The 72,089-nt window shown below is 34.7% G+C and overlaps 1 protein-coding gene across 2 annotated transcripts; it reads right to left on the bottom strand.

The window, feature by feature from the left end:
- Positions 1-16,754: 16,754 nt before the first annotated feature.
- Positions 16,755-56,026, bottom strand: LOC131079675 (pyruvate dehydrogenase (acetyl-transferring) kinase, mitochondrial). 2 transcript variants are annotated; one of them, XM_058017685.2, is made up of 6 exons: positions 55,301-56,021; positions 37,407-37,665; positions 37,043-37,223; positions 36,306-36,453; positions 18,550-18,757; positions 16,755-17,095 (listed from the first exon to the last, which is right to left on the bottom strand). In XM_058017685.2, the coding sequence occupies exons 1-6, from the start codon at positions 55,559-55,561 to the stop codon at positions 17,037-17,039; spliced, it is 1,116 nt and encodes a 371-aa protein (XP_057873668.2). In that variant the 5' UTR covers positions 55,562-56,021; the 3' UTR covers positions 16,755-17,036. The 2 variants fall into 2 exon arrangements, with proteins under 2 accessions (XP_057873668.2, XP_059067056.1); XM_059211073.1 differs by lacking the exon at positions 16,755-17,095 and having other exon boundaries at positions 18,550-18,728; positions 55,301-56,026.
- Between the last annotated feature and the right edge of the window lie 16,063 nt (positions 56,027-72,089).

Raw genomic sequence — 72,089 nt, 5'->3', positions numbered from 1 at the left:
TGAGATCTATTCGAGACCATTGTATTCAAATGCAAAGTGTTCAATGGTCAGGATTGAACCGCCTAAATTGCTTAACCTAAATGTTTAGGGTTTAGGGTTTATGCTGCCAACCTATCTGTTTCCTATAAGGTCGATGTTGTGTTTCATGTTGAGGTTGTTGGAAAATGGTGTGTATGTATCTAAGTGCAAAGTTACGTGATTCTTGCCAGACCAGATAAGAGGTATGATACCTATATAGTATGTGTGTAGAAGGAAGGAACTTAAGCAGATCTACATTAGGCATTGAGTGTTATTATCATATCATTGTAATACGGGTTGATCTTTAACCACTCCAACAGTTGGAAAATCCCTTAACCGGGTAGCTTTAACCAGCTTGCTATAAATCCTTTAACAGGGTGACTCAAACTCATTGAGTTCTTGAAATCCTCTAACAAGGTAACCTCTAACAGGGTTTAACCCTTAACCGGGTATTTAGCCATCCCTTAACTGGGTGATCTCTAACAAGATCAGTTCCTAGCAGAACCTGTTGTAACAATCTTTACCGAACTAGGCTCCTAACAAAGCGGACTTCTAAAGAGTTCAAAAGCAGCTTGTGGGTATTCATCCCCACAGTGGTTTTTCCCAATTGGGTTTCCACGTGAAAAATTTGTGTCATGTGTAGTGTTTTTCATGTGATGATTTAAGTGATTTGTGTCTGAAGGTAAATCATGTTGAGCTAGCTGTTATTATATTTCTGATTATAGATTACCTATTCATGCATAAGGGTGAAATGGAAGTGTAGTATTAAGTTGAGTGGAAAGCTAAGTGATTAACTAGTTAATGCTTGTCACAATCATTCTTAGCTTTACCGGTTGCACTATGTTTCAGACCGGTGTTACTGTCTGTCAGACATTTGCAGTGTTTGTAGTCAAACCAATTCGGGAAAAGTTTTTGTGACTGTACTGATTCACCCCCCCCTCTCAGTACCAGTTTGGTACTTATTGTTCATCATTGAGTTATCAAAGCTTTCATAATTTTGAAAAGAAATTACCAATTCACTCTGTCATAGGCCTCGGACATGTCCAACTTAAGAAAAAAGCCTTGTTTTTTAGCAACACTTAAAGAATGAATATTCTCATGCACAGAAATGATGGAATCCAGAATCTGTCTACCAAGGACAAAACCATTTTGCTGAGCCGAAATAATGCAGGGAAGGATATCTAGCATTCTAGAAGTAAGAACTGTTAGGCCCAATATGGAAAGCTAATGTACTGAGAGGGGAGGGGTGAATCAGTACTTCAAAACTTTTCTTGAATAATAACTTTACTATTATGCATAAACCGAATAGTGCAATAACATAAAATAAAGTTAAAACAAATAGATAACAATCATACATGATTCACTCCATAACACATATATTTTGGTTACGTAGAAACTCTTGGTTAGAGAGAAAAAATGCGGTGGGGATGGCACCCACAACTTCACTACTGCAATAATAAAGATGCTCAGTTAGAGCTACATGTTTAGCTATTTCTAATAGCTTACCCTGTTAGGAGTATCAAGATTTGTTAGATCTACCTTGCTAAAGGATTTTACAACATTTATTCTGAATGCTACACCTGGTTAGAGGCTTTACAATTTATAGACTTGGTTAGAGTCTTTTACCCTATTAAAGGTTTCTCTTTCAACTTCACAATATTACAATAAAATCATTACAAATATCTGCAACTTTACATCTGAAATGTTTTAGCAGATTCTATGTGCTCAGAATAAGATTACCTTGCTTATAGCATACCTCGGTAACCCATATAGTAACTCGGTAAACCCTTATGTTTACTCTGTTCTTTGACTGTTCTCTGAAAACCTTCTCGGTGACCTCTGTGTCTCTATAACAGTCTTCCTTCATACATACATACATGCACACACCTTGCTCTTAACTCATGCTGTATAAATAGATCTCTTAAAACAGTGATCCAATTCATTGCTTTGATCTTACAAACAAGATTCCTCGAATGAATAACTAAACAAAATATTTCATTGGTTCGATTGTCCTTGTAATCATACACAATCTTCTGGTGCAATTTCCAATGTAATAACGGTTAGATGTGCCTCAATCTTGTAACACGTTTTCATATGCATGTACAGGTTCAATGTATCTGGTAACACGTTTCACTCGGTGAATATCAACTCGGTGTGTCATCTTTACTGCTCGATAGGCTCAAAAAGATACTCGGTAGACAGCTTAGTGTATACTGTGTTCTGTAATTGCTTTCTTTTGTAACCGACTAGACTATGCATACCGATTTCTCTGTGTGTATACCGATTGCATGATTCGGTAGTACTAACCGACTAGAATATATAGTATGACTTTGAATGTAAAACTAATGGCAACTTGATAAGTAGTAACAAGAACCTTAGATATTATCTTGTAAACAGAATTCCAAAGACTGGTAGGTCTAAACTTATTGAGAGAAACAGCTCCAGAGATCTTAGGAATAAGAACAATAAAGGTAGCATTGAGTTCTTTTAAAAACCGCCTAGATCCAAAGAATTCTTTAACTCCATTACAAATATCAATATCCACAATATGCCAAAAAATTTGGAAGAAGAACATAGGGAATCCATCCAGACTAGGAGACTTGTCTCCAAGAAAGGAAAAGACAACCTTTTTGATCTCCTGATTCAAAGGGATCCAAGAAAGATTTTTGTTGTCATCCTCATTTAAAATGGGAGGGATAGCTTAAGCTAGAAGGTCTTGATTTCTGATATCCAAAGTGTCCACACCTCCCAAAAGATTACTAAAGAAATCCATACCTTCCTTTCTTATTTCATTTTCATCCGACAAAATCCCCCTATTGCTGGATAGACTCGAAATCATGTTGGCCGCCCTATGCTTAAGAGTGGTCATGTGAAAAAATCGAGTGTTTTTATCACCTTCCTTCAAATACAATGCTCTTGATCTTTGTCTCCAAAAAGTTTCTTCATTAGAGATAATTTCATGGTATTTGGAAAGCAACCCATTTTCAACATTCCTCAAATCCTCAGAAAGCCCTTCCACTTGAATTTTATCTTGAACTTCTTTAATATCTGTCTTAATATGAGCTTTCATTTTAAAGATATCTCCAAAAGTCTCTTTGCTCTAGATTTTAACTTTAGGTTTGATAATATTAAGCTTTTTGGTCACTCTAAATAAGGTAGTACCCTCAACCTCTGAATTCCACCATTCAGAAATAAAGTTTTCCAATGAAGGGTGGGACAACCAAGCTTTTTCAAATCTAAAAGGGAAATTTCACTTCGTAGAAGTTGAATTGGCAGTGAAAGAGATAGGATAATGATCAGAACCAATCTTAATGATAGATGCCAAAGATCAATTATACTTAGAGATCCAATCAGGAGAAATCAGGGATCTATCCAGCCTAGCTTGAATGAGATCAAGGCCAATTCTTCTATTGGTTCAAGTGTAATTAATCCCTTGGAGATCCAAATCCATCAAAGCTTGATCATTAATTAATTCCATAAGATCGTGTCTTCCCTCCAGCTGCAAAGGAAGGCCTCCCATCTTTTCATCCTCTTTAAACGGGTATTGAAATCTCCCGTGATCATCCAGCTTTTATTAGAAAAACTTTGTCTCTCTTCAGCCAGGCTCCTTCAAAATTTAGTTCTTCCAGCTTTAGAATTAGGCGCATAGATATTAGTGATAACCCAGACAAAGTTACCCTTAATATGCTCAAGCAAAACTGAGGTCCTATTAACCCCTGAAGCAATTTCCTTACCTTTAATAGTATTCTGATTCCAAAAGATAGTTGGACCTCCAGAGGCACCCTCCAAACATGTTCTAATTACCCCATTACTTTTGAAAATTCTAATCCTTTCCACTTTATCATTACACATCTTAGTTTCTTGAATAAGAACTACATCCGGTTTATGATCTCTTACAATATTATGCAACACATCCTGCTTGTGGAGGGCGTTCAACCCTCTAATATTCCATGAAATTATCTTCATACTTTAACCAGGGATAAGGCTGACTCAATGGAGCTTTGTGTTCCATCAACACAGTTCTTCCAATTTTCTTGTTACCTCTGATTCTTTAGAGAGGGTCTCCCCTATTTTTTGTTGTGACTTCCAACATCTGCCACCTTCTTATTCTCGCTTCTGGTTGAAATACCTCCATTGGGTCCTCCATTATTTGACTTGCCTTCTTTAATACCGAAAATCCTAGGATTTCCCTCAAGAGCCACCGTTTCCATGCTTTTAGGAGGAGTTTTGCATTTGGAGTTTAGGATCATATTTCCAGTCTGCTTAGGACTTCCATTGGTTAATGACAACAATGGCACAATTTTTGAAATATTATAGTCTTGCGCTTCATTAAAGTCTTCCTCATTTTCTTTATTATTAGATGAAGCTGAAGCATCATCATAGGAAAACTCATCAACTTTACCCTGGATGATAGGACCAACCTTCAAATCCTCTGATTCAGTTTTTTGAACCATTTCTTCAGTCCCATACTCGTCCTCCTTGTTACTTTCATTTTTACTATTAGGACAAGCACAAACAGATTTTTCCTTGTTATTTTTCAAACCCTTCTTTTCCTCGTTTTCCATCTCGGTCACTTCCTTCTCAGGGACAACTTTTGAAGGTGGATCATCATTCTTCCCTTTCATTTTCCATTTCTGCTTCAAGTTGCTATCATTTTTACTATTCTTACCCTTCTTGGATGGACAAGATTTCGCCCAATGACCCAACTTTTTACAACAAAAACAAACAAACGAGAGAGATTCATATTAAATCACTTGGGCCCATTTCCCCAGTTTAGACAAAATCTCAATAGATTGAGGCATATCCGTCATTTGATTAACATTAACACAAATAAGAGAAAAAACCAACCTAGATTTGGTTGCAGTCATCGAGTCAACCAATAGATGTTCACCAAATGATCTCGCAATCCCTTTAAAGACCTCCTCATTCCAGAACTCCAATGGAAGGTCAGGAAGACGTGTCCACACATGCACTAACACAAAAAAGGAATCATCCAAAGGAAGGTTAAGAGCCCATTTTTGTAAAGCCAAGGTTGACTTGTCAAACATCCACGGCCCTTCACAGAGCGCTTTATTCATATCTTCTTCATTATTAAAAGCAAAGGAGAAAAAACCCCTAGGCAAAGCCACCACATCCACTTGACCTTTGAGAACTCATTTTCTCCTTATAAAGTTCCTTACGACATCGATGTTAGGTCTAAAACTAGCAAATTGTCCAACCAAGGTTGTAGCTAAGCCAGAAACAATGAAATCAACCAGCTTATCTGGTACAGATATAGCAAAAACCCCTGTCGTCGGATCAGAAAGATTTTTAACTTCTAGAAGCCTAGATTGCACCAAAGACCTGACTCCAAAAAGAGTCGTCCATTTCTTTTCTTTACCTCTATCATGTGGGTCCCCAGTTTTGGAATCTTTATCTTCCACCAATTTGACTGTCGCCTTGTCCCCCTCAGTACCCTGAGAAGCCTGGGGCTCGGCATGATTTCCAACTCCAACTGCAGAAAGACTGCCATCCCCATGAGTTCTGCCATCCCCATGTTTGAAATTTGAATTTCCTGCTCATCGCTCCCCTCCTCCCGCAAAGTCTGCCTATCTCCCTGCACATTTGTGTGGTTGTTGGTTGGGTAGGCCTGCTTGACCTGAGCTTGTATAGGGTTAGCACCCTTATTTTGCTACCTTTCTTTCATGTAGCCTATGGGTTGTTTGTATATAGGACCAACACCCTTGTTTTGTTGCTTATTTTAATAAAAAACATATTTCTCTTAGCATATATATCAAAGTCACATTTTTCATTGAAACAACATCTATGTTGAATGTAGCAATTTACATTTTTTTAACAATGTTTTTTAATTAAAAAAGCAACAAAACAAGGGTGTTTACCCTATACAAAGACAGACCAAGAGACCACAAACAACTGGTCAAGAATAGTCCAATGACAACAAAGGCCCAAATCAAATGTCCCCAAATGGGACACACTATGGTGTTGTCACTTTACAAAAAACTACACATTAAGGGGGGTTATGTGGTCTCCCTTCTTTTCTCTATTATGGGAGAGTTTTGTCCTTTCTTGTGGTTTTATCCTTCTCACTTATTATGGGAGATCGCATAGACCTATTCTCTTCATCCTCTATTGGGGGAGTTTTGTCGCACAAGATCTCTCTTTTTCTTGTTAAGGGGATCATTTTGTACATGGGTACATAAAATGCTAACATAATTGTCAAGCTCCATTCATCTATCTTTTCTTTTCCACCTACCTATGTAAGCTATTATTATGGGGCTGTTAAATATTTATTTTCTTATTTTTAGCTCATTTACTTTATTGCAAATTTGCAACTAGGATAAGATAAGCTTTCTTAGGTAGGTATCTACTGGGGTGGGTTACACATGTGACATGCACTTCCTAACATTGTGGAGATGTGCAAACATGCGAGTCAATCTCCTTTTCTATCACGACCCGATTCAGACCACCTAGTTAGAGATTATTGTTGACATTTTATGCTAATAAATGCACGTGATGACTTTGATTAGGTTATTAATGATGTTAGATGATATAGTGTTGTTTAATGATATTAATGATGATTAATTATTTTATGACGATGCTTAATGCTATCTATGATGTTAATGTCGTTTTAGTTATGATGTTTAATGATATTAATGCTTTTGTCAGATTTTAAATGTGATTATGGATATAATGCATTTTTTTTTATCGTGATCTGATGGCTTGTTGTCAAGTTTGAGTTGGTTACAGGTTGAACGTCGAAGGTGGACATATGACCGAGGAGGAGTTTTTCTAGCTTGCCGATAGTGACCAACGGAATGAGACCCTATGCAAAAACAACAATTAGATAATAATTAGTAAATTCAATTTGGGAATTTAAAATAAGTCGAGTGAAGAATTAAATAATTAGAATATAATAATAGATTATTCGATAATTATCAATTAGATAATAATTAGTAAATTCAATTTGGGAATTTAAAATAAGTCGAGTGAAGAATTAAATAATTAGAATATAATAATAGATTATTCGATAATTATAAAATATATATATATATATATATATATGTATTAAAAAAATCAATTAAAGAGATTATTTGAATAATTAGAATATAATAAACACTCGATAGATAAATTATAAAATATATAGAATAAATAAAAACTATTTGAAGGATATAATAAATAAAGTATAATATTTGAATTAAAATATTTATTGTTATAAACTAGATACTAAATTTTAAATAAATAATCGATTTATTCGGAAGTTAGAATGTTTGTAAATTATAATATTGACATGCATAATTATATTAATAAATAAAATATGTTAATTTTATTTAAAAGAAGTAAACGGTTAAAATGTAATTGAGTCCAAGGGGTTGAGCTTAGTTGGTTAAAGCATTGAGTTCTCAATGTGGAGACCCATGTTCAACTCCGTGAGGGTCACCTTTGTGTAGAATTCTAAATTGACTCTTGGCCCTCCATTGTTGTTTAAAGTGGATTTCTAAGTTGTGACCTCGAATGAGCAAAAAATGAGCTTTGTGATTCTATGATAATACAAAAAAAATGTAATTGAGATTTAGATTAGCAAATATTTAAAATAAAATGTGTGGATGTAGAGGACAAATTGTAAATTTATAAGGAAATTAAATAAACAACATGCAAAGGTATTGATAAAAAATAATAATAATAATAATAATAATAAATATAAAATTATTATTTAAGATCATGCAAATTAATTAATTGATGATGCATTCGAAAAGCGATTTTTAATAGTTATGCTATATAAAAGGTCAGTGCCCTTGTTTTCAGTGCTTTATTAATTAAAAACAACTAATTAGAAAATAATAAAGTATTATAATTGATCAATTAAATTTTATAATGAATTATTTCTATAAATGATAAATAAGGAAATAGATTTTTATTTGGAAAAAGAAATTAAGAAAATTTGAAATATAATATATATTATTTCTGATATTAATCCAAGAGGGGTTAATTTTCTCTCTATGAGGGATGATTGAAGTAGGGTGCATGTTATGGGTCAACCAAGGAAGGGTGATTTTTCACCTCCCCAATAGGGTAATGATGGTCATCATTTTATTTGTTTTTCTCTCTGCCATAACACATATAGTTAGTTCAACCAAGATGAGTTGTTAGTTCAACCAAGTTGGTACCGACTTGCTAGGATACTCCATTGTGAGGGATGGGAGCTTATCAAGAGCACCAAGAAACTTATGCTTTGTTTGGTTTGGCGAATAAAACGCCTCGTTCATATGTTCGTCTTCCGGTTTGTGAGAGGAAGTTTGTCCACGACAACAAAGACGACACATCCAGAGACAGAGAATCAGAGAATTCAGATAAATTCTTGTAATAATCATATGAAGTATATTGTATCTTATTGTAAAAGACCAGAAAGGTCACATGTAAAAGTTATGTAAAAGACCCATGAGGTCCTATGATGTAATGCGACAAAAAGTCGCCATGTAATGTAACTAACAGAAGAAAGGAAAGAAAAGGCTACTAACATACTAACCCACTAACATGCATGATTTATTTTTTGTAGATTAGTTCTCTTTTCCGCATGCATGCATGATCGTATTTAATTTTTTAGTTAGTTGATTTAATTATGCATTTTGCATGTTAATTTAATTCATAATAACTCATCTAAACGTTACTTTTGTTTTCTTTCCTGATCACATACGTGCACTTAACTCGAATTGTTGATAATTATGGTTTATGCATGTTGTTTAATTTTCATGTGCACTTACTCTCGTTACTTTTACTACATGCATATTTAGTTATTGCATGTGAGACATGAGATGCATGAATGTTCAGTTCACTTATCTAATACTTGCATGTCAGTTATCATAAACTTTGCATGTGCGTTAATGGTTAATTTAAGTTAACTATACTTGTGAGTTACTGTGGTGGTTTAACTAGGGTTAGGACAAGCGGGTCCTTACATTTTCACACATTGATTTTGCATTCACACATTTTGGTGGTGTATTATATAAATATACATTTGTAGCTCATTATTGAGTACCTCTTTTGCACATACATCCTTAATTAAAGTAGGATTTTTCATAATATTTTTCTAATCCTTTGTGCTTATTTTATCTCTCTTGATCTTGGGTGCTATCTCTATAGCTAAATCTTATATGGTTAAGTCTACAATCAATTATTTTTTCCTTTTCCTAGGGACTTGATCTTACCATCTATGAAAGTCTACTTTTCTACTAACCTTATTTGTCTTAGATTCTTCTACTTCTGATATAAGTGCTAACTATATTTTAAAATATATTGGAAGGATTTTCATTTCATCATAAGGAGATATGTTCTCCTAGGTCAACCCCCAAAAATGTGTACAAAGTTGGAAGATAACAAATATGCTTCGTAAGATAATGTATGCAAATTTGTTACTCCTTTGATACTTGGCATTGAGAGATGACTTATAAATTTATAAAATAAACGTAAGTAAATATCTTTAAATACTAGGACATAACATTAAATTTCACAAAATGTATACTTAGTTAGCTCAAGGCAAAAAGATGAAGGGGGTTAATCAACCCAATTTTTAAAATTTGGAAAGTAAAGGTTCAAGTTTGCAACCATGGGGTGAGATCTCTAATTGCATAAATGACCTTGAGTGATCAAGCAATGAAATCCAATGAGGCTAAGAGTTGTAGAGAAGTGAGTGTACAAATAGGTGTCCTCAATGCAAGGATAAGATGGATGTAGTGGAGAATGTGTATATGAGGATAAGGTAAGAGCTAAATGTATAGGAGTGTGTGTGTATGGATGGGTAAATTTTAAGGGAATGTACCCAACTTTGCAAAAGGTTGTGCTATTTATTGATATGAACATGTATGCATTTCAAGCACCAAACTAAATGAAAAAAATGGCATGGGTATACAAATTTCACCATTATATTTTCCCCACTTTGAGATGCATGAGAGTCCTTTAAAGCAATCATGTTATCTCAAAATATGTAGCACCCACAAACATGAATTAAAGTAAATATTTGACATCAAAGGATATGGAAAGGGGTGCATGTAAAGTAATAGCCCAAGGTGTCATTGTGTCAATGTATCCTTTGGTATGAACTCTCCATAAGACCTACAAAATAGAGAAAAAGTGAACATTAAGTAGATTTTGTCTCACAACCAATAAATTAAGTATAATGTAGGAATTTACCAACTATTTAAGAGGTGAGATCAAGAAGAAATGAGTAAAGGTAAGAAATCCACATGTTTAGAAAAAGATAATGTTGTTTTTGACATGGTAGCCCCGGGATGACAAGGCATGTCAAATGCAATGTGTGTCATAATAATGCTCCATTGGATCATGATAATGAGTTTCTCTAGAACCTGTCACTTCCTAAGCACTAACATAGAAATGTTATCAATAATATACTTAATGTTTCATTGGTTGTATCAATAGGATGCAAGGAATTGAAGGAGAGGGAAAACCACATATAATAGTAAATATAATCTATAGATGAGGATGTGAATCATATATAGCAACAATTAATACAACATGTGATAAGCATGTATAAACATCTAGAGTGATAAAGCATGGTAATCTTAAATAGGTTGGAGATATGATCTAGAAAGTAATGTTGCTCCTAGTGTGGACATATAAAATGGCAATGTACCATCAATGAAAAAAAACACCAATATAAGTATGCAAGACACTAGAGTAGCATATGCCCCTAATATGGCATCAAAGAGCACGAGCATACATTGGTTCAAGTAAGGCTATAAGTCCCCAGTGATGATGAAAATTTAAGTATATGACATGCAATCAATAATATGAGGAAGGCCCTAGTGTTACCCTTAGAACATGGTCATGTCATGCAAGTACACAATTTGATCGAGAAGGGACAACTCTTAATGTCCCCACTATGGTGCAATGGCTACTTAAGATGTGAGTGGATCACATGGACACAATAATGTAAGGTATAAGTATGGAAGCATTTAGTATGTGATAGGCCCCTCTATGGACAAGATAATGTGTTAAAGCACAAATGTGTTGTGAAGGGGAATTCATGATGCCCCTATATGTAAAGAAGTGATCATGATCACACAAGACAAGGGGAAAGCATGATGTATTTATGTGACTCAAAATAAGTATCAATATAGGATCATATTTGATGTGTAATAATGAAATAGGATAACCATGAAAGCCCCAGTAAGCATCATGTAATAATCAAAATGGTAATCATATCTTAGATATGATAGTGGAAGCATATGTAAGATTTTTCTGATTGATAAGGACCATAAAGGAATATAGCAATAAATATGTGTGGCACATGTCACAAATTCTATGAAATCATAGGGACTCAAATCATATGTGGTCCAAAAATGTGTCGTAATGGATGGATAAGTAGTATGTATCAATGTCCTTATTTGTGTATGTTATAGATCATAATAATGTTGACGTAAAATTTGGACAATAATTAATGTGTGATACATAAGTTTTTTTTTTCAAAATGTAAATAAATCATGTGATCATCAATAATGTGTATCATCTATAGGATTTATTTTTTTACATGTTTAAAGTTATTATGTATATGTGTGCATGTGAGATGAGTCACGAATAATGTCACATATTTATCTAATCTAATCAATGAACTGTAATAACAATATGGAACCATACAAGGATAAATCAATCAATGGTCTAAAAGGGGGACCATTATCAATATCATATGTATTAAATGAACAAGAAGCCTCATTATAATTAGAATTAATTTCAATGTGAAGTTATTTTTATTTTTATTTTCACTCCTCTAACCATCAAGTGATATCTTCAAGTTGATAGCCTATTTGATTGTCTTTTGATCTCTCTTGGTTCAACAAAGCCAATTATAATCTTATTTGTTATTTCCTATTCCAATTCCTTTGCATCCAAGTCTTTTCCTTAGAGTATATCCACGACCATACAATTGCTTAAAGGGTGGTCTAGGAGGAGATGGTGGGGATTTAAAAAATATATTGCACCTAAAAGTTACTTTCTCAAGATCAATTTCACACATACGTTTCTTTTGTGTCCGTGTATGCCTCTCATATTTTACCATTGATAGATGGATCCATATATAAAAATGGGATTTCATAAACCTTAGGATCCACGCAATGCTCATCAAACACCACAATGTGTAAAATGTTCATTTTGTGTAATAATATAATTGTTAGATTTGACTCTTGATTTAAATGTGTTGTATGGTTGACAATTGATATGTGTCAAAATTTTACACATTGATGCAAAGTAGAGGGTCGATGGTCCTATCTTTAACATGTTTACTTCTAATTGCTTTAAACAATTTGTAATGCATTTATAAAGGTTGGATCCATTGTCAACTATAGATCATTTGATGATTATTTCACCACATTCCATCGTGATATATAGAGATAATGCTTCCTTAAGTACTTTCTTAGGTGAAACTTCTTTATTGTCAAATAATATAGCAGGATTTTTTGTATGGCCAATAGACTATATCAAAGATGTTATTAATTGTGGAGTAGTGTCAAACCTATATCATATTTTTTCTAAGATGGCGTATTATATCTCTATAAAGTGATGATGTACACACTAAGTCCCAGACAGATATTTTGGTTCGAGTCTTTTTCAATTGATAAGGAGGAGATTTCAAGTGTTTTTCAATTGAGCATCTTTCAATTGTTGAATAATATCAAACTCCCTGTTTTAGAAGTGATTTCAAGTGCAAAAGATAGGTTAATTGTACTAGACAATAAAAGTAATACAGGTAAATTGAAATCTTGGTCTCTTCCTAATATTTGATGAGTATGTCCATAATATTATAATCATGTGAATCAAGTGTTGCAAGAAGGTAGGTGTATGAGACATTAGCCACATTGATAGATGGTGGATTAGGATAAAAGGATACATTATGAGAGGACATCTCTAAGTCCATGGTATAGTCGTAAATTGAGGATAGAAAATATGTGATAAAAGCATTAGCCAAATTTGTAAAGGAAGTTTAGAGCAAGCAAAATAAAACAAACCATTGTAAGGCTCTACCACTTACGTAAAATCTCAATTCAACAATCAATATAAGGTCATCTATTTGTCAATGATTAGCAAGAATGACTTCACATATGAGGATGAGTCAATAGACCCATCATAACCATCATATAATAGTTCTTCACTAAGGCTTATAATGTCATCATGGAATGTAGAATAAAGCAATGAACCATGCATGAATTTTACATGAGAAGTTAATGAATTATCAAGGCATAAGCCATCATCATGTGGAGGAGGATTAGTATCTATAATCATCACTATACTCATCATATTTAAAGGAAAGTAATTCACTAAAAGTAGATGAGTATATAAATGTATGCATATCATGACATGTTAAGGGATATGTCATCACAAAGTGTAACAATTCATGTATAGGTGGGAAAGGCAAAGCTATACCATTTATGTCCATCTCACAAAATGTCACAAGGCATCCACACCAAGCATGTACTTATCAATAACACATTTTGTGTGGTCATGATTAGGCTCGTCAAAAGAAAGTGTATCTAATAAAGCATGTATGAGTACTAATAACTCCATGAAAGAAAAAACCCAATATAAAAAATATTATTATCCTTATAAATGCATCATTAAAATAACAAGGATAGAGGAAGCATGAATACTAACCAAGGAGAAAGACATAAGAGGAAGCATAGAGTGGAGTATCCTATGGAGCCTAGGGGGAAAAAAAAAAATCACTATGTATACTCAAACTCTATGCTCTATATGTATGCATTTATTTACCTTTTCTTAGACCCCTGCCTTAGATATTCTACTTTATGTATGTATGTATGCACATACATACATAATACATACACATACACATACACATATGTATATGTATGTAAGTATACACACTACTAACCTAGTAAATCTTTCTTACAATTAAATGATGCATCATTCATAAGCATTAAGGAACCTAGATTAAATAATTTTAGTTGGGACTAATGATATGGTATTTAGTAATAGCTATTTGTGGAGTCAATCTATAATGTTTAAGGATCCACAAGAAGAAATCTCAATCTCAATATCATAATTGTCATTGTTAATAGCACTAGTGTCGTGTAAGCCAAGAGCATGAATAAAGGGAGTTTGATGTGTATATTAAGGAGGATCTTTGGCTAATGCATGAAATCATCTCGCCAGAACGGTGAATGCATACAAATTTAGCAATGCATTTGAACAAATTTGCTTCTGATTTTAGCACATGGTGTTGGAAACAATCATCAATTTTCAATTTTGGACTCGTCTATATATTAGATAACAAGCACATTTGTAAGGTAGTGTCTTTGGATTTCCATCACAAATAATTTTTTTTTGTTGATTCTTACTGTTATATTGCAATATGGTCATTGATGTATTTTAGTATTTTGCTAGTTTGTTCAAATGGTAACGATCAAGTGTTAAGAGGGGTAGGTTTTGGGTAAACTGATACTATAAGTCAGTGGTTCAAGATCTCCGTGTACTCTTGATAGAGCACTAGTACTCTACAAACGTGTTGTAGCTAATTTATCATTAAATGTTATTTAACTAATTTATTGTTGAATAATGCATAACTGTGCTTTGGAGGCTAGTTTTTCCTGCAAGGGTTTCCTATGGTATATCTTAAGTCATGTTTTATTTACTATTAGCTCTAGATCTATAATTATTTGCCATTGTTTCTCATTGAATTGATGTCAACTATTTAGTTTGCCCTTGCAAGTAATAGGATAAGGTAAGGGCTAAATGCTTATGGATACATGTATATGGATTGGCGAAGGTTTGGGGAATATGTACATGTATCAACAAATTTCCTCAAAATGGGCAGAAAATGAAATGGAAAATGGCATAAATATACAAATTACAGCACTATGTTTGCTAAGAAATAGTAATCCTAGTTGTGGAGAATTATTGTTTTACAATGCACTTAGGGAGGTTGTCGAAATTAGCAACAACCCTATTTAGAGGATTAAACCACTACCAAAATCTAACTATCAACCAAATAAAAATCTAGTAATAAATTTTGTTCAATGTAATCTACAATGAAGGTCATTTACTTATGTATTCTTAACTTCTTTACTTTATTCTCCTTTGGCATCATAAATTACATATATTGAGCTAGCATCTACAATCATCATGTAACATTTTCTCATCTTCATGATAGATCATAATTAGTGTAAAAAACTTTAATGTAAAATCTTCAAACACAATTTTTCCCCTAAAGTTATTTCCTGTCCCAACGGACTGTGAAAACCGTGGTCTTAATATTATACATTAACAAATATGGAATTTGCTCTAACATATAGTTATAAGAAAATCACAATCTCCCAACATTTAATTAAAGATGCAAGAACCATTTCATCTTCCGCATTCGTCAAAATCCAATGGCATTTATATCCATTTCAAGTTACTTTACTTTTTATTTATTTTACTCGTTTGTTATCAATGTTGAAGCTTCCATAAAAATGCAAACTCCATGGAGCATTTTTGGAGCTCCAACGCACAAATTTATTTAGCTAAATAAAAGAGTTTCACAAGGTAGCATAAGTCACTTAACGACATACTATATCCTTTGGCGATGGTACTCAAGATCAGCTATTACATGCATGCAAATACATAATGACTAAACATCTAGAAAACATTTGCAGATGCATGAGCTGAAATGAAAATGGCAACTAGCCACTTATTCTAAAAAGGTCAATGCACACAAAAATGAGTTTCTCTTTGAACAGATGACAGACATAATTCTGAAAGACTAGTAATGATAGATAAAGAAAGGCTCAAAATGGATCTCTAACAGAGTGACATCTAAATATCTTTTAAGGAATCAAAGCAAAGTGAAAAAACAATGTAACTCTGAATAAGTTGCAACGAAAAGGGGGATCAGGGTCTATTCTAAATAGATCAATGTACATGAGTACAAGTTTCTCTCTGAACAGAGCAGAGACATATTTCTGACTGATGATAATAATGACAGACAAGGGAGTATAATGGATCTCCAACACACCAAAGTCTAAAATATCTTTTTAAGTCTTTGAAGCAATGTGACAAACAATTTTCTAATTGAGAACTGATCTAGTTTGATTATTGTTTAGTAATCATAGTTGAATCCTGAAAAGGACATACGAGTTGATTCTGAAAGATCTCTCAGAAAAACAATCAACATACATAATAAGTACAAAGACTACAAAACATAATGAATAAAATGACCATACAGAACCTTTAATTACATCATCTGTTTTCCAAGTGAAATTGCTTACCTAGCAAATTCCAAACATCCAAGATTATTACAAGTAATTGATACCTGGACAAGTGAATATGGCTGTGGAGCCTTTGGACGGCCTTGGATTACATATTGAATGCATATAATAATGGATCAATACTAGCCAGGATTCTTTTAAAATATATACAAATAAATGAGTTAAAATGTCAAGTATTTATTTTATTTAAGGGCGAGCGACACCTCACATGCAATTTTATCATATTTGATGTAATGAAAACACATGGGTCACGATAGAATCTTAGGACTCTGGCAATATGGGCAAGACAATGTGGATTTGCTCTTGATATCTAATAGTGCAAATTTGCAGCAAGTTGTGGAAAAAAATTCACCCTCCTTTACCCACAAAGATATATACAACAACAATGATTATTTCTAAGCTCAATAATTCCAGTTTTTTTTTTTTTTTAAACGGACTTCTTGATAAACTGAAGCATGCCAAAAAAGATATCTGTAAACATTGATATCATGTCACATATCTATAAATCATGCAGATCTTTTCTGTTGTTCTTGACAATTGCAAATCAATATTTGCTGTAGAAAATAACAAAATATACCTTGGATGGGGCATATTTCATCACATCCAATGCCTCAATATCCTGAAGCAAATCGGAATTGCAGTATCACAGCATGATGCTTCCAAAAATGTCAATTAACTATTGACATTATTCTAAAAGTAAGAGTGGAACACTAAAAATCAGTCAGTAAACCATACATTATGTTCAGAATTTCAGGGCAATGGCTCCTGCACATTTCCAAGTCTATTTAGATGCAAGTATGCATCTGTCCCTGCAACCAAAACACATTGCGTTACAAAGTTTAGGATTCCCCAAAAAACAATTGCCTATCATTCCTTGATGTCCTAATTTCAACCATTTTCTAGTGAGATAGCAGACCAAAATAACAACTGTTTTATAGTATTTCCAAAATTCTCTCTATTCATTTAGTTACTAGTAATGAATGAGCATTAATATCATCGAAGAGAGTAACCCTGTAAGTTTCTCACAGGTTTCTGGAAAAGGCAACCCAATACAAATCTGGATGAATTCAATCTGACCTTTTTAATAATTGATATTAAGTCGAAATATGTTTTTTAGAGAACAAGGGCAAATTTTGAGGAGAAATACTAGAAAGAATCCCAGATCATTTACCTCTCTATAAGGGAAGCAAGACCATAACCTTGCAAGTTTTTCATATGGCTTGTTTGGGCACACAAAAGTTAAGGTGCATCAATCTAGGGCCAATATATGTCAAAGATTTAGACCTGTTTTCCATAAACTTCAAATAAAAGATGGATGTAATATTGCAAAAGCCAAATCATATCCATTAGAAACAACTTTCAAGAGTCCTCACAAAAATAATAAGGGAATTTGAGAAGAAAATAAAAACAGACAGGTAGACAACATAAATATTCTCTAAAAAGTTAAAGACTGATTGCTGAAAAAATACTGAATATTCTCTAAACTATTTCTTGGACACAAAACAGAGAAGCAAAACCAGCCTAAGCCTGCCGTTGGAAGAATTTAACATACACTAAGAAAGCCCACTTCATCAATATATGGTCCAAAACATTGTCACATTATCAAATGAAATCACCTAATTATTGTTCTGTTATCACTAAGGATTGACTGTTAATGGCTTCTCTAATGGAAAAACCCAAGATATGAATGACTTTCAGTTCGTGGTTGCTTATTAGTTTTATAAAGAACTATACTGAAGGAGTGCTTGAATTTTCGTTTCTTAATCGGAGTTATCTCATATCAGAAAGTTAAAATGCTATCTGTCGGCTTCAGAAATGACTCCCCCCTTCACCCTCCTCACCAAACAAAACAAGTCTATTAGGAAAATATTAAAAATAGTCTTCAAGATTTTCAAAACTCTATGGTCTTTCAAAGATCGCTGAGACACATTTGCATATAAGTAAACTTGAATTCTGGCAAAGCAACAGAATTAAATTTAATATATGGTATAGTAAAATAAAAAATAATTCACTTTTAATTCCAATATAATATAGAAAACTACAGCAAAAGATGTGTTAACATATGCAAATAATTCAAAAACATAACTTACACTGACATACAATTTCAGATAGCATCATATTTATAACTTTAGTTTGAAGGCATGAATGAGGATTCACAGTTTCATTTTGTAAAAAATATATAAGATTATTCATATAGTTGTTATAAAAATATTTGTTCTTGTAAAATAATTCGTTAACTTGAGTGTCTGAATGGAGCACTTACCATAGCCTTCCATGGAAATAATCTGCAAATCACCTCCAAAATATCTTGCATAAAGTCTACTGATGGGAAGGCCATAACCATAACCAGCCATAACAGAAGGCAGTTCTTGTATTTGCGGTCCATCTACTGGAGTCTGTGCAGTGCTGTAGAAATATGTCCAGATTTTTGGCAATCCACTCCTGCGAATTCCACCTCCTTCATCAGAAATCTGAAATGATAAAAGCACAAAATTAAATAGAGAAACTACGATTACTACAAGCCTACAACCACAAATGCTAGCAAGAAGATAAGAAAGAAAGCACCATATGCTCCAAACACATGAATAAGAGCATAAACATGGAATTTTTGGCAATTTTGGTGTTGTGCTTTCACTGGATTGGGACTAAAAACTCAAAACAAGAGATCAACAAGTAGGATGGAAACCCTGTTGAGTGAGTTTATCATTACAAGTCTAGGAAACTAGAGAGAGCTAGGTGGTATTAACTATTAACTATTAAGTACTGTTGTGGTGTCAAATCTGCTGGAATAAGTCCAGACCTACACTTCAATCTTCAAAGGGCATTTTACACCCTTGGAGACTCCAGAAAACCTGGGCGCACTCGGGGTGAAGGCAGTTTTAGGTTATTATGTGTCTTTGACACCAACCCTTCCCACAGGAGTTCACATATTTTGAGAAGCAAGACTGAAGGGATTCCAAGCCACCTGCATTCCACAAACGCTGTCCCCTATTCTGGTCAGCCGACAGTTCGATATCTCTCAAGTGAATGAGTAGGAGTGTACTTGGCGTGAGGGTTTCCAACAAATCGATCCATCTTAGGTTGGCAACCTGACCAGATCCCTCTTTCTTATGAACATTTTGGTGTGTTAGGACTATCAAAATGCTGTAAGCTTGAAACGTACTGAGTTATACAAGTCTAGCACTCAGTTTTAGGTGTTCTTTGCTGGGATTAAGGTGATTGCATTGCAATTGGACTAAGTACTGAGAAAATAGAGTTATTGGATTTGAGTGCACTTTTTCTGATTTCTATATTTCATTATATGATTAATGCGAGCTTAAAGATCAGTTATTCAATTTCTGAAGTTGTTTTCAAGATCTGATTTGAAAATAGACCAAAAGCCCTAGGTTTCTTACATTATTTGAGCTCTCACACTTCAACAATAGGAGCAACTCAACATTAACATAGATAATCAAGGATGGATGCATCTTCTAGAGACGTGGCAATAGAAGATGTAGGGGGCTTCTTGCAAGAGACCATACATTGGCAGTCCAAACTTCATTAGAAAATTGTTTGATGTGCAAGGTTGAGATACCATTGATGAAACAATTGCACACTTCTTTTATGCAAATGGAATACCATTTGATGTTGGGCACTCACATTTCTACAAAGAGATGGTCCAAGCTATCAGTAATGGACCAGCAAGTTATAACCCACCAAGTTATGAATAGCTTCACACTACTTTAATTGATGAAGAGAAAGTTCAAATACTGTAACAAATTGCACCAAAGAAAACAGTGTGGTCTACAGAGGGATGTAGCATTGTGATGGATGTTGAAATATAGCTAGGTCGTATCCCTTGATTGGGCCGACCTAGCTTGGTAAATGTTTGATGGGCCTACTTATGTAATTATATTATGTAGCTTGTGAATGTTAAAGGGCAGGCCCTATTTGGGCGCTCAACTTGTGTAACTTGTAATTGGGTATGGCCCTAAATGGGCATTGTAACTTGTGATTCATGTTGGGCCCTAAATGGGTGATATAATGTAACTTGTTTATGTGATAGGGCTGACCCTATAAGGTGTAACTTGTAATTATTATGGGTCAGACCCTATTTTGTGCGCCAACTTTATGCCTTATCAATTTACTGTAAAGGCCGACCTAAGTCAAATAAGATGTAAAAGCTCATATATATTCAAGGCAATGCAAGCATCAACACAACATATACACACTTAGCGAATTACCTCTGCAAGGTTAGCGAACTTCTATTATATGTGATCTGCAATTCCCTTCATTGATCAGCATCCGTGATCAGCAAATCTGGAGCTGCACTCTAGGGCAATGAATGCTTATCAGTCAGCAATTTGTCTATTAGGTTGGGCGAAGATCTTTTGGGCTGCCAAATTTGCCTTAGGTCTGCTGGAGCATCTCAAGGCTGTCTAAGTTCGACAGCGAACTGCACATCACCCTGACTTCCAGATTAAGATAAGTTTTGCTATAGTTGATTTATGCCCTAGAAGGGTAAACTTCTAATCTGCTTAATCAAATCAGATCTGAGATTATTGTTTCTGGGTTTTTCCTTCAAGAGGGAGGTTTTCCCAGGGTATCACTGTGTTATGTGTGCATTTGTGTTTTCTTGTTCTTTACTGTCAATCTGATTGCTACGTTTAACATAAAACTAACATGGTATCAGATCGGGTTCCTTCTATAAAGCCTAATAGCTTGAAGGTAGATCTTGTATCCTTTTTTTGCAGACTGAGAAATTAGAGCAGGTAGCACAAAGAAGTGTTGAAGACTAGCATGAATGCAATTCTATCAGGCTTATCGCTCTACTCATACAAACTGGGAAACGATTCACAACTATTGATTGCTAATGTCATGCAGTGTCCAGACTTCAAACCGAATCAACATGCTCCTGTGGCAAGGGTATTTATGAAGTACTTATGGATGAGAATGGATTCTGAGTGATGGCGAGGGCCGAAGGCCACGCAGCCGTCATTAGATGATTTAGTGTGATCTAAGTGGATGGTTATGTTGAAAACTAACTTATAAGAGAAGTATTTTTTGAATTTTTCATGCTGTTATCAATTCATTGGATAGTGAATCATGTATGATAGTCTTGAACTATTAGTAACCTCTCTTAAATGCTTTCAGGACAGACTCAGGAGCATAAAGATGATAATTGTATTCAAGAGAGGAAGGTTTTGAGACATCCTGTGAGGAAGCATCACAGGTTGAAGACTAAGAGACATAGCTTAGTTGGTGATACTACGATCAGATTCAGCTTTAGAGGGAGCTTGTTTGTTGTTTTAGCTTCAGAGGAAGCCATATCCTTGGTTAAGGCAATCTTCCGGGAGAAGATTGAGGTGAAAGCCCTCGGTTAAGGCAATCGTCCAGGAGAAGATTGAGATGAAAGCCCTTGGTTAAGGCATTCTTCTCTGGGAGAAGTCTGATGTTAAAGTCCTTGTTCCACCCTCTGCAAGTAGGCATGGTGGACCCACCCTCTGTGGAGTGCAAGGTGAGACCCCCTCTGCGGAGTACAAGGTGGTAGTTTCTTTGAGGTGTAAGACCTCTTCCACCCTTTGCGGGCAATGCAAGGTGGATCCATCCTCTGCGGGTGTGCATGATGGGTATCATGAAAGAGTTCATGATGTATATTGAATTCATCCTCTACGGGCATGCATGGTGAATATCATGGAAGGAATCCATGATGCATCTTGGAACCATCCTCTGTGGGAATGCATGATGGATATCATGGAAAGAGTCCATTACACATGGTCACGGTGTGACTTGATTATTCAAGGGATCCTCCCTAGCTAAGAGGGAGTGTTGAAATATAGCTAGGTCGTATCCCTTGATTGGGCTGACCTAGCTTGGTAAATGTTTGATGGGCCTACTTATGTGATTGTATTATGTAGCTTGTGAATGTTAAAGGGCAAGCCCTATTTGAGCGCTCAACTTGTGTAACTTGTAATTGGGTCTGGCCCTAAATGGGCATTGTAACTTGTGATTCATGTTGGGCCCTAAATGGGCATTGTAACTTGTGATTCATGCTAGGCCCTAAATGGGTGATATAATGTGACTTGTTGATGTGATAGGGCTGACCCTATAATGTATAACTTGTAATTATTATGGGTCAGACCCTATTTTGTGCGCCAACTTTAGATGCCTTATAAATTTACTGTAAAGGACCTAAGTCAAATAAGATGTAAAAGCTCATATATATTCAAGGCAATGCAAGCATCAACACAACATATACACACTTAGCAAATTACCTCTGCAAGGTTAGCGAACTTCTATTGTATGTGATCTGCAACTTCCTTCATTGATCAGCATCCGTGATCAGCAAATCTGGAGCTGCACTCTAGGGCAGTGCATGCTTATCAGTCAGCGATTTGTCTACTACGTTGGGCGAAGATCTTCTGGGCTGCCGAATTTGCCTTAGGTTTGCTGAAGCATGTCAAGGCTGCCCAAAGGCTGTCTAAGTTTGACAACGAACTGCACATCACCCTGACTTCCAGATTAAGATAAGTTTTGCAATAATTGATTTATACCCTAGAAGGATAAACTTGTAATCTGCTTAATCAAATCAGATCTGAGATTATTGTTGCTGGGTTTTTCCTCCAAGAGGGAGGTTTTCCCAGGGTACCACTGTGTTATGTGTGCATTTGTGTTTTCTTGTTCTTTACTGTCAATCTGATTGCTAAGTTTAACATAAAACTAACAATGGATGGGTGGAGAGATGTTAGAAAGTGTCCACTTCTTGATATCACGGTAACATTTAGCGAAGGCTCTTATTTTTTGAAGACAATAGACATTTTACAGCAAGAAAAAAATTGTAGAGTTCCTTCAGAACCAGCTATGTGATTCCATTGAAGAGATGGAAGCATCACATGTAGTCCAAGTTGTTATAAAAGCTTCTTGTAGTTGTCAAGAAGCAAGCTTGTTGGTACAAAAAAAGGCAAAAACATATATTTTGGACACCATGTTGTGTGCAATTGTTGAATAATGCACTCAATATAGGCAAGTTTCAATGAATTTAAAATCTCATTAAAAAGGGTAGAAAAATATAAATGTTCATGTTTAATCATCACCACACACCGGCCATTTATAAAAATATTTGCCAAGGTGGAACTTCTTATACCTACTGATACATGATTTGCTTCTTATTTTATACTCCTTGTGCATCTTTATGTAGTCAAAGGAGCTTTGTGTTCCATAATAATTAGTGATGCATAGATATCATGGAAACAATCTACATTAGACTACAGTTGAAGTGACTTAATTCAAACCATATGTGAGCTGATCAAATTTACAAATTCAGACAAGCCATGTTTAGAAAAAAATTATGAAGAAATGGCTGTGTGAAAGAATTAAGAAAATAACAGATGTTAGAGATCTTTTTCTATATCCATTGATAGAAGAAAAGGTACATGGAAGATGGAACAAACTTAACACACTCTTTCATTGTGCTGCTTATGCCTTGAATCCTAAATGGTATGATATAAAATTGACCAAGAAGAGATATCCATATGAGGTTAGAGAGGTAATGAAGAGGTTTTAGGCTGCGATTAAAAAAGATTATGGTTGAGATGAGGATGCTCAATTATTAGGACTCAATGGAAAAAGTTTTAATGTGGGAAAGGCAATTTTTCTTTTGTCAAATCCTTATATGACATGCAAGCAAAGAAAGGTCCTATAGAGAAGTGGTCGAACCATGAAAGTGAACACTTGAATTGCAATCATTTACAATAAGATTGCTCTCACAAGTGGGAAGCTCTTCATCTTGTGAGAGGAATTAGAGTACTTCAGGATTCATTCTTTCATTGAAGAGGAACTGATTAGGGATGAATATAGTAAACAACCTAGTCTACATTCATAGCTCACTCCATCAACTCTCTCAAGTACACCTAGTTACAAGGAGGGTCCTTCAACAAAATAGGACCAAATTCCCCATGATGGAGCAACTGCACGCTTGGAGAATTAAGTGGTTGTTGCATCAATGTTTTAACCCCAATTATATTGTATTAAAGTAATGTTTTATTATAATGATCAATTAGCTTTTGGGATAGGCTTTAAGAATCTTCTTTAATGAAGTGTAATGTCCACATTTTAAAAATAGAATTTAATAATAAATACTAATGAAAAAATTAAAAAATAAAACAATAAAATTAAAATTAAAAAGAAAAGAATAGAATTAAAATAATTAAAATTTAGTTAAGTTTAATGAATAGTCAAAAGGCAAGAAATGAAAAGTTGCGACTCCCTCAAACATGAGGTAATTTTATAAAAGGGAGAAGAGAACTTCATTTGAAAGGGGATTTTTAATCAAGAATGAGAAGTGCAGATCTGATTTGAATAATAAGAGAGCAATAAGGAGACATGACCCTTTAAAGAGATTTCTCTTTCCAAAGGATGTGTATCCTCAATGAGATATGAAGGTATAAAAAGAGTAAGCAATTAATATGAAGAGGGAATAGGAATTCAGATTCTGAATTTTATACAGAAAAGTCCAGGCATCGATCAAAGAATGGAATGAAGGAAGAATGGAGCATAGAATGGAATGAAGGAAGAATGGAGCATAGGAAGTAAGGAAGAATTAAGGAATGGGCAGAAAATAAGGAAATGCCTTTTCAAGAACAGGAATGATGAAAGGTTGTGACCCTTTGAAAGGGTGGTAATTGTGAAAGGTTGTGATCCTTGCAAGGGGAAGGCATGATGAAGAGATGTGAATCTCCCTCACTGTGGAAGTTATAAAGGGGAGAAGGTTTTATTTGAGAAGGGGATAGAAGGAAGATCAATTTGGAGAATCGTTTATTATTCTCAAAGGCAACAATGAAAAGTGGTGACTCAATTCTTATGAAGAGTGATTACTTTTTCACCATTAAGCTATAAAGAAGAATTCATTTCAAGCATTGAAGGATCACTCACTCAATCATCGATCATCACTCATCACTCATGATTCCACAAAAGCAATCATCAAGCAAACCATTCTATCAAAATCAACATTCATTCAATCATATATCAAACCAGCATTCATTAAATCATCACTCATCAATCATCTAATCAACAATCACTTAGTCATCACTCAAAAATACCTCAAATTATCTAATTAAAGGAATTCATTGAATCAATCAACCAATCATACAAATATCAATCAGTCAAGTGGAGATCTGCTATAAGTGAATAACATTCAGGCATACAGCCAGTGTGCATTATACAAGTAATTGATTATATATAGACTCTGTCCCATAATCAATCATATGTGAAGTTGGTGGAAATAAGCTAGGGAGATGCAGTTTACCAGTTCCCCCAAGCTAAGTAGGCCACCCCAAGGGAAGGAATTGTCTTAGTGGGACGTTGTGCGCTCTTGCGCCTAGTTGAGCTGAGCAAAACACTGGTGCCCTTTTGAGGAATTCCTATCGAGCTAAACTATGATTGGTTATGGGGTAGTTAGCTAGCCCGTTCTTGCTGCTTGTGGGCCAAGAGGCGAGTTGTCTTAGAGGGACATTGTGTGCTCTTGGGCTTAGTTGAGTTGAGCAGTTCACTGGTGCCCTTTCGAGGTTTTCCTATAGAGCTAAACTATGATTGGTTATGAGGTAATTAGCTAGTAATAATGTTTGGCATTCCATATGATGCATTTGTTCCCTATTCCATGTATGTATTCATTGATTCTTAATTTTATTAATGATTAGATTAAGTTACTTTAGTATGTTATTGTTAACAGATAAATTATATCGTTGGAATTGTCAATTTGAGCAAAAACAGGTCTATCCCAATTTGAGGACATTACATAAAGTCATGTTGACTTTAGGTTATTGCATTTTGCTTTATTAGTTGCCAACATTATCCTCTTTCAATAAAGTCTTTGTAATCTTATAAGGATGCTTTTTCTCCTTATTTCATAACTAGTTATTTATGCAATCTTAGTAATCATTCTGTTTTTTGTTTTTCTAAAATAGTACTAGAGCTTTGGAATGCGTGATAGTGAATCATCCTACAAACTATTGTTGATAGTGACAGATCATGGGATCACTAGTGTTGCACAGAAAGAAGCCAAAGGACATCATATAGATTCGTATAAATTAAAAAGCATAGATCAAGGTTCATTTATTCGAAGATTTTTTTCAACAAAATCGTGTGATTGTTCCTACGAATTATGGATTGGTGTTTGCATTTTTTTACAAGGGTTTGTTGTTAATATCACGGATTTTATTTTTTTTAGTTTGCTACTTTTTCCTCTGCAAAATTCAAGGCCTTGTGTTATTAAAAACACATGGCTTTAGAGTAAAAATCGTGTGAAATTGTTTTCTTAAGAAAAAAATAATACAGAAGAATAAAATCATGGATTTTTTGAAAAAATCAAAAGTTTTGCAGCCTAGAAAATCGTGCAGCTTTTTTCACAACTTTTGGCAGTGACACACACCAAGAGTTTCATGTTGGACCAGTGGTTAGAAGTACAAAATGCAACAGCCAGACCAAAAAAAATGACAAGCATGGTTTTGAAGATGCAACACTATTCAATTTTTTGTCATGACTAGAAAAAAAATTGGGGATTTAAGGGCCACAGATCAGCAATTAAAATGCCACAATTTTCTGCAAAATCATGGGTGGCAGCTAAGTTTTTATTCCAATTTTTCTTTTACAGCAGCTAGGGCTCCAATTTTTTTCTCTTTGGCTAGAGTTTGATCGAGAAAGTTTTGGTGTGACTAGAGGGTTTATTTTTTATCTTGCTCCATGATTGCAACTTATGGGAGAGAAGAACAACATAAATGGCCTCTTTACCCAACATCATGCTGGAAGGCACCCAACAAATTACTAGCAAAAATTACAACACTCAGAAGTAGTGAATGCTCACAATCTTTTGAGTACAAATGTTTGGAAAAGATCATCTGAGGTACCACCACCCGGCCAACAATTGTGGGTAAAGACAAGCCAAGTTTGATGAGTGACAGAGAATTAGTCATGTTGATCATATTATCAATGATAGATACCATGTTTCTTAAAGTCCAAATAGGGACAGCTTCAGCTGCCATTTGGTAGGATCTGCGAGAACTTTATGAGACTTCAAATAAAGGCAATATTGAAGAATTTTTTTTTTATCACTATGGATGAAAAAACAGCCTTGTAGGAGCATTTACTCAAGATCAAGGACATCAAAGATCAATTATCAACCATTGGTCAAAAGATGAAAGAAGAAATAGGGACCACATTAAAAAGCTTACCACATGCTTATAAGCATTTCATTGAGACAATCAATATCATCCGTACAAATATTGACCTGAAGTTTTACAAGCTATGCAATAAGCTCTTACAGCGGGAGAAATGGAAGAAACAATTTGGTAGCAATAATGAGACGAGTGTAGAACAAGCATTTGTAGCCAAGACAAAGGCATAGGCAAATGATCACACAAGAAAGGACAGGGTAAGAATGAGGATATAACAAAGAATCTGAAAAACATCACATCATTATTGTGGTAAGTTGAGTCATACAAAGAAGCATTGCAGAATAAGGTTGGCTAAACAAAAATCCAAGCAAGGAGGGCCTCAGCAAAATCAGCAGAAGGCAGAGCATTCATAAGAGAAGGTGTTAGCTTTCTATGCATTCATGGCAAAAGACCAATAGATCAGTCAAAATCACATGGTACATTCACTTCACCAACAAGCGAGACCGATTCACAGAGTACACTACTTGCTCTGATCCGGTGATCTTTTATGGTGGTGACAAGTACATGGTTAAAGGTAGATGGATTGTGCAAATAACCTCTGAAAGGAAAAGGTTATTTTTTCTCACTGTGTGCTATGTACCAAGAAAGGAGCTCAATCTAGTTTTTATAAGTCAAATTAAGCGACATAGTCCTAATCTAGATGTCATTTTCAGCAAACATGCAATATCATTGACAAAGAGACCATGAAGACTATTGCTATTGCTATAGAAGATCATGGATTGTATAGATTGGTTGAAATTGGACAAGTCAGAGAACGCATTGGCAGCCAAGAGTGCATCAACCATTACTACGCTTTGGCATTAGCAATATGGACACCTCAATTTGTCCTACCTCTCTCAATTGGCTTGAGAGAACTTGATGGCTGGAATTCTTAACATTTAGCAACATATACAAAGTGTGTAGAGCTTGCCAAGCCAGGAAGCAACATAGAACACCATTTGATGAGGAACAAGAAGCTTGGAGAGCCAAGAGAGTCCTACAACTGGTTCATGTAGATATTTGTGGACCAATGAACACATCATCAATCTACATGCAAGAATTTTTTTTATGTGGATGATTTTAATAGGAAAATGAGGCTATATTTTTTGAAATTAAAATCTGAAGCATTTAATGAATTTCAAAAATTCAAATCTTTAGTAGAAAAAGAGTCAGGTAGTGTCATAGCCACTCTTAGATCTGATAATGAAGATGAGTTTTGTTCCACAGAATTCAGCAACTTTTGTGCTAAACACAACATCGACTGATATTTTACCACATCCTACACTCCACAACAAAAAAGAGCAGTTGAGAATTGGAACTGTACTATCCCAGAGATGGCCAAATGTATGATGGAGAGTAGGAGTGTTCCCAAGAGGTTTTGGGCTAAAGCAATATTTACTGCAATTTATTTGCTAAACAGGTCTACCATACAGCTGATGATACATATGACCCTAAAGGAAGCATGTTTTGGGAAGAAACCAAAAGTTAGTAATCTTAAGGTCTTTAGTTCCATTGCATATGCATAGATTCCCAATGAAAAAAATGCCAAATTAGATCCTAAGAGTAAGAAATTGATGCCTATAGGGTACAACGAGAATCATAAGGCCTTTCCAAACATCTCTAGACTTTCCAGACATTCCTAGACTTTCAAATTATAAAAGACCAGCCTATTATGGCTAAGGATTAAAGCGTTCAGATTCAAGTAGCTCCACCTAAAGGGGGGATTCAGAGCATGAGGAAAAAGACCCAATTTTAATTAATGATAACTAGAACAGCATCCATGTGACACGAATACAAGTCAAACAAGCCATGATGACAATGTTGATTAAAATATAGAGACTTCCAAGAGGAGACCAAAGTGGTGGGAAAACACAATTGGAGATGTTTGGGTAGGTGAAATGATTGAGGAAAGATCATCAAGAGGCAAGAACAAGACAAACACTATCAACCTTGCTCTCATGGCTAATATCAAGGAGTGTATAAGCCACAAATATTTGCTAAGGCAAAAGGAAAACCTGAAAGGGAAAAGGCTCTAAATCTTATGAAGAATGAGACATGGGATCTCTCAAATCTTCCACCAAGGAAGAAACCCATTGTTTGTGATAGAGTACAAAGCAAACAGTACACTTCACAAGTACAAAGCTAGGTTGTTCACTAAAGAATTTCCACAAAGAGAAAGCATTGACTACGAGGAGACCTTTGCTCCTACAACAAAGATGAGCACCATCTGATTGGTTCTAACCATGGCAACTCAGTTTGGCTGGACAATCCATCAAGTGCACATTAAAAGCGCATTTCTCAATGGAGATTTGGAGGAAGAACTGTACATGACTCAACCACAAGGTTTTCCAGTTGTATAGGAGGAGCATGTTGTATGTAGATCGAAGAAAGCTCTATATGGCCTGAAGTCGGCACCCGAGGCATGATATCAAAATCAACAAGTATTTGGTTGAACGGGTATTTAAACAAAGTCCTTTGAATGCCAATATTTACATCAAATGTGTGAGTACTGATCTCATTCTTCTCATCATATATGTGGATGATATCATTGTTATAGGTAGTGAGGCAAGTGCTATTGATAGATTGAATCTGATATTAGCAAAGCTTTTGAAATGACCGATTCGGGCCCTCCTAAATTACTATCCAAATGAAGTTTGGTAAACAAGTGACAATATTTTTATTTCCTAGTCCAATATGCCAGTAGTTTTCTCAAAAATTCAAAATAACAAATTGCAAAATTTCGCCAAGCATTGAGAAAGGGCTGAAATTTTTATCCAAAACTAACTGGAAAATAGTTAAGGAGTTAGCATACAGGCAATTAATGGGCAACCTTATATATATTGAGTCACTAGACCTGATTTGAGATATGTTGTGAGTTCCATTTCCAAATTCATGACAGCACCAAGTGTAGAACATTGGACTACAGCAAACACGGTGTTGAAATATTTCAAAGGGAAACTTGACTTTGACACTTGTACAGCAGAAGCAAATATCCTAGGTTGGTTGGGTTCAGAGATTGAGATTTGGCAGGTTTTGTTGATGAAAAAAATACTCTTCTAGATATTTTTTCAGCTTTCGCATAGGTGCACCCACATGGACCAGCAAGAAGCATAGGTAGTAGCTCTTTCCTCATCTTAAGTAGAATATCAAGGAACAACAAAAGCAGCATGCGAGGTAGCATGGCTTAGAAGGATGATTTCAGACATGATGATGCTTCAAGCAGAGCCTTTACCTTTGATCTAAGAAATTCAAAGAGTGCTCAAACTTTGCCAAGAATCCAATCTTTCACAATCGTACTTAACATTTGGAACTACATTGTCAATTCATCAAACAACTTGTAGAAGATGGATTGGTTGCGTTACAGTATTGTCCTTCAAAAAATCAAACTGCAAATATCCTTAATAAGCCTTTGGGTTCTGATAATTTATAGAATTTCAGGATAACCTTGGTGTAGTTAGTAGGGTTAATAGAGTACTGTTTTATTTATACAGTCAATTAGCTTTTAGGATAGAGTTTAGGAATCTTCTTTAATAAAGTCATGTGGACTTTAAGTTATTGCCTTTTGCTTTATTAGTTGTCAGTTTTATCCTCATTGGATAAGGTGTTTGTAATTTTATATAGGGATGCTTTTGCTCCTTATTTCATAGCTGATTATTTATGCAGAATTTGTTATCTTTCTATGCTCTGTTTTTGTAATATATTGCCTACAAAGACTGATCAAAACAAAAATATATTGCCTACAAAGAAATCTCAGGTAGAGTGATAAGTATCTAGAGAGCATCATAGGACTTGGAAATTGATGATATAGTTGATGCAAGAGTGGAACTTCATCCAGTGAATGACATTATGATAATTTAGATTTCTGATAATGTAGTATTTAATCTTGAGTCAAGACTCTTAAATGTTCACATAATATTTAATCCATTATAATAATCTTTGTATGTTTGAATTTGAAAGCTAAATGGCAAGGTATTGATTGTCAAAGACATTAACATAGCAAACAATTAATTCAGACTACACCAATTCATATAGCAAACAAAAAAAGGTAATTTCAGACTACACCAATTCATATGCCAAAATAACATTGATAGAGACCTTTCATCCAAAATCTAACATTACCAATGTGTTTGGAATACCCCTTTCCAAGAAAAGGGGTGGTCATAATAAGTTTTCTTCTTTGATTAAGACCATTTGAAACTTCCTAGATGAACTATAGCCCGCAAAGCCTTCATCAGTGCAATTTCAGAACTCCGGCTCAAGTTGTAAACTTCAAAATTAGAACCTCTGCTCTGCAACCTCTATCATGTGACCGTTCAACTCAAAATCTATAAAGTCTAGTTTCAAAACTTCTGACAGCTCCTAGATATGATAACATATAATGTAGTTATGCTCAAAACGCCATGAGGGTATTTGAAAATGTAATGTCCGAGAGCACAATCACTTTTCCCAAATTTCAAGTTCCAATTTCGATAACTAAATTATTTCCTTGCCACTGCTTATGACTTCCTGGTCCCATATAAATTAGAAAGAACATGTGCCCAAATTTCATTTCTATCCAGTCTGAATATTACTAAGAGATGTTTTTTTACTCAAATGAAATGCCTTTTTTAGACAGAGTACCCAGTCAATCAGGGGCATTATATTTTCTGACTGCTAGTAGAATATTCCAAGTTTTCATGGACATTTTTTTTCCTCACAAGAGTGTTTTGACTTCCATAGCTTCAGCCCACTGCATGCAAATTACAGCTCCTCCTCCAGAGTGTTTATATCTCCAAACTCACAGTATGCACAAGTTATTCTTTTGCTTACACACACTTATGCTGCACAGCCTATACCTCTTTCTATGGCCTGCACTTCCACAAACCTTATTCTCCTTCCAACACAACAGATTCTACTCAGCTTCAACTCCAGCGACACATTGAGCAGCAAAAAACATCAAAAGCTAAAGTTCTCAAACACCTTCTCTAACCAACTCTTCAGGTCCATCTTCCATACAATCCTAGACCAGGTCTCATACAAACTTTTTTCTATTCTTGCACTCTAATAGCCAGAAAGAAACATCAACTTGAATTTGTAAAAGAAAATAGCTATTTTTTCATCCCCCTCTGTCAAAAATATATTTCCACAACAATTCACAAACATCTTATCCCACTCAAAGATCACCATACATAACTCCACCAAAATGTCTGGACAAAGTTGCAAGGACATCTGCAAAAAATTTGATCAAACTAAAGGCTGTGTGCTTGAAATGGTCGGAATACTATTTACTTTAGCTTAAGCTTTTTAACATGTATTTCTCCATGGATTCATTTGCATGCATGATCAAACCCTTGTTAAAACTCTCATGTACAAATTATACTTGAGATTGAACTTTAAAGTCAGTTACAATGAAGAAGGCACACCTAAAGAGTCTTCACAGGGGGTATCCAAAAAATAATCTCTTGAAAAAAAAAGCTATTTACTTCTTAATTATAAAAAGGCCTACACTTCTTTAAACATTGTGTAATGTCCCCTTTATTGGCTAAGAGGGTATGCAGGGAATATCACTCGAATCTCTCTTCCTTGTTATGTCAAATGAATAAGAATTGAATGAGTAATGGTAAATGAATGATCATAGATGTGATCTTAAATGGAAAATAGTTGCACAATGATAATTATCTTAAGATTGTATGGGCTAGTATATGATTATGAAGCATACAATATTTTTATGTAGTGTCTGAGATGCAACGGATTTATACGCTGTGAAAATATGAACTCTATCACCAGCAGTGATGGATCGATAATGCTATCTCTGATTTATAATAGAAGCATGCAGGCAATGCTATGATATCTGTTTATCAATGATATTATGCAGCAGAAGAGTAGTCTCTTAGAAGTTATTAGTGCTGTGACTAGTTATCAATGAACACTTGTTGTTCATGCCTCCGCCAGTAAAGCTAATTAGGAGTGGGCTACAATCAGACTATTCCCCGGTGGATAAGAAGGAAAGAGGTGATACCTATTCTATATCCCTTTCTGATGTCTACGATTTGCCAAGTTATATCTTGCTGGGTGAAAGGCTTGCAACATTTGGATACAGGAAAGACATATCTCTTCCTAACAAAGATCTAACTTAATTGCATCCTTTCCTTGATTATGTTGATAACAAGATAATTAGTTAAAGTCGATCTTTCATAATTATTCCGTAGTGTTGGGTTTGATTACAAAATCCATTTATAATCGATAATAATCATTAAATGTGCCATTACTTCCTTTCATAGTAATAATGATACTAGAATTCTAATGTCCTTATGACTTTCTTAAAATGAATGCAATATGGTTCAGAATTATGCTGAACTGCAATCATATGTTGATCGCCGCCCTTAATGCAATAATGTCTTTTTCATTTAACCGTATAACTTATAAATAAAATCGTTGTCTTGTATCACGCTCTTGGATGCTTTCTGTAAATACGGATGGCTTGATTCTCCACCAAGAACAATGATGTTACTGCCTGTATCTCAATGACAGCTCTGATCTGATTTGATCTGATAATTTAATAGTAAAAGTCTCTATATAAGTAATTGATGTTTATCGATACTCCTATAATTCCTATCTCTCAAGGTCGGTGGTCAAAGATAATTGTCGATATGTTATTGATATTATAATTTCTTCAAAGCTAGTCTTACTTGATGCTTGAATAATCTTCTTTAATACATAGAAATATTATGATGTTGATCATTATCCCTTTAAGTCGTTTGTGCCTTCTTCAAATAGATTGAAGCCTCACCAATCTAATAGATGCTGCTACTTAGTCTTGGTCCTCTTTATTATGGTAATTTGCATTTCTCCAAGTCATCGTCCTAAAGGACCGGATCGTTGTTCTACAGATTACTCCTTCCTAATGTCACTGTCTATTGAGAGGGACAAACTCTGACACCAGCAGTGTTCTTATATTTAATATAGTAATTAACTTTATTTAGGATGATTCCTATTCTATTATATATTATTTTTTTTTTTAACTGAATAATTGTTTTTCTGAATTTACTTATTATTATGTTTGTTTTTCTAATTACTTTGTTATTTTATCAATAATATAATATTGTAAAATTTTATTTGATAAATATTAATATTTAATAAATATAAATTATATATTAAACCTTGTTTATTATTATCATTAAGATTTTATCTAGTTCATTCTATTCATTTATTTGGTTATATATATATATATATAATATTTTAATTGTATTATTATTATTTATTATTAAACTCTATTTTAAAGCGGGCATCATCATGTTTGATTGTTTAGATGGGGACATCACACATTGCAGCTTCACACACTTGCATGAACAATGTAAATCTTCTTAGCTCCATGAATTCACTACAAGTTGCTCTGATTTTGCTTCAAAATCTCCAATACCACATGTTGGTTTTACAAATGAAAAAACATACACAAAGGATGAACCAGAAGAACAAGAGGCAAACCAAGCATCCCTAACTCATTTCATTAATGTGAAAAATTATATCATACTAACTTTACAACTCCCTTCATGGTAGAAATGAATCATCATATATGACCTTTCCCCTTTCAATCCTTTGAAGTACATTTGATATTTCGGATCAATTACAGAAAAACATCTTGGCTATCTCAACTTACAGACAAACATCTTGGCTATCTCAACTTATTTAATTATATTTTGGATCAATTACAGACAAGCATCTTGGCTATCTCAACTTAATATTGTCTTCTGAACTGCTTTACTTTCTTAATACATGTTCTAACAATTTGTCAACTCCACTGATTGGATGTAGTTAAATCTTATTCTGACACATTCCTTCACGAGTTTGTAAACTGCAGAAAAGATAATGCTTGACAGACAAGCAGTACAATTAATTGATTAAATGTTGTGTCACTAATTGAGGGTCATCTCTAGTTCTTCACACATAGCTCTTGATTGTCTAGAAAAAGTACACTTAATAAATGAATTGGCAGAAATTGCACTAGAGAATTGTAATGAGAATCCAAATTTGAATCTTAAATAACTATATCTACAGATATTTTTCTGTACTTGGTAGATGGTGTCCTCCTGCACTTGTCCAATACAAGGAGCTTTTCCAGTGTACATTTCCCTCGGTAGAATTTATCTCTCCATTAGCTAAGAGTAAGAATATCTGGGACCTCGGTGGCCTCATGTCCTCAGTCAGGATCATCTCGTGGTACAGTGGACATGTGGCTAGGCAGGGTGCATCTTCCCTGCCCTAACTGTTTTTCGCTTTTTGTTTGATCCACATTTTGGTTCTATAGTTTTGAATGGCTTTAGCCTTTGGCTCTGCTAATTTAGTTGTAGGTCTATGCTATTGTTAATATATTTTGCATATTTTCGATAAAGGTGAGGGTCACAATATAATCTATCCCTTGGTAAATCATAAGAAAAAATGGCTACAGGTATAAGTTCTCGCTCTTTTAGTCTTGGCTTCTGACTAATTCTGAAGCAAATAAGTTCCTCAGGCATCATTGAAGCATCCTATTTGGCTCCTTTCAGATTTGGATTCTACTGAGCAACCATGTAATTAGTTCAGTATTACACTGAACATCACAGCCCATACTAAATTTCAATATTAAAGTTGAAAAATCGATCTGATTCAACTAAAATAGTTCAAAAAAGTTCTTTGGTCGTGAGAAAAAGCACACCTCAATTCCCCATTTTTTCAAAAATGAAAAGGGTGACTTTATTTTCTTAATTAATAACTGACTGCAGTAAAGCAAACAAAGAATGCATAGAAAACTAATAAGAACATTAAAAAGCAGAAGGGCAATAATAACCCTAAAATATCCACTGATGAGGTCACTCACCTTGATAGTAATATCCTCAAGTCCATCAGCAACCACAACCCTAACATGTGGGCAATCGTGATCAGAATCAATATATCTTTCTTGAACTGCTCGCAATGAATTCTTTACCAATTCAAACACCATGTGATGCAAATGAGTTGGCACATATCTGTTAATCATAACCATCAACATAAAGACAGGTATCATAACAAAGGAAAATGGTAGAAGAAAGCATACATGTTAGCCATCACTACTTCCTTCCCTATTCTAATTAGAAAATTGACATAATTCTTGCCTATTCAAAGAAGGCACCGTGGATGATGGTTGAAACTAGTTTTAGAAGATCATCACAATCAGCAATACCAATTTGAAGAGGATTTGAAGAGCATCACAGCTTTGAACTTTTTTTACAGATTCTGTAACCCCTGTAACTTTATACTAGTAGTAAAACTTTTTATAAGAGTCAATTGCATTGATGTATTCTACCTTATATATAAATTGAAATATATCATCACTATTCCTGATAATTTTTTTAATATATAAAAATACAATGTGATGCATATTTAAGCAACTTTGAAGCTTGGATCCTCAATAACATGTAGAAGTCCCATATGTTCACACTTCACATACATGAGTTTATATAACATTCAACTAAATTGATATATTCTACCTTAAAAATAACATAATGTTGAAACATATCAAGACCATCCCTGATGATTCATTTAATATACATAAATCCAAATGCAATGCAAACTTACGCAAATGTGAAGCTTGGATCCCCATAAACATGAACTTCTGGAGAAGTACCATATGTTCGCATGCATGCACATCTTGCATCATCAATGGCATTCTGTGCTACTATAACAGGTGAGACCTTTGTACATATAAGGCCTACATAACCCGGTAGAGGTTTTGGGTCATGCAAAGCAACATGCTGACCTGCAAATTAAGAATACAAAAATCCAGTCGGTGTTTATTATATGAAAAAACATAAAATACTATTTTGTATCATGATTCATTTTTAACCTACACAAACAGAAAAATCATTCAACATTAAAAAAGAAGACAAAAATCTTCAATTACTCACTAACAATTTTGTTCCTGCAATGAAGAAATGCAAACCTATAAGCATACGAATGCCAATACGGGACATGTAAAATCGATCCAAAAATTGATGTATTTCTGGAAGCTCATTCAATCCTTGCTTACGCCCCAAGGCTTGCTTCAATTTGTGGATACCAACGGCCATTGTTGGCATTACATTGTTGTGGCGCATCTTAATTTGATTAATCAACTCTGTAAACTTCAACTCATCCTTTGAATCTTGTACATCTGGGAAAGTACGCAAATCCCTAAATGAATCGACGTACCAATCACGGACCTACCATAAAAAAAAAATGCAAAGACTATGAATTAATGTACATAATTCCTACTCTCAAAATCTAGTTTGAAAATTATGCTTCAACACAGGTGTGTACTAACATCAAAATCAAAACAAAAGCCAAGTTTGAAGCCATTGAAGAAGCATACAAGAAAAAAATAAGCAGGTAGCTTTTATCATGAAATTTCAAATAATTGAAGGATAAACTGGACTGATAATTTGAGGGTAAAGCATTTTCTATAAGTTGAAAATCTTCTTCCAATGAAACAATTATCCAGAGTCATATTGATAAAGTTAAAACAGTTTGTAGGGTCTTCACACATGGCAATAATCAGCCAGAGCTGTAAGATATTGGCGACAGAGAAGATTATGTGTAGTCAATAAGTAATATGGATACGATTAGTCAAAGTTAAGTGCTCACATAACATAAGACTAAGAAGAAAAAAAATTGCTATTTCAAATTCACCAACAACTCTGTTCTTGAGATCTTTTGGTTTTCAATGTCAAAAAATAAATTAAATAGCTTGACTACAAATCACGATCATACCAGAACAACGAAAAACACAAATTCAAAGGGAGTGCATGTTAAGCTTGTAAACATAAGAATGATGAGGCCATTGTTTTGCTGCAGAGAAATGATTATATAACTATTATAATGGTAAGAAACCAAATATTATAGGATATCATAAGGAATAATTTCCCCTCCAACTAACAGACCAAGGATATTAATATTCAATGGGAATATTAATATCTTTGGTCTTCATTAAGGTAATTAAGTACAAGTCATCTAACGCTTCAGCTCATGATGTTAAGTCATCTAATACTTGAGCTCATGATGTTTAAAGTCATTTTATTTTGCATGTTAGGTAGACAAGAATGTTAAGGTTGAGATGGATTATATTTCTCCCATAATGGAAGAGGAAACAAAGTAAAAGACATTTAATAAATTCAAAGTTTCATGTATTGGAATATACAAGCCCCCTTTTGCCATCTGACATGAGAAGGTGAAATATCAAAAACTTAAATATTTAAGACCATCCATCACAGAATTCTTCTCCCTGGAATCATTTTGTTTTGCTTTATTTTAAACCATTATCTCTAGGATTGTGGGATTTTGCCACATTTATTCAAACAACTTCTCTTTCCCTGCAATTCCCGGGTCTTTTAACCTATTTACCCCAGTAACTAAGAATTTACAACATGTTATGATCTCAGGGCTCAGAACTTTTTGTAGTGTTGTTTCTTTTCCCAGATTTATCGAGACATCTTGATGTGGCACAATGTTGGATTTTGATTTCCTTTATTGCTTATCAAGCTTAATCCTCCAAGAAAGCAAGAGCACGGCACTTGTCACTGCAAGTTTTGTTTTAAGTTTCAAATGTATACTCAGGTTCAGATTTAATGGGCCACACCTTTCTGATCATTAATTTAAACTTACAAATACTTATTGTCTCTTTTGATCCTTGTAATGTATCTTCAGAAGATGAAGGAATAAATCTTAGGGCTGTCTAATGGTCGGTAATGGGCAAGGTTTCCCACTGAGACAAACAACTGTAAGACAGAGAGCACTCTTGCAAGCAGGCATAGGCAGTTTTTAAAATCCATATGCATAAAGGTATTGGCAGGTTTAAATATTTTTTAGCAGCATATTCTATGCACAAAGAAGCTTTAGACGAGCATTTATACAGAATCAGGATATTGTACTTATAATTAAATGCATTAGATTGGATGTCTCCATAAGATCCTTTCGCTAGGGTGCAAAGATGGTTTTGTGTCAAAATAAGACAGAGAGCACTCTTGCAAGCAGGCATAGGCAGTTTTTAAAATCCATATCCATGAAGATATTGGCAGGTTTAACTATTTTTTAGCAGCATATTCTACTGCACAAAGAAGCTTTAGACGAGCATTTATACAGAATCAGGATGTCCTTGGGATGAAAATTTTGTCAAGGAAAGGATTCTTAAATCTGTTGAGGATGTAAGGCAACATGGAGCAAAGAAGCAATGTCATTGCATAATTTTTTGAATTCAATAAGATATGCCCCTTTGTCATTATGCCAGGTTTAGAATCCTGGCTGTGCTCACTATGCTAGGTACCAAGGACGCAGACCAAGAAATCATTTAGAAAGGAATGTGCAAATGTGAAATGAGTATCAGATATGAAATTTGTATATGATATTTCATTAACAGATAAAGACGAATTTGTCCAGAGGTATTAACACTGTGAATAACATCACCTCCACACATTTGTTATGTTTTGGACTATTCAATGTGTTGTCCAAATTTGTAAATCATGAACTGAGCAATGCATTGATAATATAGACTTACATTTGGATTATAATAGGTCAAGAGAAGCATCAAATAATTACAGACGTCTATAATTGGGGGTTGCTGACCTGTTATAAGTACAAGCCATAACCAAAAAGGCAATATTTGTGAGTAAGTTGTCATCGTTGGATCCAGCTGTAGAGAATTAAAAAGACTTTGTAGAATAGGATTTCATATACCCAGAATTAATATCATAAAAAGGGCATGACAGAGAATTTCATGGATATATCAAAAAGATTATTGTCAAAAATGCTATTTTCATTCGCTGCTTAAGAAATCACTCAGTTAAATTATAAAAAGTCGGAAAGACAAAGTTGAAGATATTTAAACACCCAACCAAGTTATGGCATTGGTCCCTCATGAAAATCCTCCAAGTAGTAGCACTTTCTCTTCAGGATGTGTGGCAGGGCTCCTTAATCCTTCCCTTGGTGTGAAAGGTGGCTCTTCTTTTGCCCAGAATTCTGATTCATTACTCTACCACCATCCTCTGCAAAGTCCTCTCCACGGAAACAAATTTCTGTTAATAATGTTTGGTCTGCAAATGCTAAGTGGTCTGATAGCGTGCAGGTTCCTTCACCATCAAGAAGCATTCTGCCTAGTCTAAAGGAAGGTTCTGTTTGTTTGGCTGGCTGTGTTTCTCCTTCGCAATCTAGGGTTTTTTATCAAGCCCCTGCCAGTTGCTGAGAGGGGGAAATTTTTCTTCTTCTGCTCAGGAACCTTCCAGAGGATTCCAAGCAATTGCAGGGACTTCAATGAGTTCATGAGTTACAGACAGAACTGATTAAGGTGTGGAGTTTGGAACAGATATTCTGAAGGCCAAAGAGGGCTTGATGAACATACCTCAAACTGTAGGTTTCAAAACTTTTGGCCAAGTTCAGTTAATTTGAATGCATGGATTTCAAAAACTGGAAGCCATTCTTGGAAGAACTATTCATCTATCCCTGTGTGAAAAGATTTTTTGTTGTGGTCCATAAATCTAGTAGGGGTAAGTAAAGGTTGCTTCAAGGTGATCAGTCATCCTGGCAAAAAAGCTTCCACATATATGAAACCATGGTATTCTGAGCTTTATCCACTTATTGAGACCTTAACAGTTTCTTCAGTTTGGATTCAATTGTCTAATGACTAATCTTCCACTACCTTTTTGGGCTCTTCCAATCTCTCTTCCAGTGGGAATCCCCTTGAAAAAATACTTGTGGTTCCAGATACTTCCCATCTCCATTCCCACTTCACCTCTGCCCAGATTCTAGTGGAAATGGATCTCTCCATGGTTTTACAAGCAGAAATCAGGCTCAAGCTTCTTCGTGCAGTATAAAAGTTTCCTCTGCAGAAATAAGGAACAGTTTTTCAAGGTAGGCAATTTAGTGGAAAAGGAAAGATATGATCCGTCAATATACTTTTCCTGGCACTCCTACATTGCCATAGACCTCAAAAGGTCTACTGGGGGTCCCTCATCTCCAGTCAGATTCTTATCTCCAGAAAATACCACCACTTTCTTGGCAAAGACCAAGCCCATTTCAGCATTCAGACATCATCATATATATTCGGACAAATCTTCTTCAGAACATGTAGTTCCTGTCTCATTGAAGACTAAATTTCTTCCAAGTCTTCTTTTTCTCTGGCTGGTGGCTCATCCCCAGCTAAGGGTGTTGGAGCTTTTCCTTAGAGCTTTTCCCTTTCCTTGATTGGTACTACGGTGGACAAGCCCCTTCCTTTGGGGGACTTGCCAATGACATCTGATCAATCTTCTGACAATTCAGCATATTTTAGTTCAGAAAATTGGACTACAGCTCAAAAATAAAAAAACAGCTTTAAAAAAGGTTAAGGACCATTGCAAGATGACATTCCACTCTCAATAAGCAGGAATAACTGGGTTTTGTGCAGTTGATTATTTTTGTTTCTTGTCTGGGGACGTCCCTTTGTTTTTGAAGGGCCTTATTTGTAAATAGTTAATTGCATTGTAGATGATGCCTGGTGCATGCAAGCTCATGAGAAGTTTAGATGTAATTCATTTTTAAAGTTAATATAGAGGTAGACGGATCCTATTTCCTCAATCATGTATTTCAGAAACACCCAATCCAGTTAATATTCAACTTATTTGTTATTGTGAATACAAGTGCCAAACAGTTTGGGGATTAAAAAACAAAAATCCAATTACCATACCACAATAACTACTCAGATCAAGGAAAGACCATTTGTATTCCTCTTCCCATTTCTGTATAAATCAGCAATGCAAACAGAACAATATTGAGGTAAGAATGGAAGAAAACCACTGCAGATTTTGATGCCAGGAATTTATTTTTCTGCAAATTGGTAACATCGTATCAGTATTTATTGCCAGTTCCAATGTGTTTGTGCTCTTGCTGAGACCATTAATTTGTAATATCCCTTAATTGGGAAAGCCCTAATTTGCCCTAAATTGCCCTAATTCTCAAATATCCAGGTGAATAGATGGTTTTAGAGAATACTTTTCTTTCCTGATTAAATCCCTGCAAGCAGATTAGAGATTTCTTACAATAATAATCTCAGAAAATCAGAGTTGTAAATGTATAGCAGAATAATAATTATATCAGCAGAGAAAACAGAATTGAGCACCAACCAGACTTGCATAGTGATCAGATTAGCAGGAGACATTAGTTTTAGTGAATTTTTAGCAGCATTATTAATTCACATTATTTAGATCATAAACAGAGTTTGAGAATTATTCATTAAATATCCTAATTGTCTTGGAGACTCAACCATGTAAGAGTATAGGTGAATACGACTTTGATGGGGTGTCTCAGACCCTCTACCCTGGGCCCAAGAGAAGATATACCATCCCTCTTGGCCTCATGTGGCCCATGCCATCCACATGAGGTGGCCTACCCAGTGAGGTATCCCCTTTCCGTTATCCCCTCATCTTGTCAGCCCTCTCCTTCTCTTTATGATTTTGTCTCAGTATACTTGTGCAACATGATAGGGGAGAGGTTACAACAGGGTGCCCTGAATACCATCTCCTCTAGGCCCAAGGGCATCACCCACTGTACCCCCTTGGCCTCATTGGACCATCAAGTCCCCCATAGTAGAGGTGGCGTACCATAGAGGGATGCTTCATCACCGTACCCCTCTTGCAGACCCACCCTTCTATCACAGCATGAAAGATATTCAGAATGCAAGATAATACACATATATTACATGAAGTGACTGTAGAATATAATGGTCTGGCTTTATTTGGTATGAAGCATATACAAGTAGTCATTTCTATAGTATGTAAGTAATCATAAAGAATCTGAAGTAGTTATGCAGATAACGATACATAACGGATATAGATTACTGTTATAACACTTAAAAATTCGCACAGAATAATCATAGCACACAGTAGTAGTTTTTAACAGACTGCCTTAATTTAGTTTCAAGATATATTCGATCTTCTATCCTTCAATGCCTCTTATATGCTGAATGTTGTTCTTCTTATACCCCTTCATCGGGGTGGAGGGTTATGTCTTTCCCTTAAGGTCACAAGCCTCTCAAGAGTGGTGCCTCCTCATACTGTCTTTTGCCCCTTAACAACCCATTGTTGTTTGGGTGTAATTGTATCCCCATCACTAATTAATTAAACATGTATTAATTTAAACATGAACCTTTTACATGCCTCTTAGTCTTATCATTGCATTATTATCTTATATAGGGATTGCTGCATGCGCTCAAGATACAGGGATCACTGTTTGTTAATGAAATCGCTGCCTTAATTGGAATCGCTCCTCAACAATAATTATATGTGCCATTGTAAAGTGATTGTTGTGTATCTATCAACCTATGTATCGGTGCTGGGATAGATTGCTTTCTCCCGATGGGATGCAAATCATTACCCTCCCCTTTGCTATTTGTCTTGGTTTGGTCTGGATCACAGAAAATTGTGAAGTCTTATAAATAAGACAATTTTCTCTGTGTAGGTGTTTCTTAACTTACTCATTGATGGCGTAAATATTAATGTCACGAAGGGGACACGACATAATTACTGATAAAAATATATTTTCCATTGAATGTTTTATATGTTCTCTTGATTCCCAGCATCAGATTTATGCCAATGCTATTTTAGTGTTGCTGTAACTGGGATACAATTCAAATTGCTCCTTTGTAATTTTTATTATTTCTTTGCACCTGAGCCACTGTCCACAATTTAGTATAAGTCGATCTAGGTTGGTGAAAGTGTTTTGTTTGGGCTTCTACTATTCAAATTGTTGAATTAATCCATCTAAAATTTGTACAAAATCATGATAAACTTGAGCTTACGTTGCTTCTATAATAACACTTTTCATGCACTTGTTTTCCATTAACTTTTCGGTTTTTACTGTTAATCTGTATGCATCTCCAGGGCAGATTTTCTTCAAAGTGGCTTAATCTGCATTGTTTATTATCATTCAATAAGCCCTATATGGGCAAAAACAACCCATGAACTAGATTTCACATTCTAAAGGAAATAAAAGTAATAAACCTATACAAAGAGAACCAATGGTAGAAGAATCTGAAACGCAGCAGAAAAAGTATTGGCATAAGAAGGGATTTTACCTTGGGAAACTTTTTCAGAGAATTAAAAAAAAAAACAGCACTAACTTACTGAATTAATTCAACCAATTACAATGCAATAAGGTATTTCTCACTTGTACTTAAACCTAATCCATGTGTAAATGTTTATAGGCACATCAGAATAAGAAACCACTAAGCAATATCACAATGCAATGGGTGTAAAGCCATGGGCTGAAAAACTACCTATACAAGCCCAAAAGAAATTCACAGGTTCTCCCACCCATGCCATCCAACCAGGGCAATACCATGGACCTCATTAATTGTGGCACGTGTGCAATCTATAAAGAGCATAGAACATGCAAAACATACAACAAACATCCAACATTGTTAAGGTCCTAAAACAGGAGGGTTTTAAACCCCTAGTTATTGGCCTAGCAAAAGAAACATCAACAGAATTGACACAAGGTCGGACCAAGCCTATCATTTACCCAGTAAAAATTTAAAAAGATAAAAAATATGTAAATATGTTCTGTAATCATCCTAAGTGTTATTAGACCTAAGTTTCAAATTCCTGGGTTATATGAGGAGGGCAATAAAGATTCCTGGAGGTACCCATTACTTACCTAGAAATGCTGACCAACATCCCCTAATTTGTTAATCTAATAGCAGTAGAACCACTGAGGAGCATGTTCTTGCTTTCAAAGAAGCCTTGAGACTTTTGAATGTTGAACATAGGATGTACAATGCAGATTTTTCCCATACACCTTAGAGGGTCATCATATGACAGGTTTTTAAACTAAAGCTCTGGTTCCATCACTAGTTGGATGAAAGTTGAAAAGCTGAAAACATATTTGTTGCTCAATTAGGGAGAATTGTGAAATCAAGGGCTTTGTTTAAACAATATAACAATGTCAAAAATCAACTAGAGTCCTTGCCATATTCCTTCTCAGATGAATTTAAAGATGATTTTGCTATGTCCTTAAAAACTTTCATTTTCCAAGTGAAGAGGAGAGTGAAATTGAAACAAGATTAGAATACCACCTGGGGAGCAAAGAAAGCAATCAAACACAACATTTGAATTAGGATATAGAGAGAACAAAGTTGAGATCCAGCAGTTGAGAATTTTTGTAGTAGCACTGTTGTTTAGTGCATGTTTTGTATTGGAATCTAAGACAGAAGTCTACATCTGTTGTAAGTTCTAGAGGCAGATATTGTGATGCAATCTAAGATTGTGCAGAATAGGAAATTAATCCAGTTATTTTTCATATTGTTGTTATGATATTTGAATTCCATTGTGTCTGATGATAATTGTTTTGTGTTATGGCTATGTAATTGGGTAGTTTTTAACTAAAAAACTACCTGTGCAGAATAAGAAATTAATCCAGTTATTTTTCATATTGTTATTATGATATTTGAATTCCATTGTGTCTGATGATGATTGTTTGTGTTATGGCTATGCAATTCGGTAGTTTTTAACTAGAAAACTACCTAGCTGCAACAATGTCAAATGGTTTTTGCAGAAGCAGCCAAGCTCAAAAGGCAATCCTATGTCAGCCAAAAATATGTGTTTTGTATTTGTCATGTTTTTGCAAGTGTTCTGCACAAGTTTCTATCATTTGCAATGGTTGCAGTTACATCTTCCTAGCTGAAGTTACAATCCACTTTCAGTAAATTCAAGCTAAGCTAGTAGAAAAAGACATGTGGTAGCACATAAATGTCCATCTGTCTAGATTTGCATTCAATGTTTTATCATAAGACATAATGTTTTCCTTGTATAATGCTACCTTCATTAGACTATGTGCCAAAGTATTTAATTCATGAACCCAACAAGGAGGGTACCTTGTCATTCTTGGTCATACAAAAGGTAATGTGAAGAGCCATGTCAAGACTTTGAGACCCATTTCTATATGTACACCCAACGGTGGTTGTTTTACAAGTTTCAAGGAGATAGATCCCATTCCAAGGTGGAATCAAAGTTGAAATCAATTATTATTGGGTTGCATGTCCTTATCACAAGTGCCTAGGGTGATGTGCTACATTTTCTCATGGCACCATCTTTCTATTTCTTTTCTTCCTTACAAGAAGGTCGCTAAAATCATTCAAGGGGAAATTGATGTTGATGTTGAATGTTGAGTTGAACTAAGTTAGTCAGTCAATTAAAAGTCATATGTTGGTAGAGTTTTATAAATCCATGCTGTATTGCCAAGGCCTATATATAGATTTATTGAAGCTCATGAAACTTGTGTAGTAATTGTGTTTGAAAAAATAAAATCAATCCCATTGTGAGAATTTCAGCTATCCATTGTGCAGAAGTGCCATGCATTCTTATAGCTGTACGGTTGTGTATTTGTTGTTATAGCTGCACAGTTGTTTTGCTGAGGTTTTTTCCATGGTACATATATTTTCTTCTGTTCTTATTCAAAGTGATTTGGCAGTACATTTAAGCTTAAAATCAATGGGACAGTGTAATGGATAACTAGCAACACCATTGTTGAAAACTATACGAGTTATAATTCAAATTTTGAAAAAAAACAAGGCTTTCAAAGGCTCAATCATTTTTTATTCTTTTTTAACCATTTCCATACACAAAAATGAATTTACAAAGGTCTGTCAGTTCTCAATGTTAAGTCGCACTTTTAAATTCCATAGGATAACCAACAAGGAAAACAATTGATATAACCAAATACTTAGCTTTTGAACCTCTCTTTTCAACTGTGGTTCCCAACCCCTAGAGAGTCTTCATTGAATTCAGCAATTTGCAGGATAGGAGTAGCATTGAGTGAGTGAATTGGAAGCATAGGAATAGTTAAGCTTAGTAAAATCATGAAATAAGGTGGATGAGTCAATTAGGGTTAGTTGAATAAGGAAATAAGGTGGATGAGTCTGTTAGGGTCTGTTAAGGATGGATTTGTCAATTAATTTCCATCGATTGAGGAAAGAACATGTTAGTCAAACTACCATCAATTAAGGAATAGATTGCCTATGTGTAGACACATATATCATTACATAGTCCATACTAACATTTTGTTGCCACTAATTAAATAAATTATGTATTATTTAATAATTTAATATGTTATCAATTAATTTAATAATTATATTTTTTAATTAATTTTGTTCACCACCAAGGAAATAAATAAACATTATTTAGCTAGTCTAACCCAATGTTACATCAGATTATTTAATTACCTCAATTTCCACCTCACATATAATTAAACGATATTATTATTTAATTACTATAATTCCAAGCTCACGTGAATAATTAAATTAATAATATTTTATCATTTGATTTACCCATATTCCCTCCATCATTTCCAAGTATACATGCACTCCCCTCCCAATTTTTTGGCTGCAACAAATTACTATTTTTAGTAAATAAAATCTAAGCCATCATCTTAAACAAATTTAATGCAAACACTCCATTTTCTCCTTGATCCTAGGAAAGTATTCTCATTCAATCTCCACCATAGATCACATACTTGAGTTTTGGTTGTCCATCCTCCCTACCAAAAATCTATAAATTGGCACACTATCCTATGCACAATAATCAGTCACCTTTGATTGGCATATGTCGTAGGTTTGTGGAGCAAATACTTGAGAAACTACATCCCAAATCCTTGGAGCAAATCTACTTCACCTTGGGATTTGAATTGATAACTTTATTTGTTTGCAATTATTCAAATTTCATTGTTTGCTTGATCAAAAGGTTTGCAATTAATTTAAAATAGGAAGCATTTTGTTTATATATCATATTTTGGTTTAAGTTATAATCTTCTAATCTTTCATTACATGCTTCATGAGATTATGGAAGACTATGTGGATGACTTATTAGGCAAGTCAAAAACTAGAGTCTTGAAATCCTTACACATTTTTCAAAGACTACAGGAATAAAGTCCATCTCAATCCTAAGAAGTGCATTTTTTTGTCACATCAAACAAGCTTCTAGGTTTCATCGTTTCCAAAATAAGTATAGAAGTGGACCCTACCAGAGTCAAAGCAATTATACAAATACCTTTACCACATAATCTAAAACACAGAAAGCTTCAAGCTATAAATAAATTCATTGCTCAACTTGTTGATAAATGCCAACCATTTTTGCATCTTCTATAGAAAAATGTAGATTTTCAATGGGATGAGCCATGTCAACATGCCTTCAATCAATTGAAATAGTATCTCACCAATCCACCAATTCTCATGGCACCTATCCCAAACGAACCATTGACTCTTTACATTTCAACTACACAAGTTGCTTTGGAAGCTCTACTAGCACAACATGATGATCAAGGGATAGAAAGGGTTATCTACTATATCAACTAAAAATTATTTGGATATAAAGTTAACTACACATCTATGGAAAAGGCATGTTTAGCCATTGTCTTTGCTTCACAAAAATTAAGGCACTACATGCTTGATCATCAAACTAAGATTATTGCCAAAATTGACCCCCTCAAATATCATTTGTCAAAAACATCTCTAACAAGGAGAATGGCTAAGTGGATTATGTTGATTAATGAGTTTAGTATGTTGGTCAAAAGGCAATCAAGGAACAAGTAGTGGTAGATCAATTGGCTAAAGCACCACTTGCAAACACCCAACCTTTGAACATCGACTTCCCAAATGAGTCCATTCTCATTCTTAAAGAATCATCGAAATGGAAGCTCTACTTCAGTGGTTCTTTCACCACACATGGCTTAAGGGCTGATATGTTATTCCTTGCACCACTAGGTGACCTCATATAAAAGGCATTTAAAATTGCATTTCCCTACACTAATAATATTGTTGAATACGAAGCTTTACTTTCATGCCTCAAGCTCACGATTCAATGGAACATCACATCTATCAGTTTTTTGGTGATCTTGAGCTATTCATCAAACAAGTCGATGAATTTCAAACTAAGGATGATATACTCATCCCACACAAGAGCATGATTGAAAGTGTATGTGTGTGTGTGTGTTCAGTTTGAGCAGATACTTCGTATGAATAATAGAGAAACTAACGCAATGGAAACCATTGTTTCTCCTTAGCATGAACAATGACATTTCAAAATATCAATTCTTGGTTAGAATTCATGATCCCGACATACATCCCTGAATCTGAAATGATATTTATAATTTTTGGTCCCTACTCCCCATGGTAACATAACATTCATACTTGCCTCCAAACACAAGCCCTTCCATCTAACCTTTCATTCAATTGATGCATATCCTTCATTCACCATACATCTCGTTAAACGCTCCTTGGTGGCACACTTTGTCATCAACGGTATGATGGCACCTTCTTATGATGTTTACATTCACACAAAGCAAACCGAACTATCAGAGAAGTTCATGATGGCATTTGTTGAGCACACACTAGTGGTATGGTCCTAGCCAAGAACTTGCTAAGAAAAGGATATTATTGGCCCACCATTGAACATGATGCATGTCATAGGTCAAAAAATGTAAGTGTCAATATGTCAAAATACGTGTTGCATGTCAAAACATGGAACATGATGCATGTCATAGGTCAAAAAACGTAAGTGTCAATATGTCATCAAAAATATAGAGACCTAATCCATGCAAATTCTCAAGCTCTCCAAAAAATTGCCACTCCATGGCCCTTTTCTACATGGGGCCTCAATCTCATTGACAAGATAAATCCCTCATCCTCTAACGGCCATTAATTCATCATTAGTGCCACTAAGTACTTCAGTAAGTGGGTAGAAGTTCCCCTCACCTTCATCAATGGCCAACAAATTTTCAAATTCATCATCCATATAATTTAAGCAAAAGAGTTAAGCAAAGTTGGGAGCTTGATCACTTAGATGATACAATTTGGGAATATGCCCCCATCAACATCACATGAGTCAAGCAATAGGAAATGTTGAGCATCAAGAGATATTGCCCAAGGTACATACACTTTGTGATGATTTACAAGGCATGCTAAGGTGGCATCCAGTCGTCATCAGCCTATCAGGAGATGACAAGTCAACATGTCTAGGTTCAATGTACCTGACTCATCAACAAACTACACGTGGAAGGAACAAAATTCGATGTACCTAACCACATTTTTCATTGGCCCATATTTAAGGACATGTGTCCAATACATTGTAATGATCTCATTGGTCAAGAAGGCGTTAGTTGCAACTAACCCTAATTAGGGTTTTATAGTTAAATCTTGGTCGTTGGTTTGAGAATCAACCCTGGCCCTTCATTGTAATTGGGATATCTATAAAAGGCCTTGCCTTCTCATTTGTAAAGGTTAATAGTAAATAGTTCAGAAATAGACAATAGTTGGCAGTTAGAAGTAGCAATAGAGTAGGAGGAAGCTTGAAATTGTTGCTAAATTATGTTGAAATCAATTCAATACTTTTGTTGAAGTTATGGTGGATGTATGTGCTTTGTTTTCTACATTTCACATGGTTCCTTGTTACTTCTCAAAATTGATCATGGTGGATACTTATGAAGATATTGTGATGAATTCCTTGGTTCATACTTTTTGTGATTTGTTGCTTGTAAGATACAATGTAAAGATAGCTTGAGCCTGATCATTGTGCTAAGTTCGATTGTGGATACTTGTTCAAGTTGCATCAGCATTGGGTATTTGGATGATGCATTCACAGTGTGAAAATCTTCCATTTCCTTAGGAGATTGCATCAAGTTTGTGTAGTTGTTGTCGTCATGGCAGAGCAAAGCTTGGTCCATATTGACCAATGAGATCATTACACTGTATTGGACACATGTCCTTAAATATGGACCAATGAAAAATGTGGTTAGGTACATCATATCATTGAGTCTATCCATAGTACTTAAGTCCCATAGTTCGAATTGTAAACCTTGGAGTTGCTTTGATTGATTGCTTTGTTTAGCATTCAAAGTTTCTATGTTCAAGAGAGGATAAGATACTTAGTGTTTTATTTTGAGTTTGAAGTGTCATAAAAAACACATCAACACATTGCATTTAATGCATGTCAAATTATTGAATGCAACGTTGGATGGTATAGTTAGGATGACGAGACACCTCCCACATCGAGTATCAAGTTTCACCTTCCAACATGCCATCAAGAAAAACTCTGACATCTCAATGGAGTAGTCTATCTGACAAATTCTTGATCATCTTCATTGGGGATCAAGGACAATGTCTCAATGGATAATAAGCACACAAGGGAAGGAAAAGAAAGCATCGAGAATCATGATTGATATCATTGTCATGCTAAGATGGCAAACCCCGCAAGCCCAACAAGCACCAAAAAGACAAGGACGACCAAGGAAACAAAAACAAAGCAAGAGGGGACAAGCACAAAGCAAGAAGGGACCAGCACAAAGCAAGGCAAGAAAAACACACAAGGTAGGCCCCCAAGCTGGCAAGCAAAAATGAGTCGTGGGTGCAAGGCACAACAACATTAGTGGTAGATCTGGAATTGACTTATCATTAATGTTACTTCCTTGTCTAAATTTTGTGTGAGTGGGTCAGCTACTTTCTTTGCCTTCTTTTCTCAATGTCACCTAGAAGCCTAGTGCTATTTTTATCGTTTGGTAGATCTGGCTTGAATGGAACCATCAAATTTTCCAAGGTTACCAAAGTCTCATCTGACAAATATGGCAAAGGCCATGGATTTTGTCGAAGAGATCATTGTTGCCAGATGTTCAATGGATGGGACCTTACCACTCTTGTGCTACATTATGTTTTTACTCTTGCCCTACTCAACAAGCTTCTAGAAAGGTGAATAGGGTTGGTAAATGGTCTTGCCTCCTCCTCCCTCCCCCCAAGTTTCTTTAAAAAAAAAAGTCTCATGGCAAGCCAAGTGTTGTCAAGCTTGGAGGGGTTGGACCTTTTAAAGAAGGGTTTTGTTTGCTTTTTCTTCTCTACTGCTATGGAAGCCAATAAAAACAATTAAATAAAAGCTCAAGCCACTGTTTGGCTCTTGGAAAAGCTTGCAAAATGGGTCAGATAAAGAGTATTTGTGAAAAAAATTCCTCAATCATGGTTTCCCTTTTGAATAGAGTGAGGACCCATGAGTCCTCTTGGCAAGTTTAGCTGAAAAATTCTTTGTCTTACTCCTTACTTTGAAACTACTTCCTTTGTTCATATCCCCAAGATATGGAACTTGGTTGTGAATTACCTTGCGAAAAGAGCTTCTAAGGAAAATCACAATTGGACTCTCTCTCTGAGTGAGGGTCTATGTCTACTAAAAAATGCTCTAAACTTATCCAACTTGTTCACAATGATCAAATCTGACCCTCTTGATTGCCACTCTACCTGTAATTCTTCTTTAAAGGGCCTCTATTGGTACTATAGCCTCATTTGGCTTCTTGGGTACACTCGGTATCTCTTTCTCTCTAGCCTGTCAGATAAGAAGATTAATGTTTTCAAGGATTATAGATGTCAAAGAGGCCTTTTGGGGATGCGGTAGTAGAAAACCTTTCTGAGTTTTTTCTTTGCTTGCTTTAGTTATAAATTTGACCATTTAGAAATATGAGTTGTAAAATGTAATGGGTTTCTTCCCATATAGTTCTTTCAGCCAAAATAAAATGGAAGCACAAATAAGTGAAATCACGCATTTGGCTTGTAAAAAAAGACAAAATTCAATTTATAACAGAGCAAAGTAACACAAGCTGAAAGGAGCAAATTATGGGTATCTGCTAGAAATTAGCATCTTGCACCAGACACAAGCAAAAAAAATGACAAAAAGCAATCAATCAATTCAAAGGGAAATCATACATTAAATTTGTAACAACCACAAAACGAAGGGCATTATGTTACACCAGAGAAACTGCACTATGATAACCACAGACGAAAAACAAGAAGACCCAATACCTTTAGAAAATCAATGTCATTAAAAAAATAGCCACGAAGAAGCACAAATTGAAAACAAAATTATCCATGCACTTAAAAATGAAAACAACGAGGTTGTTGTTTTGCACTAAAGCAAGGGCAATATTTAAACAGTAAGAAAACAAAAGGATATCACCGTACGTTTATCATAACTATACAAGAAAAATTATAAAATAACAACGAAGCATTAATTAAAAAAGAAATGATCCTGAAATAAAAATTTGGAGGTTCTTGTTTTGCAACAGAGATATTGTGGCACCAAAGGAAATCAAATCTGTACCAATATCACAACAGGAGAAGAAAAATTCAAAATGAAAATATTGATGTACTCCATGGAAACTGATAATAATGCAACATTACCATTTCACACCCCAGAAACAGAAGCACGATAATAATAAAATATTTTACAATCCAAAGCATGAAATAATAACTTTGAATCAAAGATGTACAGCACAAAAGAAAATAGAAATAAGATAAAAATTACAACATAAAATTACAAACTCAAACATAAATTATCATTTAGTTTGTAGTCCTCAAATTATGGGATTATTTTTCAGCACCAGAAGAAAACAAACTAGTCACAATTAACTGTAAAACTGAAAATCTTTACACAGTAAAAACAAAGAAGTAAATATTCAAGGAGAAATTATCCACTTTTTTTGTAAAAATAACCTAAGTTGACAGTTCCGGTTCGAGTTCGAGGATCGGGTTTGCTGGTTTGGCTATATTTACTTTCATTAATGATGTCTATTGCTTGCTGATCAATCTTCTGTGAATTCTGTGTTATGATGTAATGTTCATATGTTAAAAACTTAAAAACACAATCTTAAGCCTGGGCGGTACCCTGGGATGTACCAGGACCAGAACCCAGACCTCTCTGAAATAGCAATTCTAAACTAACAAATCATTCATCTGCAGCCATAAATAGCTATTATTTACTTTCATTGATGATGTCTATTGCTTGCTGTTCAATCTGCTGTGAATTCTGTGTTATGATGTAATGTTCATATGTTAAAAACTTAAAAACACAATCCTAAGGCTGGGCAGTACCCTGGGGTCCCTGGGATGTACCAGGACCAGAACCAGTACCCAGGCGAAACCAGGACCAGAACGGAGGCCTCTCCTGACATCAAGTACATACCAAAAAAACAAAATCACTATACCTTTTAAACAACAAAAAGAAACACAGATCCAAAGTGAAATCATGAATTAAGCTGTTGTATAACTGTAAATAGTAAATACGAATTAAGTGTTTTGCACAAGAGAAACAAACAGATTTTGAATGATAAAGAAGCAAGTCACTCTATCCAGAATAACACAAAAAACATAAATTCAAACACAACGAAGGACAAATTCAAAGTGAAATCATTAATTAAGCTTTTGTTAAACATCAGAAGAAACAGCAGTATTTATATTGTAGAAATACAACAATTCACTCTATGATACCAGAAACACAACAAGAAGCACAGTGAGAATATGAATTAAGATTTTTTAAAGTATAACCATCTACTTTAGAGTTTTAAACCGGAAAAACAGCAGTATTCGAACAGTAAAAGATTAACAACTCGCTCTATCATACAAGAAAAATAATAAAGAAGCACAAATTCAAAGTTAAATCAGAGAAGTTTTACATTAAACTGTAAATAACAGCGGTACCGTTTTGCAAAAGATCAAAAACGACTTGCTCTATTATTCCAGAATAGCTTCAATGAAGCATCAATTCTAAGTGACATCATAAATTTCCATTTTGTAAAACTAAAAATAACAAAGTTAGCTGTTACATAAACGAAACGGCAATATTTAAATTGCAAGAAAAGAGCTACTCTCTCTACCTTTGAAACAACCAAACCATACCACAACAACAGCACAAATTCAAATACAGTTTTATTCAGAAGCCTTTCCCTAAACATAATAAGAACCTCGATGCTACTGTTTGACACCAGCGGCGAATGATATATGTATATTTAAAAAATTCAACAAACAATCACAAATACCTTTAAAACTTCGTCCTGAGAAGAAAGTCCGTGCGGCAAATTCTCCAACTCTGTCACGCGGTGCGCAAGCCTGACTGGCAATTCCTTGTGCAAAAATTGAGCCGAAAATAGCAAATAATTGTCACTCGGATGCAACGAAAACTCCATCATGTGCTTTAAGCTAACCCCTGTCTGCTTCATCAGGCTGCATTTTTTTATCTCCTCGGCCAGACCGCGTTCAATGGCCCGCCTCGCAGCAGAGGCCAGGTATGGCAAAGCCATGCCAGATCGCCGGTTCAAATCACACCACCTCCACAAAAGAAATGATAAAGAAAACAAATACAAAAACCCTTGTAAACTTCAAATTAATCGAAAATATTTAAAAAATTCACTGCACATCGTGATCCAAGCCTAGAAGAATCTTCTACAGGAACAAAATCCTGCGGGCGCATCGACAGAAAGGAGGGTTTTTTTAATGTATTTCTCGTATTTTCTTGTCTCAATAAGTCAAGGATTCAACTCGCAGCCACACAATGCGAAAATTTTCTACTATCTTCAACGGATTTGGTAACCTTCTTCAACAGAGAATTTACTGCAAAAACATGTTAAAACACATTTCGTCCCGAAGGAATGGATGACATGGCATACTATTGTCTGCAAAATCGTCAGAGAGTTCTCCGTGTGTTTGCTTTCAAGGTGTGACGTGGCAAGATCGATCGTGAAAGGGCGGGCAGGAATCTGATCGGACGGCTGTGTTGTAAATGACGTAGTGGTCTTTGATACCCACAGGTTTTGGGTATGAATATTCTGTGTTGTAAATGACGTAGTGGCCCACAGGTTTTGGGTATGAATATTTTATTGTGTGTGGGACCCACGAGATGTGGATCGCATGAATCGTCGTATCATCCGAAGATTAAATTGCGGATTTTGTTGCTAATAAATATTTAATGTATATAGTTTTATTTATATATTTCATTTTAGGTTCTGACAAGGGCTTTTGGCTCTGCGCGTTATCCTGATACGGAATCTAGTTCCAACTTTTCAGTTGTCTTTACTTTTAGCAGTTTCTCTCTGATCGGTATTGCTCAGAATAGAATATCACGCAAATTTTCTTTTTATTAATTTCTTAATTCTTTCTATTATTGATGTTTGTGTTGTATTAGCATATTCTATTAGTATATTTATTGGATGTTTTTGTTTTTTTTTTATTAGCTAATAATTATATAAAATTAAAATTTTAAATAAGAATCTTGTAACTCATTATTAATTTTTATTTAAAATCTTTTATTTGTTGTTTAATTAGTTTATTATTATTTAAAATTAATTATATATCTAATATATTAGATTCTTGTGATAAAATTTCAGCTATATCAATAGTGTAAGTCATTTTCAACATTAATGTGAAGCTCAAATTTCAACTACATTTCAGTGCATTTCAATGCATTACATTCTTGCGATAAAATTTTAATTATATGTAAGTAGCATTCAAATATTAATTTGAAGTTGAAATTTCAGCTATATTAATGTTTTATTGTTGAACGCTATTATAGCTATCATAATAGTCCTTGTACATTATGAGATGGTAAGGTAAATGAAAATAAAAATTAACTATATGTTCAATGAAATCCTATTCTATACAATTACATTGTTGACTTTTAGATTATTGATTTTATGTTAAGGTTTTCTTTTTTCATGAAATGAGATGTTCTAATAGGGTTTTTGTCCTTTTCTTAGGTTTATCACTCTCCTTATCGCATTGTATGCCTTTAGTGCAGGATGCCATTTAATCTTCCATATTTATTGTAGGCTTTCTAAGTAGCCTTTTATATGGTCTTGAACTTCATCAACCAACAATTTGTACTTGTGTTGATGGTTGGTGGCTTTGAGTCATGGCTCATCCAAACAAGCATCCATGAATGTTTATGCCAAAGATATTTCACAAGGTAAGATTTGTTATCCTCCTATGGATGTCATTTTACTCGTCCTAACTTTGGTAATGCACATAAGTGGTTAAAGTATGTATTGAGGAGAGAACTCCCCCAAAATGCATGCTCTAAGAATGGGTTAACAAGCATTAGGCGCTACTTGGGATCTAACTTGATGTATCCAAAACTTTACTAAATTTTTTCTCTTTTTTTTTGTCTTGCCATATAGAGGTTATCCTTAAAAATGGTCTTTGGCATGTTTATGCATCTCTTTTGATTTTCCAACCTAAAGCATGTGATTTTTCTATTTCAGATTAAAAGATACTTTATGTGCCTATTTGACTTGAGTTTCCAAGGTTGCCTTTATCTTATTAAAAAAAATTAATCACTATTATTGCTTCATTTGGTAAGGTCATCTATATTGAGCCTAATAAATTTTATTCCACTCACCTATAAAAGTATATTTATGTCAAGAGGTCATTCTCTCCAAGGACTTGAAAGAATTCAAGGTTATATAGACCAGCCATCTGCATGACATTCAATGTGTTCTTTGCCTTAATTAATCATATACTTGCTTCAAGTATCAATCTTCTAACCATAAGATTAAGGATTGTCCTCCAATTTCTCCTCATAAGGAGCCCACTTTCCATCCTATTAAGGCTCCCAGCTACTATTGGTCACCGAACTACTAAGGTGCAAATTGAGGTGGCCTCTAATGTTAATCCTTCCACTTGGCCTTAAATTTTTAAAATGTCGTAACTTAAACATATGTTATATCTTCACAACTAGAGAATGTTGTTCATTCTCCTCCTTTTGTTAGTCTATGTCAATCTTGTAATCCACTAGAGTGCCTAGAGAAAGGAAAATTTATTACAAAAAAGGAAGATGTCAATTCCAAACATTCAATTGGGGATTTTTTCTTGAGATGATTTTTTGCAAAATCATTATTCTACTCTTGAAGTGTTAAATAATAATCATATGCTTCTTGATGCTTGTCAATAAATATTATCATGTGGAATGTTTAAGGTCTCAAGTTGACTTCTCTAGGAAGTATGCAGTTTGAGATGCTCGACAAAAAAATAGCTTTTGATATTCTCTATTTATATAAGGTCAAAATTTTAGGATTTATTCTTTCTACAATTTGTATATCTGGTCAACCAATTCTTTTTTTGTAGCAATCATGGTATAAGTTGTGGAGATCGCATTGCCTTTATCTCTTCTAGGTTGCTTCACCATATGGTTGATCAAGGTTGTGACCCATCAATCAAATGATTTGAACCCTCTTAAATGTTGAAAATTGTTATTTTGGTATTCTCGATATATATGCTTCTAATGATGTTGTTGAGAGATCTCTTTTGTGGTGATGGCTCATTTATTTAATGCCTATCACAACTTGAGCTACGTAAAGGGATTTTAATATGGTTGAAATAACATATGATAAAGAAGGGGCATTGCCTTTGCATTAGATAGTTAGTGAAAGAGAGACATGGTACTATATATGAAATAAAATGGGCCTTTTATCCCAATATGGGTCACTACAAAAATCATACATGTTGGTCTACATGGAACAGTTTTTGGATTGGTCCTGAAAAAATTATTTAAATATATTGATCGTGCTATAATTTTTGCTTGGCACTTTCCTTTTGCCAACTATTTTTCTCTTCGAGTTGAGCTCTTACCAAATTTTACTTTATCTAATTATTGTCCTATCATATTTAGTATTGAGTTGCAAATTATTATTCATCTTCTACCTCATCAACCCACTCTAGCCCACATTCGTCAAGTGTGGAACTTAGAGGCTAGGCCTATTTAGCTAAGTGGATTTTTTAGTGTAATAGGGTCATCATGCATGCCTCTCAATTTCTTCATATCTGTGGATTTCAACTAGCTATCTTTCACCATCATGTATAAAAAGCTACCACCTTAAATATTCATCATGTCACTACTACTCTTGAAGTTAATTGTGTTGCTCCTATTTTATATTTGTGAGTGGTTAACCTTTACCATCATAAGAAAATTGGTGAAAATATACCACTAAAGGTGCATAAATTAAAGCCAAAATGTATTATTTAAAAGTGGGAGATCGAGCTTATCATAATTCTAATGTATCAACAAGTTAAAGATTGCCAACATCTTCTCAAGGAAATCATAGATAATCTCCAAGATTTTCTCAACAATATGAACAATTTTTTAAGTCTCAATAAATTATCCTAAATATGATCATGCTTTGCAAGAGTTCTTCAAGGGTATTCCTTGTCAGATTTCCTCTTCTCAAAAAGTATAATATGATCAATTTATCTCTATTGGTAACATTTCAAGAAGTTGTGTTTACGATGGCTAATGACAAGGCCCATGATTGTTATGATTTGCTTTGTGAATTCTATAAAACTATTTGGTATTATGTTGGGGAGGACGTACATAAAGTCTAGATTGAAGCATATCATTTTAATTCCTTAGGAAAGGTTATTAATCAAGGAAATATAAAATTGATACCCAAATCTAGAAATATGGAAGAAATTTACAATCAGAGATAAATTACCTTTCTTAATGTCTCCTATAAAATCATTACCAAAGCACTTTCGTGAAAGCTTCATCATCTCCTTCCTCAAATTGTGCATTTTGAGAACTTGTTTTTATCAAACCTAGTTTTATTCTAGATAATATCATTGTAGTGTTAAAAGGTATGGAATGGACTTTGCGATCTCATCTACAGGCCATTTTTATCAAGATTGGTTTTGTTATGGCTTGTGACTATATTTAATATCTTTTTATCTTCGATATACTTCGAGCTTTGAAATTTGGTTCTCAATTTATTCAATATTATGTATGCTATTTGAATGTGCCTCAATCTATCTCACTATTAATGGTCATCAATCTAATAGTTTTAGCCTCTTCGGGTCCATCTACCAAGGATTCCCTTTAGCTCCAACTATATACGTGTTGGATGTTGAAGTTTTTAGTACTTTCTCACCCTTTTAGTTGTTCAGGGTCTGGTTAAAGGTATTTATCTATCCAATTCTTCAACTCATCTTGTTAATGGTCATTGCTATGACTCCTTTCACACCCTCTTGGAGGAGGAAAATAATATGAAACACTCTTTAATGTTTTGATGTTTTCTATAAAGCCTCAAACTTGCCACTTCAATGCAACATGATTAATGTTACAAATAATTCTTCTTACCAAAGTGTCCTTGGGTTAATTCATGCGAGTGAAAGTAGATTGAGCATGGCAAAAGAATTATTTTATGGGAGTTCCTTTTTCTTTTCAATTTTCACCTACAACTTTGTTGCAACCTATGCTTCTTCAAATCGAGGAAAAAATGTCTTATTGGGTTACTAAAAATTTATCTTTGGTAAGGAAGCTTCAAACTTGCTCAAGATTATTATTATCACTCATGTCTACTATTCTTCCTATTGGGTTCCCTCTAAAGCCTCTTATTTAAAATTATAAAATCTTCCATGAGATTTCCTCTAGTCTTTCTTAGAGAATCATTATTTCTTTCTTTTGGGTAGCATAAGAGTATTGTTGTCTCCCTCATAATTCAGGTGGGTTGGGATTAATCTCCACTCAACATTATATTTTTTCTCTGTGCACCAAGTGGATAATTCATGTCTTGGAGGGTAATAAGGCTCATAAATTTTTGGTGTGTCTTTTTTATTTATTTTGGGCACCTTGTTGGGTGACTAACTTGGAAAGGAATTGGTCTTCATACCCATCTTATATGAAAGAGTCTATTCAAGTTCAAGGGACCTTTGTGATGACAAATATTTGGCTTTCATGGGAAGATATAAAGCCTTGGCTTCTACGGAATAGAATTGATTTTCATAATGGTATTTTCATTAATCAACAAAATATTTGGTGGTCTCCTACCTTAAAATGTCAAATTTGCCCTCTTCTTGAGATATTATGGGTTTCTGCTTTATAATTTTTTGAAAGGGGAGTTCAAGTTATCCCTACTCTATTTTCTAAATCTATTAGGAATCTTTTATCTTAGAATGAATCCAAGGCCAAATCTCACCTTTCCAATCAAGATCATGAGACTTTTGGTGTGGTTATGTCATCCATCCTGGATGATATGATTCATAAAAATGGTGAGTGTAAAACTTGGTAGAATATTGGAAGTGGTGTCCTAATAATATATTTTAAATAATAAGCCTCATAAGGATACTCATAACCAACAATCGAATTTGTAGTCTTCATTTTTATTTTGGAAGTGCAAGTTTCAAATTATTTGTTTTTTTGTTATTGAGACAAGGTTGGCTCACTTTTCCTAGTGTATTCTCTTTGAATGCCTCCTCAATGATTCAAAATTAACCCATTTAGGAATCTTGGATCCTTGATTCCTTTATGTGGCCATCATTAGACACTCAAACACCTTTTTGGGTTTTTTCCTAGAGTTCAAAATGTTTGGACTTGAATTTATGATTTATTTAAGTTTTTTAGGCCTAAACCTTTCTCTTTGCATATGGTGTTATTAGGGTGCTAGACTCACATTCCTTCAAGTATACTCGTATTTGGCATGCCTTTAGGATAGAGATTCTTTTTAGCATTTGAAAAGATAGAAATTATACTATTTTCTTTATTTATTTTATTGATCATCATTTTTTACTTTGCTCTAAATCTATTATTTGTTCTAATATTTTATTGTAGATTCAATTGAGAGAAAATAAAGTTGCACCTAAGGTTTTCCACTTACATGTGTTATTGGATCATTAGGGCAATGTCCCTTTTACTATTGTCAAAGTGCATTCATCTACCATTCCATCTCAAGGTCATCCTCCTCCTCAAGGGTATTGTTGAGAGTGCAACCATTCTACACATGACACTTAGGAGGATCACTCTCAAGCTTCCCCTCCTCTTTTTAGAAGGAATAATGCATAATCAGGCTAGTTTTGGCCCATCTCTCATCATTCTACTTCACTACCACCTCATGTTGGTTATTGAAATATAGGTTGGCCTAACTCGAACAAGTTCTCTTGGATGACTCTTGTTGTTTCTCTTATTTGTGTAACTAATAAAGTAATTCAAGAGAAAAATGTTAACAATGATATTGATGGATGATACTTACCCATTTTTTCTTTAGATCCCACTAATGTATGGGAGAAATTGAATGACCAAGGTCCTCCTCCTCCTCCTCCATTTTCCTTAAATCTAACCACTTAATAATTATTTATTGATTTTATGATCTAGGTTGTAGCCTCAGTTGGACTCTAGGGATATGAATTTTTCACCCATCTTTTTCTTAATATGTGTAATACTATTTTATAAATGGTAATATAAACACAATATTCTTAAAAAATGATATGTTTTGGAAAAAATGATTTTTACACTAAATATAATCATTCACAAAAAAATATTCAAAGACCCTTTTAAAATGGCGCGATAGATGAGTGTGAAACGTAGATTTGAATTTACGAAAATTTAGAAGGAAAACCTAGCACCAAAGATCCAAAAAATACAAAATTGGACAAATCAACTTATCTAAAATTGTAAACAGAGATATATTGGTGTATAAACAGTTGTCCATAATCGACCAAATAATGGGGAAGAAGAAGACACGAGATGAAATTCACAGATGGATAAACCTAAGATGGGGGAAAGAAAAGGAAGTATATTTCATTCGTAGACAATTATTTACTGCAGGATTCGGTAGTGAAGAAGAAAGAAATAAGATTTTGTCAAAAGGTCCATGGAGTTTTGGGGATTCTTATGTCTATACACAGAGATGGGTTCCAAATTTTAACCTAATTGTTCTAAGCCCAAAGAAAAAGACATTATGGGTGTGTCTCTACAATCTTCCTTTCAAATTTTGGATTGAGGATTATTTGAAGAAGATCGGGAATAACATAGGGAAAACCTTAGAACTAGACCTGGGAGACGATGATCAAATCCTATATGTGTGGATTAAGGCATCAACGATATTCCCTATCCTAATTAAGATTAAATTGATGACTTCTACAGGTAGTTAGATGCAAAAAAAAAATGAAAAGGAAGATGAAAATTTATTTTACAATAGCTGTCGAAGAAGGAACCACAATTTGGAGGATTGTAGAATAATGGCCAGGAAGGTTTGGAAACAAAAAATAACCGAAGATGAATATCAAGAACCAAACAATCCTACAATAAAATAGAACATTGTTGAAGAAATAGATGCTAGTGAGAACAAGGTTGGAATGCCAAATGATCAAAATAAAGAACATGAAGGAGGAGAATGTTCACATTTGTTTGTTGACATTGGTAATCAAGTGCACGAGGAGATTGGATAATTAACCTTGATAGAATATTTATTAGAAACACACAGGGAAACCCCAAAAAGAAAAACATTAGGAGTGATAAGAGAAGATGAAATAGATATAATTGAACCAAGAACTACAAGTTATAAGTCAAACTCTAGCAAAAACCATAAAGGAGGGTCCTGCAAAACCTAGAACATGAAGGAAAACAAATAGCAAAAAGAGAGCGAAGGATGGGATGTTACCTGGCAAATCATCCATCAAAACATACCTTTTAAGATCCAGGGGAAGCAAATCCTCCCTTGGAGGGAAATGAAGATATTTACATGGAATTTTAGGGGCTTAAATTTCCCTAACAAGAGGCACATGAGAAAGCACAAAATAGAAAGCTAATTGATTGATATAGTATTATTACAAGAGACCAAATTAAAAAAAAGAAAAGTTTAAATGCCTTTGTAAAATATTGCTACGGATGGTCAAACTTTTCCCAAACAATGGAAGGAGCATCAGGAGGAATGTGTATAATATGAAAACCACACAAGATATCAATATTGATTTTGTCCTCTAATTAGAATTGGATCAAGTGAGAGGTGAAAAGTCTTAGTTTAGACCTTAATTTCATCCTTTATAATATATATGGACTTTCTAAAATTCTAGAGAAACATGAGCTCTAGAGAGTATTGAGTATTGAATTGCAAAGCTGTAAAAAAAAAATCAATTCTAGCGAGATATTTTAACGCTATTCTACACCTGAGCAGCAAGGTTGGTAGATTGGGAAGAATAGCTCAAGCACAGATTTATTTCAGCCAATTCCATAACTAAATGGGGATGAACAATGTTCCTTCCAATGGTAAGTACACATGAACAACAAGAGATTGGGCTTTTCCAACATAGCCGAAAGATTAGATAGATTCTTTATGTTAGAGGAATGGATGGATGCTCCCCTAATTCCAAGCACTTTAATTAAACTCATCCCAATTTTGAACCATTTCCCAGTGGAATTAAACATCCTTGAAGAAGCACGACCTTCAAGATGTCAATTCAAATTTGAGAAGACGTGGTTTTGTTGGCTAGGTATGACAAAGTTAATATCAGAGTGATGGTTGGAGTCAAGACACATTATAGGCACAAAGATGTTTGCTTTTTGTAAACGACTACAATTGTTGAAGGAGAAACTAAAGGTACAGAACAAAATGGTTCTCAAGAATGTCTTTAAGGAAAAGAAAAGGATAGAAGAGGCAATGGAAGTCTTGATTGAACTTGTCATTCAACATGGAATGTGCTAAAGCAAATTCCATAAGTAAAAGGAGTTAATGAAGGAGTATAAAGAATTTTATCCAAAGAAGAATGCTACTGAAGATCAAAATTTAGAGAAAATTGGCTCAAAGAAGGTGATCGTAATATTAAATTTTTCCATAATTCCACAAAAATGAAGAGATGTTGGAACAAGATCACATAGATACACCACAACAATGGGCGAATCCTAACAGAGGAGGCAAAAATACAGGAGGAAGGGGTCATTTTCTTTTATCACCTTTTAGGCAAAGAAGGGAGTACGGAAAGCCTCAATTGCAACTTCATATCTAAAATTCCTTCTATAGTGTCAAGGGAAGATAATCAGATGTTGATGGCGCCTGCTACACTAGAAGAGGTTAAAGAAACCATGTTCCAACTGAATCTTGACAAGGCTCTAGGACCAGATGGCTTCACTGCCTTAGTATTTCAAAAATGTTGGAAAAGTATGGAGAAGGACATATGGGTAGTGGTAGAGGAGTCCACAAAATGAAGCTTAATGTTCAAGGAAATGAGCAACACCAATATAGCCCTGACCCCCAAAAAAACAAGATGTACATGACTTATTTGACTTTTGCCTTATTTCATTATGCAATACTATATATAAGATTGTGGAAGTAATGGCCAGTAGATTAAAATAGATTTTTTCAAGATAATCTCACCCAAACAAAATGGGTTTTTCCCAAATAGAAACATATGAGATGGAATTGTTGAAGCACATGAGATCTTTCATTCCATCAAGAAGGAAAACACGAGAAGTGTGACTTTGAAACAAGATGTCAAAAAGCCTATGACCATGTATAATTGAGATTTTTTAATGCTAATATTGAAGAAATTTGGATTTTGTTACAAATGGGTGGAATGGGTGTTCGATTGCATATCAACTCCAAGATATTTGGTTCTCATCACTAGCCTACCATGTGGATTTTTTTCAAGGTGGGTGTGGGCTACGTTAAGGAGATCCTTTATCCCCTTTTTTATTCATGATAATGGTAGATGCATTGAGCAGGAAGATAATGTCTCTGTTGCAGTCAGAGGTGTAGTCAAGCATCAGGGATGTACAATCACTACCACCATTCTCCCACCAATTATTTGACGATGACACCATTTCGTATGGGAAGGCCTCTTTAGATGAAGCAACAATCATCAAATGAGTGTTGGATATCTATTGTGAAGTATCAAGACTACAGATCAACAAAGACAAATCAAGAATTTATTTCTTTAATACAAACCAAAATGTGTAGAAGAGGATAGCATCATTTTGGTCTTTGGCGTGGAAAAATTGTCGACAACTTATCTAGGAGTGTTACTCTTATGTGGGTCTGTAAAAAGAAAATTCTGGAAGGAAGTGGTGGAGAAATGTGGGAAAAAAATAGAGTGTTGGAAGGGTTGGTGGCTCACAATGGCAGGACATCTGACAATGATAAGATCAATACTTGCAGCGATCCCAATCTACATGTTATCTACATTGGAAGTCACAAGCAAATCAACATAAGATATAAACAAAAAGTTTAGAAACTTTTTATGAAATGGTTCAAATGACATCCACAAAGTACTGCTACCAGTATGGGACATCATCATATAGCCAAAACATGCGAGTGGAGCAGGCATTAAAGATTTAATAACACAGAATAAAGTGTTGGTAGCAAAACTAGTTTGGAGGCTGTTCAAAGAGCTAGAGTCCTTATGGTGCAGAGTATTGCAGAAGAAATACCTCGATGAGGAAGTGTCGAATTGAATGTTCACAATTGCAAACCCACCACGTGGTTCTACAATCTAGAACCACATGGTAAAATGCAGAAATGTCATCACGGATCATCTGTCATGAAAAATCAAAGATATTCGTGGAATGGTTACAAAGCAATAGTGGAAATACCAGGTATGGCAAGAGCAAGATAAATTATGTCACCAATTTGGGGGGATAAGCTAAAGGACTGTTTGGATATATCAAGTTCAAACAGGATAAGAATAGTCAAATGGAAGAGTATGGACATGTCGGATGAAGAAAAGAAGATAGCACTGGAGGTAGAATTATCAAATAGACACATTATATTAGTAGTGGGGTTAGATGAAATTTTTTGTCACCAAAATTGGGATACAAAGTAATGTGGGGAAAATGGGAGCAGAGTGAATGGTAGGCTGAACTATGCTAGAATCTGAGCATCCTCCCTAAGGAAGGAGCCTTCGCTTGGTTGGCAGTGCATAACAAAATTTTACTAGGAGAAAGGCTTTAAAAGTTAGGATTTGTCGGCCCTTTCAAATGACCATTGTGTTACAAAAATGAAGAGACATTGGATCATCTATTTGTTTGATGTGAAGTTGTCCATAAGTCTTGGCAGTATTTCTTAGGGAAGATGAACTATCATGGCCCAAAACCAACAACATTAAAAGAAAGATTTACATGCTGGTCTATCTTACGTAAGAAAGATATTTGGGGAGGTTTGTGGTACGCCATACTTGTGAAACTAATTTGGACATTATGGAAGGAGAGGAACCAACAAATTTTTAACAAATAGTCAAAATCCAGGGCAATACTCAACAAAATGGAGATCGCAATATGTGAGAATATTAGCACTAAGATTGCAGGAAAAGGTACACAATGAATTTACATCGTGGGATGATCGTATGGTGAAAATATGGCCACACTTAATACCACCAAAGGTGGATACTATTAGAAACATTAGGGCTCGGGGCAAGCGCTCGGTGGACTCTCCCACAAAGGGGTCATCTTAAATTGAATTTCGACGGAGCTTCACAAGGAAATTCGAGCCTTTTAGGTGTTGCATTTATAATAAGAGATGACACGAGGAAGTTGGCGTGGGCTGGTTCAGTCAAACTGCATGTAGGCACAAACAATGATGTGGAGTTCAACACCCCGTTGGTAGGTTTGACACTGGCTAAGGAGAAAGGGTTGCATAGGATGGACATTAAGGGAGGCTCAATGAATGTGGTACTTGCGGTAGTAGCAGAAACAATGCTTAGTTAGAAGACGAAGATGTGAACCAACGAAATTAAAGAGATTCCAATGGACTTTGAGGAGTACACAATCAAACACGTGTATAGAGAGGCAAATACAGGGGCCGACTTTTTTTGTCAAACTATGATATCAGCCAGACTAAGGAAATAATCATTGCCTATGATCCTCGGGTTTGGAGAGGCTTCAATTTGAGAAATGAATGGGAAGGATAAGGAGCGAGGACTAATATTACAATCTTTCTATCAATTGTGGCAGTCAAGGAGATATGGATTATCTTCTTGGGCAAGTTTCTGACGGTCGATGAGATGGGGAGAGGGATGACAATCAGATCAGTAAAGCCTATTAATAAGGCACGAAGATAAGAATGGGGTAGAGAACAGAGGCAAGAAAGCAAGAGATATGACAAAGCTTTCAAAAATAACAATCCTAGGGTGCGAGTGCAGATGTCAGGACTCGATAGAAGGGAAAATTAAGGAGGTGTTTGTAATAGAGGAGATGTGGAGGAAGGTGTGGCCCAAGGGATTATTGGAGAGAAAACTCTACAAGGCCCCCACTCCCATAATGCTACCCTGTTGGAACTATTTGTTTACATTGTAGCCAGAACAACGAGGGACCATGAAGCTACCAAAAAATCCATCAGAAGAATGGTTGCTCCCCAATTTAGAGAGCAAGTTGTAGAGGCACTCAAAGAAATGGATACCACAACCTTCAAGGTCTTGGTGGCGAACATATTCAACATTGAAGAACTATTTGGGAACAATGACAAGTATGACGCTATCATGGTTTTGAGAGATGGCCTAAGTAGGAATGATTTGGAGACTTATGAGCATATGATGTTTGTAAATGGGATCATGTTCCCTCTTGAGTAGATTGAGAGATCACAAGAAGTCATTGAGGCCATTAGGACCTAGTTGTTCTCTCTTTTGTGGTCGATGCAATCTTCTTTTGGTGTTAATATAATGGTAGCTATCCCTAGGTAGCAATTTACTTTAAGAAAATAATAATATAATTATTCACTATGCATACATACATACATACATACATATATAATTATGCACTAAATATAATTAATATATTTTAAAAAAATTGATTCACACTTATTAAAATAGTGAGGTATTATCTAATATAATTTTATTGCCTTGGTGCAAAAAATGACCAGTAAGAATTTAATTCATATACGATTTTAAGAACTCACAAATACTATAATAGTGTTGTATTTATGCAATCTATAGCCACTAACATTCACTCCAACTGTAATTTTAATTGTAAAGCCACCAATATGAATCAAATACAACATGTTCAAGCACATTATTGATTCAAAAATCACATTGCAATGATTATAATAAAACTGTTTAAGTTTACAAAGGGATTTATTTGAATGACTCTATTGTTATGCTCAACAAAAATAAATGATTATTTCACACTTTTAATCTCTAGTAAATACACAAACTAATTGATAGTGTTTATTACACACAATGCATCTCTTGTTTTAATAATGATTTTTCTATTTTCCATTTTTTTAGTATATTTACAAAAATAACTATAGAAATAATGGTCTTGAAAAGACCCATCACATCACACACTTGTCATAGATTTATTTTGATTGCCCCCCAATGACAAGTCATTGTCGCACAATCCTCCTACATCATCTTGACGAGACACCAACTCTTGCCACCAACCTGAGCTAGTGGGGAGCAACCTAGCTACCCAGTAGCCATTTTGGGCATCTCATCAGCCATGTCATTACCTTCCTAGAATTTCTTAAAGTCTTCAAATTTTCCAATCAATTCCTAGATGGATATGAGCCACTTTTGTAGTTTCCAATTGGGGGTAAATTTTTGTCTGATAGCATTCACCATTAATGGAGAGTCCTCTTCCAAATAAAGTTTATTTGCCTTCAATTTGAGACCACATTTAACATCTAAAGTGTCACTTTGAACTCTGCATCATTATTTGTCATCACCCCCAAAGGCATAGGCTTCTCACTTAACACTCTTCCAACGTGATTACAGGCAACACACCTTGCCTCGCTTAGACTTGGATTCCCCTTAAAAATGCCATCAAAATTGATTTTAATCCATCTCGGCTTTGGGGCTTCCCACCTCACTCCATCCCTACCGTTAGATGAAAGATTGACCTTTCAAACCCCTTTAACAATGGGTATTCAATCCTAATCATATTCCTATGTAAATATGTATATGTATATGTATATGTATATGTATATGTATATGTATATGTATATGTATATGTATGCATGTATGTATATATGTATTTACACACACACATATACATACATAGACACATATACACACACACATATACATATACATGCATACATACATACATACACTTACACATATAGGATTAACGTTCTTGGAAGAATATTAAGATCAAATCATAACGTTTGTAATTACATTTAAGATTTGGTAAGGGTTGTAGTTTACTTAGGGTTTAATAAGAGTAAGTTATTATTAGAGATTATATATTATATCATATAATTCTTAAAGATTATATTTTAATATATTATTATAAACATAGGAAAATGAGATAAGAAGTTTGATTGGGACATGAATACTCCTCTTAGTTAGCTTGGATCCACTAGCATTGGATAAACCACACCATAGTCATTTTGGATCCACCAATATTGGATAAACCACACCATCATTATGAATAGACTTTGAAAACGACTTCGTGTATGAAGCAAAGAAAAAATTGTAGAATACTAGAAATATTTTCATATTCATTTACGTCTATATCAATCTTCTTTATGGTCATTTTCTTTTTACATGTAATTTCAAGAAACAATATCTTTTTCTCTAAATGAATTTTATACGAACTAAATTTACCACAATTGAAAAATATTAAATAAATTTCATTTTCCTCCTCTTGACTTTCAATTCTATTGAATGGTTGGTTTTGTACATGCGTCCTTCTCTGAACGGGACCGGTGATAACAAAGCCTCGTTAATTTCAAAGCACGTGGCCCTATGCACCATGATATATAGTTGTCACTCTCATACTTTTAGGAATATTTCATAACATTTTTTATTGATTTTAAAATGCTATGTAGAAAACAATGAATTTTGGACTGGTCGTTTTGACTTCATAAATAAGAATCATTATTTATTATTTCTAGAATGTTAAAGTTTAGGTTGTTATTGACACATCATTATAACTGTCTTATCTAGTGGGCCCTTCTATAATGCCGAGATAAGTTCTTTTATATGCGATTGTACATAAGAAAATAATCTACTAAAGGTTCAATAAGAATAAAAGAAGTGATTTAACTTTTAGATATTTTAAAAGTTCATGATGATAATAAATTGAAAATATGATTGATGTAAGCTAATATGGAAGTAAACTAGCAATTGCACCTTGGTGTGTAACGTCGAAGAGGTATAGAATGTGAATTAGGATAAAATTTGGTCTATTATTTGCATACATTCATAGTCTACATGAATTTAATTGGTTGAGAGATATAATAGGACAAAAAGGTGGAGAGATATGAAGAGATGGAGATGGAGAGACAACGAGATATAGATATAAAGGTTCAGGAAGAGGGAGAGAGATACGGAGAGGGATGGATGGATAGATAATCATCTTGAGATATGGTCTATCAAGAAAAGAGCCTACGTTGTTTGTCAAAATCATTTAAGTTGTCATTTTGATGTCAATGAAAAATAGTGATTTTGCTTGAGTGAAAGGTTATCGTTCACTCCTCGCTTGCCCAACCCCCCAATCACTAACTTTAAAGAAACTGAAAAAATGATAACTAGAAGTCCATTAATAAATTTCACATGTACCAATAGCCACCCACTTTATTCCAAGTATTTAGAATTTTTGGACTTTAATTGGAGGAGCTATGCAACTATTCCTACCCATAACACACAACTACTGGGCCAATTGTGCATAAGTATTGGCCATTTTTTAGGTGGTTGTAGTGTACGATTATATTTTGGGGCATCTTTTGTAAGTATCCGACGACACTTTGAAATGACCACTCTTTTACCTTTACACGCATAACAAATCCTACAATGTGCATCGTTACTACCTAGAAGCTAGAACAATAGCTATAAGTAGTTAAGTTGCATACAAAAAAAACCAAAAAAATTATCAAAATCTGATGTATCGTTTAAGATCGGTGGGTGAGCGAAGTTAACTATAACGACTACTAATACAATTCCTCTAAGTTTTGCATGAAAGATCAATTTAAACATAAATGAATATCACTTGATTGTGAAATACAATGAATGATATATTAATGCAAGTGTAAGGTTTTTCATAGCATCTAGAAAAAAATGTTATTAAGAGAAAGAAAAAGAGAAATCATTCACAACAAAATAAAAAGTTAAAGAGAAGGCGGGGAGCTTGTCATTATTATG

The sequence above is a fragment of the Cryptomeria japonica genome, chromosome 9 (assembly GCF_030272615.1).
Source record: "Cryptomeria japonica chromosome 9, Sugi_1.0, whole genome shotgun sequence".
NCBI classification, from domain to species: Eukaryota; Viridiplantae; Streptophyta; class Pinopsida; order Cupressales; family Cupressaceae; genus Cryptomeria; species Cryptomeria japonica.
This window is presented reverse-complemented; position numbering and strand designations above follow the sequence as displayed.

Bases quoted from the DNA above. Each gene is read 5' to 3' on its own strand.
- LOC131079675 (XM_058017685.2), bottom strand. From the start codon at position 55,561: ATGGCTTTGCCATACCTGGCCTCTGCTGCGAGGCGGGCCATTGAACGC. The intron at 37,666-55,300 runs GTATTTGTGATT...TTTTTATGGTAG, and splicing joins CTCAGGACGAAGTTTTAAAG to GTCCGTGATTGGTACGTCGA. The intron at 36,454-37,042 runs GTAAGTTTGCAT...TATGATTAACAG, and splicing joins GATCCAAGCTTCACATTTGC to ATATGTGCCAACTCATTTGC.